Source organism: Lygodium microphyllum, chromosome 30 (assembly GCF_053477565.2).
Source record: "Lygodium microphyllum isolate KBCC chromosome 30, Lygodium_microphyllum_v1.1.10, whole genome shotgun sequence".
Lineage (NCBI taxonomy): Eukaryota > Viridiplantae > Streptophyta > Polypodiopsida > Schizaeales > Lygodiaceae > Lygodium > Lygodium microphyllum.
This window is the reverse complement of record NC_141164.1, coordinates 50848573-50920661: the sequence shown is the minus strand read 5'-3', so window position 1 is coordinate 50920661 and position 72089 is coordinate 50848573. Positions and strand designations below refer to the sequence as shown.

General features: G+C 39.4%; 1 protein-coding gene across 1 annotated transcript; it reads left to right on the top strand.

The window, feature by feature from the left end:
• The first annotated feature begins 50904 nt into the window (after window positions 1-50904).
• LOC148009832 (uncharacterized) lies at window positions 50905-65851 on the top strand. Its single transcript, XM_087672675.1, has 3 exons — window positions 50905-51996; window positions 64692-64955; window positions 65595-65851. The coding sequence occupies exons 1-3, from the start codon at window positions 51457-51459 to the stop codon at window positions 65688-65690; spliced, it is 900 nt and encodes a 299-aa protein (XP_087528801.1). The 5' UTR covers window positions 50905-51456; the 3' UTR covers window positions 65691-65851.
• Window positions 65852-72089: the final 6238 nt, after the last annotated feature.

Here is a 72089-nt window from a genome sequence, read left to right as displayed (position 1 = left end):
TAGAGATATTATGAATAGTTGGTCTTCTACTCAAGGCATCGGCAACAACATTTTCTTTTCCAAGTTGATATTGGATAAGTGGATGGAAACTTTGAATAAAAACAGCCCATTTAATGTGTTGGTTAGATATTTGTGGCTGACTAAGGAGACGTTTGATACTTTATTGGTTAGTTTTAATCGTGAATTCAGATCCCATTAAATAGTGTTTCCATTGATGTAAAGCTTGTACTACAGCTAGTAATTCTTTATCATAGGTAGAATATTTGAGTTCAGAGGGTTTAAGCTTATAGCTAGAGTAGGCTAAGGGATGGGAATCTTGCATAAGGACAGCTCCTATTCCAGATCCACTAGCGCCAGTGACTACTAGAAAAAATTATCTATTAAAGTCAAGGGGTTGCAATACAGGAGCATGAGTTAAAGCATGTTTCAGTAAATCAAAAGACTTTTGCTGATTTTTAGACCAATGATATACAATACCTTTCTTTAATAATTTTGACAAAGGTGATGCAAGCAATGAAAGATTTCTCACAAATTTTCTGTAAAAGCTAGTAAGACTTAAGAAAGAACGTAATTCATGCACATTTTTAGGTATTCGCTAATTCAAAATTGCTTCTATCTTTTTAGGATCAACTTTAATACCTTCAGATGAAACAATATGACCTAAGTATTCAATTTGTGTTTGGAAAAATTCACTCTTTTCAAGATTAGTATATAAGTGATTCTCTTTCAGTAATTTGAAAACCAAAGATAAATGTTCATAATGCTCGTTCTCATTCATACTAAAAACCAATATGTCATCAAAGAAAATAATGACATAATGCTGATGATTCAAAAATATGCGATTCATCATACGACTGAATGTGGCTGGTGCATTAATTAAACCAAAAGGCATAACAAGGAATTCATAATGTCCAAATTGAGTTCTAAATCCAGTTTTGAAAATGTCAGATGTGTCCAGTCGTACTTGATGGTATCCAGATTTAAGATCTATTTTGCTAAATATTATAGCCCCTTGTAGTTTGTCCATAAGATCGTCTACCCTAGGGATCAAATATCTATTTTAGACAGTGATTTATTTAGGGCATGATAATAAATGCACATCCTGTAGGTGTGGTTTTTCTTTTTAACTAATAGGACAGGTGCACCAAATGGAAAACTACTAGGCATAATGAGTCCTCGGGTCAACAATTCTTGAACTTGAGTTTGAATTTCTTTCTGTTCAATTTGATTATGTCGATAAGGTGCTTTACATGGTGGTTGAGAACCTAGAATTAAGTCTATTTTATGATCTTCAGGATGTGTGGGTGGTAAACCAAGTGGTAAGTCAACAGCAAAATAGTCTTTAAATTGTGAAAGAAATTGTGTATGCCTAGGATGCATCTTATTTTTCTTAACTCAATTTCATTCACCCAGATTAAGTAGGATTTGCTACCTTTTCTTAGTGCACATTTAGCTTGTGTATGACTAAGCAATGGAAACTTATCAAAAGTATGCATACCATGCAATATGGTTTGTTTCCCATGAGAATGATTCTTCATTGAATGTGTGGAATAATCTATATTGGGATTATACTGATGACACCAAGGCATTCCTAAAATAATGTCACTAGATTGCAGAGGCACAACTAATAAATTTCTACGTTCAACATAGTCACCAATTTTAATTTCTAAGTCATGCACTTCTTATGTTCCATTGTATCTAGTGCCTAAGAATGCAGCCTTGATGCAATAATGAGTAGAAACAGTATGTAAATTCAATTCTTTGACCAATTTTGCAGAAATAAAATCGTGTGTACTCCCATCATCATGTAAAACAGTCTTTTCTTTACCATGCACAAGACATTTCATCATTAATAAAGAATGGGGATTTGGTATACCTAGTAAAGTATTTGAAGTAGCGTCGTTATCGTCATCGTCTTTCGTGAAATCTGGCATTTCTTCATGGTCTTCATCTTTAGCCGCTCCCAAATAGTTGATGTGAACAGTTGGCTTTTTGAATTGACAATTCGTCGAGATGTCCAGGTTGATGGCATTTATAATAGACTATGGATTTGGCTTTAGAAATATTATTGGTAATTGCGAGAAGTTTAGGAATGTTGGGGTTTGGCTGAAGAGATGGCTTAGGATTTGGATTTGTGTTTGATGGTAAAGCAGGGGGTTGTGTCCAAGATTTATGAAATGAAGATGGAAGAAAGTGATTTTGATTGAATCTTCGAAAATTAGAATTGAATTGCTTTGTACCGAAGTTACCATTGTTTGAGAATTGTTGTGGTCACTTCTCTCGTCCTTGAATTTTGTCTTTAGCATCATGGGCCAAGGAAATTGCATCTTCGAGAGTCGTTGGCTTGAACATGTTCACTTCCGCATAGAAGTGACCAAGCAAACCAAACATAAACTTGTGCTTATGGGTCGCCTCAGGTACATCTTCGAGCATTCGAAGTTGCAATAAAGCATTCCAAAAATGCTCGGTATATTGGGAAATAGGCTCATGATCTCTTTATTGTAGAAGATCCCACTGTTTAATTGCTTTTTCGTGGAATTGGGGTGGAAGTAAATTCTGTAAATTTTTCTTTTGGAAAGTCTCCCAAGTAGTAGGACAATCAATGCTTTTGCGGACAACAGTCCACCATAGGGATGCTCTGTCCACTAAATGATTAGTGACACACTTAATTTTTTTTTTTTCGGCATACTATTCTTCATGAAAATAATCATCAAACTGACTGATAAAAGCAAGTACAGTCTTTCCATCACATGACCCATTGAAAGTACGAAATTTGAAATTTCTTTCACTTATCTTGGTTTCTTTCCGAATAGATTGCGCTTCAAGTGTCGCATCGATCGTATGTTGTATAATATCTTCAGGTTGCGGTCCATCTTGATTGGCAGTAGATCATTGAAGATTGGCCAATTGAGCTTGCAAAGTTTGACATGCTCTTTGTTCCTCTTGAAGCTACATCATAATTAGGTCCAATTTTTGTTCCATCGTTGGTTCCAGTAGATCACCCTTGGCCATAAAATCTTCCATATTTTGATCAGTCATCCTGCAAAATTTCAAACAACCTCACACACTCGAAATCCTATTAGTGGGATGAGTGTAGCTCAAGTTCGGGTTTACAAGGCTTGCTTTAAAAAAAAAAGTGGTTTTTTTTTAGCAATCTTTCTTCTTCACGATTACGAAAATTGATGTTAGCCTTCTTCCAAGCGGATACATCTTTTGTATAATCTGCACGTGATTCTCTGCTTTTTGCTGGAATTTGGCTCTGTCAGAGCACAGGTGCGAAAGGTGCTTGCAGGGAGGTTAAAAGCCGGCTCATGAGATATTGTGTGTGAACTCCTGCTATGGGAGAGTTTGGAGCTTTGAGAATTTAAGCTTAAAAGCTTAGAAGACTTTATACTTTGTCTTTTAAAGACTTTAAATAAAACGTTTTTGCCTGAATCAAAACGACTAGGACGGCGGCATGTTGTCAATGGAATCATCGCCGATCAAAAGATACTCCCATCGTCGTTCGAAAAATTGATGGACCTTAAGCTTATTTTAAGCTTGTGTTAAAGCTCGAACTCAAGTTTGAGTAAAATTCTTGCATGTTCTTTTTGAGAAGAAGAAGACTTAGCAAAGGAAATTCCCGGGTGGTCCTCCACCTCCAGAGAGTGGTCCCTCGTGATCTGACTGCGTAGTAGGGGGTTTTTCACCACCAGGAATGCAATGGTATTGACAGATTGTCACGAGACTGATTGTAGAGCCTATTCATTCTGGGAGCTTCGCCTTTATGCGAGATGGTAAGCGATTGGAAGCCCTCGATCTCAGCTTCACTTTGATACCACTGATGCACAAATCGAATGTCGTATGCGTATGTAGCAAGTGCCGGAAGGTCCCTGAGAACAAAGAACTCTACTTTTTGCTCAAAATCCAAGAGAGTAGACTTGCACAACATGAAGCAAGAAGACCAATTGGGTACAATCTCCCCCCCATGCCTTGTGTGAATGCTTCACAAAGCATGTATTTAATATATTATTAATCTCCAAGCTCAAAAATAGCCCAAATTTACAATTAGCACGCTTTAGCTTTTGTGTTTGTTTTTTTCCAAATAAATAATAAAGCGGTTGGGTGCCCCAAGAGTCGAGCTGTGTCCAAATACAATGACCAATAATGAATATTTAAATCATGCGCCCATGTGCATATAAAATAATAAATATATTTAAATCACCCATCAAAAATGATAATTTCTTCTAAATAACTTGAATACACACTATTGCCTAGTGCTTCCCAGTGCCATCGCCGCCTGCTCTATACATCAACTGAAGCATTTACAAATGTTAGAAAATAATAAAATTAAACCGATAAAAGTGAATACCTAGCAGTCTTTAGCTACAAAATAAATAAATAGGTTGGAACTCTGTCCTAACCTTAATTTAATACGAGTGCGCACTCTAAACTCATAAACGTCTATTAATTTAAATATGTATTTTACGGAATCACCCACTTGCACATTAAATTAATAAGATGCCTGAATTGGACAAGCATTCCCATTGACTTTTCGCACAAGGAATCCGCCTTGTGTATGAGCCTCGGCAAATACAATTTTACGAATCCACCGCAAAACCTCACAGAATCCACCGTGGAATATGCCTCCTGGCATCACTTATTGCTTGAATTTTCTAGGATGCATACATCTATGTTGACATGTGCATAGAGTGACATTTATGAATAAGGATATGATTATCCTACAAAGATTGATCAGATATAAATTCTCTAAGGTTTTGGAGCTACTTTCTCTTACAGATGAGAAGATATATAATATTCTTAATATGCCACCATATAGGGAGGAGGAGGACATAGGTCCTAAAGTTAAAGATGTTATACAAGAGAGAGACACAAGATGGCATGAATAGAAAAAGGTTGTAAAGAAACAATTGGAGGAAGAATAAGAGGAAGAAAGCATAAGAAAAAGAAGCAGAGCAACTATGATCTCTAGAGGATGAGCTTTTTGATATGCTTGAGAGGGTCAACCTAGTAGGTCTTAGTGTATATTGCTTCTTGCATGGTGACGTAAGCAATAGAAATGATATTATTTTTTTAGACTCAGAATGTGTGTAGATCCTTAAGGATAACAAGAGAGAAATCAATGACTCCATCCTTCTTGCTAGATTGGCATATAACATATCTAAATTTGTTTGCTCTTAAGAATGATATTTTTCTATCAATTTTTTTTCATATACTCAATATTTTACTACTTTTAGTAGGTTTATGATGCATGAACTCCCTTTTGATATACAACACGAGGTTGAGATTCTTAATCCTTCAATCTTCCACTACATGATGCTATGTGAGCTTGAAGCAAATGCATTTGACCATTGGCTTAGTAGAATTGATTTTGATACTTGAACCTTTTTTATTATTACATATCATGAAAATTAAGTTATCTGGTATTTTTTTCTAATTTCAAAAGATTTTATTATAATAAATTATTTACATTTGGCTATTTTCAAATCTCATTGGAGCCTGATTGCCATAGACTATATAGATAAGTGTGTTTCTAAATCAATTCTTTGAAAGAAATACATGGAAATGCTAAGATGTAAGTTGAATTTTCTTAGCACTCCCTGATCATTTGAACCTTTATTTGCTATAAGTACTCTTTTTTTAAAAAATACAGAGTTGCAAAGAATTAATTGAAGTTCTATTAAAAAAAAGCCTCCTATATCTTTTGATCTACTTGCACAAGTGGAGTATAGGCAAGTTGTGGTAAGCTTTTTATCAAATACATCAAGATACTTGATTCCATAAACTACTACAACTAAGTTGTATACTTTTGCTTTGCGTTTTTATTTTAGAGCCCTCATCAAGATGATAGTCATTATTGTGGTTGGAGAGTAATTGTAAATGCCAAAAGATTGGTCAAGTTTATTTATCTTAATAATAACAAATTTATCAAGGTAATGTAAAAGATTTTAATTTTAAGATATTGTTTCACTCAAAAAAGAATGTATTGTAAAATAGCACTGAATTAACATTTCTTTCTTTCAAATGTGTGACAATTTTCTAACGATTGTTACAACAATGAGCATGTATTGGTATGTACAAGAAAATATTTTCAAGTACATACTTGTCAATTGCATACAAGAAGAACAAGAAGACAAGGAGGCCACAAATAAGGGGGCATAGAGAAGGAGGTAGGGACTGTGGAAGTAAAAAAGAAGGGACTCTCAACACCCAAGGCAACCAAAGTGTAATTTTCTTCCCCCTCTCACCCCCCCAATCAATGTGAACTAGTATCAAAAGGGAAAAAATAGACTATAATATTAAAGAAAAACCTTAGTAAAGAAAATAAGAAAAAAAATGCAACCACCAACCAACTACACCATCACCGTCGTCATCTTCAAAAGTATCATCACGAACTGGGACAATCGCCTCAAACTCATCACCATCTGCTCCACAATCAAACAGACCATAGTAACCTTGGGTTTACACACACACACACACACACACACACACACACATAAAGAGAGAGAGAGAGTGGTGTGTGTGCGTGTGTGTGTGTGTGTGAAGGAGTGACAAGAGGAGAAAAGAGGAGAGTTGAAGAGGTATAGGAGGATAGAGAAAAAGGAAGGAGAAGTGAGAATAAAGAATGATATCCCGGATCACAAGAGGAGTACTACTCCAGCCCACGAGCATATTTTTGATACAAGCCATTCCTCCCTTGTGAGATTGAGATCCCATAAGGAACCACCAATCTATCTAGAGCTCAAGAGAGCTAGTGTTGTGGATGTCTTCTCACAATGGCCCCTAAGAGGAGATATTAGTCTCTCTTTCTCTCCCTCTCTCTTTATTTTGATCTCTCCCTCCTTCTCTCTTTCTCTCCTCCCTTCCTCTCTCTATTTCTCTCGTCCCCCTCTTTCTCCTCTTTGTTTCTCTCTCCCTACTTCGCTCCCTCTCCCTCCTCTCTCTCTTTCTCTCGCCCCCTGCTAACCCTTAGACGAACAAGGTGGAGAATCCAAAAATATAAAGCAGAAGACAAGGCCAATGCAAAAGTGAAAAGGAAGACGAAGGCACATTAAGAAGAATATGGAAACACAAGAAGTGTAGAAAAGTCCTAAATCAAGGAAAAAGGTGCACCAGAAAAAGCACGTCAATACTTTTGTAAAAGAGCACAAGGCGCACTATGATTTATTTTAAGAGCATCACCTGTGCAAATTATAAAGGTAGATGGGTGGTAGGAAGGAAGCTAGGAAGATCGGAGGACAATGCAAAAAAGGGCCACGACCGGCCATGTAAAAAAGGGGACACCCAAAAGGGATTTAGGGTTTTGTATATAAAGTTGAAAAGTGAATGAGAAGCTCATTCTCGTGTGTGGCCAAAAGTAGCTCTCCTCCTCTTCTTCTTCTTCGTCTTGTTCTTGCTTGCTTGAGCTTGTGATGGAGAGAGGGAGTGTGAGAGTGTGAGAGTGTGAGGGAGCGAGTGTGTGAGGGTGAGGGATCGTGGTGGAGAAGCTCTCCATCTTCTCCCCTCTTCTTCTCTTCTCTTCTCTTATCTTATCTTCTCTTCTCTTCTCTTCTCTTCTCTTCTCTTACTCGCGACAATGGAGCTTGGAGTGTGGAGCTTAAGGATCAAGCTCGCTTGAAGCTTGCACATCTAAGCCTTGAAACCGACCCAGAGACTGTATAGAGTCGAACCGGGGGGGACTATCCCCCCTTGACCCCCACAGAGGGGGCTTTGCTCCCCTCCGCACCTCCTCCAAGTAGACTAGAGAGAAAAAACGTGCCATGACAGGTCCTTCAAATTAGATCCTACTGTAGTAATGGCTCTACACAAACATAGATTCTCGCATGCAAAATAGTCAAAAGCCCATACCGGAACAAAGACAAATAGAGACCCTAGAACCTCAATGGGCCAATCTAGCCAACAAGGGCAAAAATGCCACACCACAAAAACATGTATATGTTGCATTCAGACTTCATCTAGTCAAAGTAGAATGCAACAACATCAAGCTACAACTACAAGGATGACTAAACATGACAATCCTGACGATAGATGCACCTTGAACGGGCACTGCACAGATAACCCAAGACATTAGTGGACAATCCACATCTAGTTGTGCAGTGGGGACTCAAAGGCATGTATTAGAAGGCTTGAATTTATAAACCAAGACCCGAAAGACGAAGACATAGTGTCACTTGCTTATCTTAGGGTCAAACTCATCGCAAAAAGAGAGCATAGTGTCGATGCTCTCATCAATGAAGGAGCTGATTTTAATATCTTGACCCATGAAGCATGGGCTCGACTAGGCCAACCAGAGCTCACACCAACTAATGCAACTCTTAATCCTTATGGGGGATACCCATAAGCACTTATAGGAAAGTGCAAAATCCTTGTAACTATTGAAACTAAAAGTTTTCCTATCCTATTCCATATTCCTCCAAATAGTGCAAATTGTGGAAAGGAAACCCTTTTAGGACGACCCTTCAAAAGAGCGATGAAGTGTGAGGCTGATTATGTAGCATAGAGGATACACTTGACACTACTGGGTGTGAGGATAATCACAACCTTTAGAAAGGGTGACCTCATCAAATCTTGAGGGAAAGACAAGGAATGTTCTAACATACGAGGCAAGCTGAGTAACGATAGCAAGGACTTGTTGAAAGAGTTGATACAAGCGCATGTTGAATAGAAAGAACCAGTGAGCGAGACCATGCTTGAAACAATAAGGTCAGGAGACAATGCCAAGGATAGACTTTGGACTTACAAATATTGTAGAAGACCACAAAAGAAGCCTAAGCCTTATAGATAAAGGTATCGATGGAGAGCCAGTGCAACGTCGCGATGGATATCCAAATCATTGCTACATACTCAAGGGTATTACGTAGGTAACCAATGGATTTAGGTACCAAAGCCCCCTGCTAAACCACCTCTATCAATTGAAGGCCAGATTGCTTCAAAAGCAAAGAAGCGCAAGAGGAAATCTAAACAAAAATCCAAGTCTTGAGTCAATAACATTGGAGAGACTGAGCCCCTCACGATTGAAATCAAGAAACCAAACATCACTATTTGAAAGGTAGATCCTCAGCCTAGCATGCTTAATAAGCAGATGTCAGATGTAACCATTGAGTGCGTACAAAGACCACTAGTGTCCAAGGAGCCTTTGATTTTCCAAGAGGATAATGAGCACCATAGGCACAACATTGCTTATAATAAGGTTGATTGCTTAACAAAGCAAATGGCATAATTATCTAACAGCCATGAGAAAATATTCCAGCCATTGCCAAGTCCACCTAGGAGTCCCAAATCTCCTACACCCTCTTTTCCTAAATGGACACAGGAAGCACAACAACAATCGTCAAGTATAGTTGCTCAATCCCAATCTCTATCTTCATCTGAGCTTCCAAATGTCTAAGATGTAGGACATGACACCACCCTTAGCTCTCAACCTAAGGATATGCCTATGCAATCCACTATGACTAGCGATCTGCACAAGTGAATGCGCAAAGGGAAACAAAAGACATGACCACTTTTGATTTGCTTAAGGACTTGACACTGCAGTCTATCGACAATAGCCAACAATCCACTTAACTTTCCACTACTACTTCCAATCAAGAATCACAGCAGTCACAACCTTTGGCTGTGATGATGCCCCTCACAAAATGTGTCCTTAGCAATACACATGTGGAAGAGGTGTCGCAACCAATATCCTTGACACCTCCAGCACTTCCAAAGCACCTAACGCCTAGGCTTGAGGAGAAATCTCTCAAAGATTTGGCCAAGGAGATGGCGCATATGACCAATGAACAAGAGATGAAGTGCATGATGAATCTTGATCACAAGCTGACAGCCATCACACGTTTGTACATTCATGTGGATATCGAAAGGCCAACACCAGAGCACACAAAGCTCATAGCCAAAACTGTGACTTGGTTTGTGTAGAAATGGTACTCCAAACTAGAGTTTGGCAGCCAAAAGTGACCACCAACTAATGACACTTGATGAGAAAAGGAAGGGCCTTTGGACATCAATACATGATCCCACGTACCTTACCCCAACCTCATTAAGAGTGTTGGAAACAGTCCATAAGATCCAACTTTCTGCCATTGTCCAAAAACATCCATTGTATGTTAAAGTGCTTTTAGAAGAAGATCTACATGTGGCTAGCAAGCTAGGAGTAGGGAGCATGGTACTTGATGTTAGTGCATATGTCTTCTGCCTCACTCAAGACCCTGCAATCCTAGATCTCTATGCTTCCCATCAATACAACCCTGACTTCTTCAAGTAGTTTCATCCAAGCCTACATGATAGGTAACCATCTCTTGGTTCTACACTAGAGTTACTAGAACCTCCTGAGCAAGAGAAAAACATCTCTAAATACAACACCTGCTCTAATAAGAAGCAATGGAGTCATGTTCCAATGGGTAAGAATAAGAGTCTAGAGCAAATGCTCAACCAAGAGCAACTGCCAATGCAATTGGATGAGAGGCTAAATGGAGGGGAATTAGCTGAAGATCTAGACTCTCCAAAAAGAGAGGCAACTATACCCTCACAACCTAGTGAGGTTGTTTAATAGGCCACGGCTATGTCCCATGAGGATACACTAGACAAAGAGAAGACTAAGGCCCAACCAAGCACATCAACGGCTGACCTAGTTTAGGGTCCAGAGTCTTTAAAGGATACACCTCAATTGCCCAAGAAAAGAAGGAGAAAAAAATGAAAACAATATCAGTTGCAAGAGGTTGTAGTCACCAAGCAGATTGAGACCAAGGGTGCTGAAGAACTGAGGAATGAAATATTGAGTCCATTGATGAATGAACCCATTGCCATCTCTCCTAACATCAGTAAAACCCTAGACACATCCGTGTGTTTTGATAAGTCAAAGAAACAATTACCATCAACAATTGCTTGCAACACTCAATCCATCGAAAACAATAGAACTTGCATTGACCAATCAAGAGTGGATACAACACTGTCACAACAGGTTGACAAAACTATACCAGTCACATCTGAGGAGAACCATGACACAATAGCAGCAAAGCCTTAGGAGAAACATGAAAACCTATCATTGACCAATCTTGCTCATTTAGGCCTGAGCCCCCGGCTATGCTAAAGCCCAGGGAAACTCCCAGAACCTTGCATGAGATAGCAACTGAGCAAGCCTTCATAGAACATAGAAGTGTCACATAGAGTGCGTGACTAAGTTGGATGCTAAACTCAAATTATTTGCACGTGCCTACGTCCTTGCAGACATGGGCACATTCCCTAGGGAGTAGCTTGAGGAATATTGGTCCTAGCTGCTATCTTGGGAAGAGCAAGAATATCTTAACAAGCACTATGACAAGCTCCTATATGAACGCACGCAACTCATATCTGATGAGGAAGCTAACGAACTACGCTTAACTGTGACATTCCACAAAGTGCTTTGCCGACCAAACCTCTTTGAGATAGAGAAACTAAAGCGACAATCAGAGGGTCAAAGTCAATTTGAAAAACGTTGGTTTTTGAAAATCACGCTACAATGGCCGAACTTGGAGCCTAGATTATGACAGTCTTAAATGAGCGATTGGCCAAGTGGCAGTCTCAAAGAGACCCAACTTATGTGGCACCAACTGCCATTCGGGGTATGGACTTAGCCAGAGCTAGCCAAGAGAACTCTCTGGTTGATAGAATTCTCATTGAGGAGGAGCTACATGTTGCCAATAGACTCGGACAAGGTACCATGCTACTCGATGTTGTAAAATATATGTTGTTATTGAGTAGGCTGCCACGAGTACTAGATGTGTGTGCCACACTCCAGTACAATCATGAGTTCTACAATTGGTTTTTATCCTCACGAAGTGACATGGCTTTATAAATGTGTATATAAATAAACAATGTGTTTTCTGATTGTGTATAGATAATACCAAAAAAGCAAAGCCACCACACACACAAGCAATGATAATCAATTGCAGGTGATATGCATCAAAGTCAATACCACGGGATCTAGATAAGTGATGCCTCTTTGAGCTGCACCTGTTCATTATGATTGAAGCATATGAATTGCATGTACTCTCATGAGTTGCCAAGTGAATGCAGGACGACACATGTCTCTGTACGAAAGCGTTCAATGTCCTAGTCACCACAAGACCACCAACCCCACAAAGAATAATTATGGAGAAAGCGACAAAAATACCAAGAACAAAGAGCCATGATGCCAGAATCCCCACGGGAAGAGAAAATCGCCCCTACAAAAAGCACACATTGCATTTGAGCATGGCCCAAAAGCATAGGCATCGGCTATGCTCTCTTTCTTGGCCAAACTCTTGTCAAGGAGAGGACTGGGGAGAGAGAAAGAGGAGAGACAAGACTACAGAAGAGAGAGAAGTAGAAGAGAGAGAAAGAGAGTGACGAGGAAAGAGAAATACTAAAAGAAGAGAGAGAAAGATAGAAAGAGAGAGAAGATAGCCATGAAAGCTAGAGAGAGAGAGAGAGAGAAGATGAAGGAGAGTTCTATTATTATAATATGATGGTCAAAAATCGAGTCCCTTACAAATTTTATATCGGCTAGTGTAGCTGGTATTTTATCCTCATTATTTTATTTTCCCTCTCATATATTCTATCCCCACCCAAAAGTTTTTGCCCTAAAAAACAAGTTGGGCACTTATTACAAAAAGATAGGGTAGGAGCTGACCAGAGTACTACTTTGCTGCTGCAGACATTACAAGGGTTATTTGATGGAATGACAGGTAATCGTTGATGTATAAAGGGTCATTGATCAAGTATGATGTATAGGTATGATTGGGGAATGATAAAATTTAAATCTTGACCCTATTCTCTAAGAAGATGAAGCCTGCATGGAGTGGACAGCATGTTGTTTACTACAGGACCTTGCTGTAGTAAATCTGAGATAACTTTATGTAGAGAACTCCGATCAAGGCATACTACACATCATAATGGAGCTCTTGGTAAGTTCTTTCAGCCCATGTAGGTTGGGTTTGGATGTTCAGAGTTCAGAATAAAATCTGTTGTAAAACAGTGAGCTTTCTGCAATCTTCCTCCACTAAAATATGGCCATAGATAACCAATCTTCAGCCAAAAGAGTCTACCAAAAAAAAAGAAATCGCTCGCAAGATGGATGCTCGTCTAAATGAGATACCCAAGCAATCCATTAACCTCTTGGATCAAAAGGTATTATGCCATAATGATTGTCCAAGAGAAGAGAATGCCCATCCACCACATATTCTAGTCCACCTAGATCAAATGGATACAAGGAAGTATCCCATAATCAAGTCCATAATCACATCCATAATCTCCTGGATCATAGGGAAGCATAATGCCATCTTCATCTTCATATATGCCCAAATCATGTATTACATCATAATTAGACATATACCAATCATTGTGTAAACGCCCCGAACAACGTAGTATGCTTAACAATTATGATATTCGCTTGTTTTCGAGATTTAATGTAAAAGAGAATGAACACTTAAAGTTGAAAATGAAAATTGCTCACAAAATTACAGCCATGAAAATGTAAAAGTAATGGAGACAAAATTGAGGGTTGAAGATGGGCAACCCCCCCCCCCCCGAAGGAATGTATTTCTGCTCAACCCAAGTCCCTTAGGGAAGAGCTCAGTTACAATCAACCTGAGAGTGAGAAGAAGTAATTCTCACTCTCACAAGATCATGCAAAGATGTACAAATACACATGCATTATCTATTATGCAATGATAAGAACTGATTTCTTTACAATATGAGAGAAGAAAAAGGGAAATTCAACCTTTCTCCATCGTTGATCAGCAGTACATGGATAGGGCTTACTTCTTGTAGCTAAAATGGAAGAAAGAGCTTGAGAAGGAGGTGCTGTAATGAATTTACACACTTGCTGACTTGTAAAAAAAACAGTGATAGAAGAGGGAATATGGAGGAATTTGATAATGGAGAAGTGGGGGATGATGATGGGGATGGATGGGGCTAGTTTCTGGCTATCTGTGGGTGTTGTTCATGAGTTTACAGCAAAGAAAAATGATGATGAATGAAGAAAAACGAGCTCTTATTTATAGGAGAGGGGAGAGCTAGTACAAAAGGGGAAAGTGGAGTAGCACAAGACAAGTGTCCAGCCACATGTCATGAGATGTGACAAGTGGTGGGACACTTGGAAACTTGTGTGACAAGTGTCTTGACACTTGTCTCTTCTCTATGGCCTTCCTTTTTGGGTTGAATACTCTCAAGAATAGAAACAACCAAATTTAGTAAGCACAGTCAGAGTACAGAACTTACTATTTTTAGAATGACATCCCTATTTTTTAGGACTAGCATTTTTAGGCTAATTCGAGGCTCCTAAAATTTAGGGACCTCCTAAAATTTAGGGATCTCCTAAAATTTAGGGACCCCCCAATATGGGTATCATATGAAAGCTTTTTCCGTGTACATCGCAAAAATGGTATCCGAATCTTCATGTGACTTTCCTATGCAAAGAAATGTGCATTTCAAGCTTTCAGCCCACACATGCACATTATACAAGCATTTCATGATCATGCCATCTTGTTGATTGTAACTGTCTGTTCTGGTGGATCTAGCCCACACTTCAAGGCATCAATCCTTTCTGTGTGCGAGTCTAACCCTGATATGCGTGAGTTCTAGTCACAGGCGCCCAATCGGGTCATATAGGTGGAAGTGTGAACTATCTTTTCTCTAACCCACCGCGTGGGTCCACCATAACCTGTGACCACTCATCAGTGGCCGGCTCCAATGCACTTTTCTTTATATCTAATTAGTGCAAAGGAAATAAATTTAATAAATCGTTATATAGACAAATTAATGCAAAAGGATACAAATTCTGTTTCTATAGAGTTGTGACAGCCCTCTGGCTTTTATTCAGCTGTCCTCAGCTGAAAAGCTTCTTGATATTGCTGTAGAATATTTGGGTAAACCTTCATGAATTTTTCATCTACCCACTGTGCATCTGTTGTGGGTAGATTCTTGAATTTTAGTAAGAATTTTCGTGTCACAAGGCCACTTCTCGTGGTTCGATCCTTGAGAAACAAAATCTTTTCAGGTTCCAAGAGTTGCTCTGTTTCTTCAACTTCTGGGGGATCTTCAGTAATGGGTTTCTTTGGTTCTGGTCCTATGTAAGGTTTTAGCAAACTTACATGAAAGCATTGTGTATTTTCCAATGAGTAGGAAGCTCAAGTCGATAAGAAACTTCATTTATTTTCTCAATCACTTTGAAGGGTCCAAAGTATCTACTGGAGAGCTTTGGAAAAGATGAATTTTGACCAGAACCTTGTTTGAGCCTACTTTTATCAAACTTTAGCAAGACATATTGACCTTTTTCAAAAGCCAAATGTCTTCTTTGTTTATTTGCTTGCTTCTTTTGTCGCTCTTGGGCCACTTTGATAGTGGCTCGAACTTGATCCATTGTTGTTTTTAAATCTGAAGCAAACTCATCAGCAGCAAAAATCTTATCTTTAGTGCGAATAATTGGAGGAGGAATCACTTTACCCTGTACTATTTCATTTGGAGCTTTCCCTGTGGATGAGTGCACTGTATTGTTGTAAGCAAACTCCAATAATGGAAGATATTTCTCCCATTGTGACTTATGTTCACTAACATAAGCTTTCAACATATCCAAAAGAGTGAGATTCATCACCTCTGTTTGGCCGTCAGTTTGAGGATGAAAAGCTGAAGAGAACTTTAAAGTGGTTCCCAAATTCTCAAATAAAGCATGCCAAAAGTTACTTGTGAATTTGGAGTCTCTATCTGAAATGATCTCAGAAGGCATACCATGTAATCTGAAGATATGTTGAATGAAAAGTCTTGCAGCTTGTGCGGATTTCAATGTTTTATAACATGGAATAAAATGTGATTGTTTGCTGAATCTATCAATTATGACCCAAATCATATCATGACCTTGAGGTGTTCTTGGAATACCTGAGATGAAATCCATTGTGATAGATTCCCATGAATCTTTGGGCACTGGAAGAGGTTGTAACAATCCTGGAATCTTCTGCCTATCATATTTGGATTTTTGGCATACCAGACAAGCCTCAATGAAGTTATGTGTATCTTTTCGTAATGTTGGCCAATAAAAGTAGCGCTCAATTGCACTTAGAGTGGCTGCCCTCCCTCTATGCCCTGCATAAGGGGGTTCATGACTTTCTTTAAGCACCTTCTGTCGAACAGGAAGAGTGACACAAAGGCGATTGTTCATGAGAAGGTAATCGTCTTTGATGGAATAATCTGGATGAGAATCTCCTTGCTGTAAATTTGACCAAATTGCTGCAAAATCAGTATCTTCATCATAAGTATTCTTCATCGTTTGAAAATCTTCATGATGAGCCACTGTAATAGTTGCAATGCGAGGCACTCTAGAAAGTGCATCAGCAACTACATTTTGTTTCCCTGGAGTGTGCATAATTTGAAAATGAAACATAGACAAGAAATTTTCCCATCTTGCATGTTTCTCCTGCAAATGCTTTTGAGTCTTGAAATACTTCAAGCTTTGATGATCGGTTTTAATAAGGAATTCATTGCCTAAAAGATAATGTTTCCATATCTTTAAAGCATGAACCACTGCTAAGAGCTCCTTTTCATAAATGTCATACATTTTCTCCACATCATTTAGACGACGGCTTTCAAAGGCTACGGCATGGCCTTCTTGATTTAGCACTGCACCAATACAATCACCGCAAGCATCTGCTTCCACCACAAATGGTTTTACCAGATCTGGAATGATAAGAACAGGTCCAGAAAAAAGAGTTGCTTTCAGCCTTGTGAAGGCTGCCTTCTCTTTTTCCTTCCATTGGAAAGAGATCTTCTTCTTTGTAAGGTCATGAAGTGGAGAAGCCATATGTGCAAAATGCTTGATGAAGCGGCGGTAATAAGAACATAAGCCAAGAAACGATCGCACCTCATGTACATCACGAAGATGAGGCCATTCTTGGATTATCCTGATCTTTTCAGGATCCATCTGAATCCCTTCAGAAGAGATGACATGCCCAAGGTAATTTATTTTATGCATGAAAAATTCACTCTTTTTACCATTTACCAAGAGTTGATTTTGTTGTAGTAATTGTAGAACAATTTCCAAGTGTTGATGATGCTCCTCTTCATTCTTGCTAAAGACAAGAATATCATCAAAGAAAGTACCGACATATTGTCAATGCTCTCTAAAGATGCGCTCCATCATTCGATTAAAGGTGGCTGGTGCATTGGTTAATCCGAAAGGAACCACCAAGAATTCATAAAGACCGTATGAAGTGCGGAAAGCAGTTTTGTGTACATCTTGTGGTATTACCCTAATTTGATGATAACCACTCTTTAGATCAATGCGGCTGAAAACCTTTGAGCCTCCTAGACGATCCAAAATGTCGTCAATTCTAGGAATAGGAAACCGATTCTTCACAGTGATTTTGTTGAGGGCTCGATAATCAATGCACATCCTGAATGTGCCATCTTTCTTTTGAACAAGAAGAACTGGTGAACAAAATGGTGAGCTACTTGGCCTAATTAGCCCACGGTTGAGTAGGTCTTTGACTTGCTTTCTGATTTCTTCTTGTTGAGGACGGCTCACACAGTATGGTGCTATATTAGGAGGAGAACTGCCCGGGATAATATCAATATGATGGTCTTCTGGCCTTTCTAGGGGAAGCTGATAAGGAAGATCTTCCGAAAAACAATCTTTATACTTTTCCAAGAGCTGAAGTTGCTCTTGGTTTTCAGCATTCATATTATCTTTTACATCAGTGGCATAAAGTAGACAACATTGAACACAATCCTTAATTGCTCTAGAGACTTGCATATGGCTTACCATAGGTATGGTGTCTCCAGAAACTCCAGCTTGGATCTCGTACTTCTTGCCTTTGTTGGTGAGTTCTACCTTCTTTTTCTGAGAGAAGATGTTTGAATCTACTCTATGATTCCAGGGCATGCCAAGAATCACATCGCAACCATCAAGGTCTCCGATACATAAGGTATCTTCATCACTGTAGCCTTGAATTTGAAACTTGAGCTTGCCAATGTAGGGTATCACAGTCTTCACTGTGTCACCTTCATCAGCATTTAAAGCTTGGCGAACTTCTGCCGGAGTGTCCATCTCTTCATTCTTTAATCCAAGCTCTTTAGCTAATTGCAAGGAAATGATATTTTCATTCGCCCCAAGATCTATCAAGAATAGTGCTTGCTTACCTTGTAACTGTCCCCAAGCTTTTAATAATTTGCGCGTCTCTGGAGTGTGAGTTGTGTTTGCAACTACATCACTGATAGCATTGATTTTCACTGGCGACTTAGGCTTGTTGTCAGAAACCTTGCTTTGTCCCTTGTTTGGACATTGCTTCGCTATGTGGCCTGTTTGTCCACATTTAAAGCACTTTCCTTCTTTCATGAAGCGTTGCTTTTCTTCTTCGGAAAGTTGCTTTGCTTGTGGGTATAGATTGGAGCGAAATTGAGGAGCATTAGGAGGTGCATAGGGCTTCATCTTCTTTTGATTTGATGGCTGCTTTTGCGACTGTTTTTGTCCTTCATTTGGGGCTGAATACTCCTCATCATCAGCTACTCTCTTCTTATCATTCTTTTGGAATGATTTATTGCCATTGTGCTCCATTTCCCATGTCTCAGCATGGTCAATGAGTTCCCTGAGACTAGAACAATGATAATGATTAAGAGCAGTACGAAGTTTAAAATGCAAACCTCCTTGAAACTTCCTAAGCTTTTCCGAACTGCTAATCTTCTTGAAATGTTGGACCTTCAAAAGTAGCTCCCAAAATCTCTTGGTATAGTCACCAAGTGACTCATTTTTCCTTTGCCAAAGCCGATCCCATTCCATTTTTACATCTCTTTTTAAATGAACAGGAAGAAATTGGCTTTGTATCAGGCGAACAAAGGACCGCCGTGATTTTGGGGCAGCATGATCATATTCCAACCCCGTCCACCAAGTATGGGCTAAGTCGGTTAAATGTAAAGCTGCAAACTTAATCTTTTCTTTTTCTTTATACTTGTCACGACCATACAAAATTTGAAATTGACGAATAAACTTCAAAAGAAGATCAGGATTTCGGGAACCATCATACATACTGAACTTGATCTTCTTTTCAAGTTGAGATAGTGACTTAGTCTTCTTCTTCTTCTTATGCCTTCGTCCATGCTCGGATCTTGAGGTTGAAGATGATGAAGTGCTTGATGGGGATGGAGATGGAGACGAGGGTGAAGAATGTCGACGCATTTGACGATGATGAGGTCTTCCACGAGAAGGGTGTGACTCTTCATTACTAGAAGAGGATCCATCAGAATAGGCGCCAGATGACTTTGAAGAAGAGGATGAGCTTCGACGCAATCTCTTTCTTTGTCTTGAAGTAGAATGGGACTGCCTCTTAGAAGTAGTTGGACTTATTGATCGGCTCCTTTCATTGGTATGGCTTTGTCTCCTTGAAGTAGAGGGGCTTCTTTCCTTGAATTCTTTGGGATTCTCAACTTTTTCTAGTTTGAGAAGTTGCTCACGAATTTGCTGATTCTCCTCTCTAAGACTTTGAATGGCTTGAAGGATAGCACTTGATTGATCCATTGAGACTAAAGAAAAAAAATATATGCTCAAGCACTCAATGGAAGGGCTGAAAACAAACAAACTTATAGTTGTAAGCACTACCAGTGTTGGGGGTGAGGACCGAGCCAAAGCTCTGATACCACTGTAAACGCCCCGAACAACGTAGTATGCTTAACAATTATGATATTCGCTTGTTTTCGAGATTTAATATAAAAGAGAATGAACACTTAAAGCTGAAAATGAAAATTGCTCACAAAATTACAGCCATGAAAATGTAAAAGTAATGGAGACAAAATTGAGGGTTGAAGATGGGCAACCCCCCCCCCCGAAGGAATGTATTTCTGCTCAACCCAAGTCCCTTAGGGAAGAGCTCAGTTACAATCAACCTGAGAGTGAGAAGAAGTAATTCTCACTCTCACAAGATCATGCAAAGATGTACAAACACACATGCATTATCTATTATGCAATGATAAGAACTGATTTCTTTACAATATGAGAGAAGAAAAAGGGAAATTCAACCTTTCTCCATCGTTGATCAGCAGTACATGGATAGGGCTTACTTCTTGTAGCTAAAATGGAATAAAGAGCTCGAGAAGGAGGTGCTGTAATGAATTTACACGCTTGCTGACTTGTAAAAAAAACAGTGATAGAAGAGGGAATATGGAGGAATTTGATAATGGAGAAGTGGGGGATGATGATGGGGATGGATGGGGCTAGTTTCTGGCTATCTGTGGGTGTTGTTCATGAGTTTACAGCAAAGAAAAATGATGATGAATGAAGAAAAACGAGCTCTTATTTATAGGAGAGGGGAGAGCTAGTACAAAAGGGGAAAGTGGAGTAGCACAAGACAAGTGTCCAGCCACATGTCATGAGATGTGACAAGTGGTGGGACACTTGGAAACTTGTGTGACAAGTGTCTTGACACTTGTCTCTTCTCTATGGCCTTCCTTTTTGGGTTGAATACTCTCAAGAATAGAAACAACCAAATTTAGTAAGCACAGTCAGAGTACAGAACTTACTATTTTTAGAATGACATCCCTATTTTTTAGGACTAGCATTTTTAGGCTAATTCGAGGCTCCTAAAATTTAGGGACCTCCTAAAATTTAGGGATCTCCTAAAATTTAGGGACCCCCCAATATGGGTATCATATGAAAGCTTTTTTCGTGTACATCGCAAAAATGGTATCCGAATCTTCATGTGACTTTCCTATGCAAAGAAATGTGCATTTCAAGCTTTCAGCCCACACATGCACATTATACAAGCATTTCATGATCATGCCATCTTGTTGATTGTAACTGTCTGTTCTGGTGGATCTAGCCCACACTTCAAGGCATCAATCCTTTCTGTGTGCGAGTCTAACCCTGATATGCGTGAGTTCTAGTCACAGGCGCCCAATCGGGTCATATAGGTGGAAGTGTGAACTATCTTTTCTCTAACCCACCGCGTGGGTCCACCATAACCTGTGACCACTCATCAGTGGCCGGCTCCAATGCACTTTTCTTTATATCTAATTAGTGCAAAGGAAATAAATTTAATAAATCATTATATAGACAAATTAATGCAAAAGGATACAAATTCTGTTTCTATAGAGTTGTGACACATTGTGACCATGATGAAGGTACTCATTATCAAATGCATTCAATGGTTGTTGTAATTTTTCATTAAGTGTAAACCGATGCTCAAGAAGGTCATCGTGAGGTTTCTCCAAGAGTCTAAAACCTTCATCATAACCATCTACATCTGTGAGTGCCTCATGTGATTCTTTAGTTGATATGTCATGAGCTTGTACATCTTGCTCTTCATTGTTCCCTTCCTGTACATCTTCTTGTTCTTCTTGCTCTTTTCCCTTCAGTTGAATCTCCAACCACTTAGAGATATTGGCATTAAGTATGTCCATGGTGGCTCTCATTTGAGACATTTCCATCATCATCTCATCATGATTTTCCTTCATCATCTCGACATGATTTTTTGTACGGTGTACATCTTCTTGTTGATCATGTTGCTCATTATCCCCTTCTTGCTGTTCAGCTTGCTCATTGCTCTCTTCTTCATCATCAACACCTTGAAAAGAACTCATCATTACATTTGGGTGATCATGAGGTATGAAATGATTGGGATATAGGATACCATGGTAGTTATGAACTTGTTGCTCATCAAAGCTAGAAGAGTACTGATAATCATGACCATTATTGTCATGTCCATAAGAATTGGGCTATTGAATTAAGGAAATTTCACATGTATAATCATGGCTATGTTGCTGAAAAGGTGGATGCTCATAAGCATAAGCATGTTGCCCATAAGAGCCATTCTGCTACCAAGGTTCAATGGAAATGTGCTCCCTTCTTCTCTTCTCTTCTCTTCTCCTCTCCTCTCCTCGCTTCTCTTCTCTTCTCTTCTCTTCTCCTCTCCTCTCCTCTCCTCTCCTCTCCTCTCTTATCTTCTCTTCTCTTCTCTTCTCTTCTCTTCTCTTCTCTTCTCTTCTCTTCTCTTCTCTTCTCTTCTCTTCTCTTCTCTTCTCTTGCTTGCAACAATGGATCTTGGAGTGTGGAGCTTGAGGATTGAGCTCGCTTGAAGCTTGCACTTGGATTGTGGAGCTACCAGAGTGCTTGGGAGAGGAGGCAACTCGATTAGGCATGGAGGTAAGCTCACTACACTCGTAGAGAGAGATAATGCGTCGACTATGTGAGAGGTAGCCATTAGTGCTTGGCTTGGAATGCTTGAACAATAAGCCCTCCATGGGTCTTGGCGGTTGAGCGTGAGCTCCTAACACCTCTCTCCCTCTCTCTCTCTCTCTCTCTCTCTCTCTCTGTCCCTCCCTATATCTATTTCTCTCAATGCATCTCTCCACAAACAAAAAGAAAGAGAGAAGAGAAGTAAATAGAAAAACAAAAAGAGGAGAGACAATGTACCTACCTTAAAGGCTTGAAGAAGAACCCATTCGCACTTCCCTCCTTCTTCACCTTCATGACTTCCCATCCTTTTCTCTCTCATTCTCCTCTCCTCTTTCTTTGCAGATGGCAATGGCAGTAGGGTCTCTCTCTCTCTCTCTCTCTCTCTCTCTCTCTCTCTCTCTCTCTCTCTCTCTCTCTCTCTCTCTCTCTCTCTCTCTCTCTCTCTCTCTCTCTCTCTCTCTCATAGCTTTGAGCTCTCTCCCTCTCTCTTTTGATCTCTTTCACTTGTTCATTGTCAAAATGCTGCACTTAGATTTTCGTCACTATGACATCACTCTATATGTCGCAATATGTGTCTCAAAGCATCGCTATTAGTTTCACAAAGTGTCACTATTTATAGCAACCCAAATAGCAACACTTTTACCAACTATGTCAATTTTCATTAGAAATGACCATCTCTATGTCTGCATTCCCTTGTAGTGTTTTCTACCCAATAAACAAATTGTAAAGGATAATTATTGCAATCAGTGAGTCACTTATTTGCAGTGGTATGACCCTCAACCAATCTTCATTTTCAATTCTCTTTTATTCATCAATCCATGCATGTCATTAAAGGCTAAAAGAATTGTTTCAGAAATGCATCACATCCCTCTTTTCATAGAATAAAATAATATTGCCATGGATATACCCCATCGATGAAAAAGGTGTATGCCAAGGCAGATAGTGGGACAAAAGAGAGGTGACCTCGAGGGGGTACAACCAATTGACCCGAGGGGGAACTTTACCCACATTTTGATGATTTAGAGCCCATGTAGAGAGCCCCTCCTACTATTTTATCTCTCACATAGATACTAATTGAGTTATTGAAGACTTGAAGATCTTAGCTCAAGAGCATTATAACAAGACACTTATCAATCAAATTATAGGGATTACAGGTTGATTGCATGTCCTTTGGCCTTTAAAAGTAGAGGACTAGTACTTACAAGAGTAATATGGAACTTGAGCATTCATTGGGGCATATTTTCAGTCGTTACATGTGTTACAGGTTATTCTAGGTCATATATAGGTTATTTATAGGTTGTTATAGTAAAACATGCCATTAGGAGTCATTTTAGGGACATTAACCACTTAATTATAGGTGTACTGCATGGTATTTTAAAGCTTAAATAGGGCTAATATAAGTCATTCCAGGTGATACTTCTACAGTCTTATCCAAGTTGCTCTAGGGTTTAGAAACCTTATTTTAGACCTACAAGTGCTTGAGGGACCGAAACAGTGAGTTTACGAGGTACTAGACTATTTTGTATAGCAAGAAAATAATATTTCCAAAATAATTTAATTTAATTATAAATTAAAGTATCATATCTCTCAAATAGCTATTTGTTATATTTGTTTTGAATCAAAAAGTTCCTCATTCGAATATCGTGGTGAAAAGTTACAGCCATCTTTGTGATAGGTTGTATACTTGGATTGCACTTTGATAGTGAGAAAAAAGAACTAGAATTAAGGGAAAGAATAAAGCCAATGAGGATGTCTAGCGAAAAATCAAGGGAATACGTAAAGAAATACTTCTTGAGTCACATTATGGTAAAGAGGATTCACAAGAGTATAGTGCATATAGTACTCTAAATGCCACACTCTATAACTAGAAAACTAGACATTCCATCAAGCACATGGAGCTAGATTCCAAGTTAGAACCAAGTGGTGGAGTAAATAATTTAGTCAAGCATCCAAAACAAGGCAGTCATTGTCTAGATAGGCCACTCTACTAAGGACTCCTTAGAGAAATTTTCTTCTTCCACTGAAGAGGCTTTAGACAAGCTTAGTGCTCAAATATCCATGCATGTGATAGCACAAATGGTAGACAAAGAAAGTAGAGATAAGCAATCATTTTAACAATCATTTCAGCCTTCAAATCCTAATCCACAGCTTAGTATCATTGGAAAGAAGGGTATACAACATAATACTTATGAGATTGGGGACACATATTTTAGGGCTAATGAACCAATTTTGAGCATTCATGCATCTAACCCTCCTCCACAAGCTAGAAGATAACCACCATTCCTCCAAGAAAATTTCAAACTAATTATCATAGGAGTACTTCTAATCTATAAGCTCCCATTAGTAGCTTATGGACACACATTCCCAAGCATTAAATGGGTAGCAAGGCTTTGTAGAAAGGGAGCTCTATGATAAGATAGTTTTGAGTAAATATAATGGCCATTCATCTTCACCGGAAAATTTGGAGGAGTGGCTCAGTTCACCTCAAGGGCTTTGCTCATACATGGTGGAGGTACATTAAAAGAGAGAATCAACATGTTTATAGTTGGTTTCAAAGCAAAAATGGCTCAATTTCTTGTATCTCCCATAGAAAAAGAGAACTTGGTCAAGAGGTGGTATTGGCTAGACCAAACAAGCCTATCTATTAGATAGTTTGCCAACTAGTTCATGAATCTTACCATGGAAGTAGAGAGTGTTAGAGATGATGCAAAATTGTGTGTACACATCTGTGGTCTAGAGCTTAATTTTCCAATTGATGTCATGGCCCAAAAACCTGCCACATTATTCCAAGCTATTGAGTTAGTTGAGAGGTATGCTTGCAAGTACAAGAATGATATTCCTATGTAGGCTTCTTTTGGATAGCAAAGGGTTGTGAATAGATATGGTAACTTTGGTGGTAATTTTTGGTGCATCCAACACATCATTTGGTAGCCCCAAAGTCCCCACATATCCTACATTTAATGCTTTAAGGTAGAAAAGTTCTTCAAAGCTAGAAGTTTGCTGTAAAATTTAGTTTAAACAAGGTGACAATAGACCCAAGAATAATTCAACCAATGGTAGAAAATTCTTGCTTATGGATTTCTTTAGAGAGCGAAAAGAGGCGTCTATATTTCAAGTGTGGTGAAAACATCCAAATATGCTTATAAGATTACCAAAGCGAAAATTTACAATATGATTGTGCTTGAAGATGATGATGAGGAAGAAATTGAGAAATCAATTGTGGGTGCACATGTTGAATTTGAGGACCATGATGAATATGTTAAGCAGGATCAACCTTATGACCTAGCAGATGGCTTTCCATTTGACCTCAGTGGACATGTTCCATTTGATCAGGGTGGGACTAATCTCCATATTACTGCCATTACACCTTGTTCTATCTCCATGGATACCTAAGAGCCCTAATTTAATCTATATGAAGGGTACCATTCATGGGAAATATGTGTTTATCTTGATAAAGAGTGGTAGTACACATAGCTTTGTAAATAAGTCAGTTGTTGATAGGCTAAATTGTCTCCCCAATAATTTATAGCATCCCATAAGTGTTCAAGTAGCCAATGGCAAAGAAGAAATCACACCCATGTCTGCCCATATTCCTAGAGTGGATGATTTGCTTGACTAATATTGACTTGAGATTAGGATAACACTAGATCCACATGTGAGAGGGTGATGAGATTAAAATATCCTTTAGGACTGATCGTGGGTTATACCATTTCCTAGTGATGCCATTTGGGGTAACCAATGCCCCACCCACCTTCTAGAGTTTGATGAACAATATTTTGCAGCCTTTCCTCTTTAAGTTTGTTCTATTATTCTTTGAGAATGTACTAATCTACAAAAATACATTGGAAAATCATTTATCACACTATATAAGGTATTTGATGTGTTACAACATCACAGACTCTTTTCTAAGGGAAAAGAGCATTTATTCATATAGAAAGAGATGGAGTACTTAGACCACATTATCAGTGAGAAAGAGATCCAAGCTAATTCCAGGAAGGTGCAATATATCAAAGATTGGCAAACACCTACCACTACTACTTTTGTTAGAGGATTTCTTGGTCTATTGTCATTCTACCATATGTTTATAAAGCATTATGTGATTATAGCAGCTCCTTTGATTGACAAGTTCAAGACGGAACCTTTCTTTTGGGATGCCCTTGTAGAGAGAAGCTTCAACTTTTGCTCCTATTTCAGTATACCCAGATTCCTCTAAGGAGTTTACCACACAGTGTGATACTAGTGGTAGATGCATAGGGGTTGTATTGTTATACGAGCATAGTGTTATTACCTTTAAGAGTCACAAGCTCATAGTTAAAGAGATAGCTATGAATGTGTGTGACCAAGGGATGTTGGTTATACTCCATGCAATTAAGAAGTGGCACCATTATTTGCATGGTAGCCGATTTAGGATCAAGAGTGATCACAGGGTCCCAAAGTACTTTCTCACCTAGTCAAAACTGTAATATTTCCACACAATAAAAGTTAGTTGGTTAGTTCAAACGTTAGTTAGTTAATTAATAAGTTAGTAAGATTACTAACTAAAGACTAACTGATTATCTATTTACAAAAATCAAGAGTCGTAAATTCGATATTTTTTTCGAATTGGCAAGGACCGTGGCCATCCTTCACGTAAATTACAATGTGAACGAAACTTATGAGTTATATTAATCACTAGGATAATGTGTATAGTTTGGATGGTCTAAAAATATTAGACTTTTGGACTAGACTAGAATATTTTAGATATTTTAGAGATTATCTTAATAATTAAAAAAAAAGAGATATGGAGATTTCTAGAACTAGATGTCATTTAAAAGAAAAAAACAAGTGATGTGCTAGTTAGTTTGAAGATTTTATAAAAAGAAAAATAAAGAAAAGTGACTGGCGAAATCGTGCGCGCCGCGATCGCAGTTTACAAGCAGTAGACAGCACTTCGAACAGAGAAAAGAAGAAGGAGTGAACTGAGAGCTTTCTAATCAAGTGTCTTGGGGTTTTACCCCCCTTTCGGAGCCAATGGAACCATCAGATTTATGATCTGAGCATCAGATCACTGATCTTTCCAAGATCCCCCTCCACAAAGAGCTCCACTTCTCAACCACAAGCCCTCTTCCCCAATTCACTATAAATATGAGGCATGGGAGAGGCATAAGGGACATAAGGAGACCCCGAGAGGCTGCGACAGAGAAGAAGAGAGAAGGAAGAATACTCCTTCAAGAGACTGCGAGAAGCTAGAGAGAGAGAGAGAGAGAGAGAGAGAGAGAGAGAGAGAGAGAGAGAGAGACAGAGAGAGAGAGAGAGAGAGAAAGAGGAAGAGAGTTAGCTCAAATCCCTTGTCTCGATCTTCAACTAAGCCATATTCTCTACCCTCTCTCATCTAAAATCTATCCCACCTTCCCTATCTCTCAAACTCCTCGTGGACGATGGCTCCAAAGCGACGAAGTGGAAAAACCATGGAAATCAATGCAATTGGTCAAGCAACGGGTATTGCCAATGATACGGGAGTGCCCGAGGTCGCGGGAATTGCCACCACAATTGGAACATCGGGTGTGGCTAATGCGAGCGCGAGTAAAGATAAAGTTCTTAATGTCGTCATGCCGCCAAACCAGGTTATTCATTACTAGATTATCAATTTTACAATATAAGATAAATTACATAGGATATTAGCTTTCATATTCTTCACTTACACATTAAACTGATAACTCATCTAGAAAGACATATTAGTTCAAGCATAAAACGATTAATCACTATGATTTCTAGCTAGAATAGTTGGGATACTAAGGTATAGAATCATGATAGAATTAATTGCCAAAGGTTATTGTACATATGTCTTTATGCGCATTCAATATAGTTATGATCAAATGCGACAAGGTTAAGAATTGATTAGTGAAGGTTATAGAAACTGATTATCTATTTAGGAATCCTAAAGATCATCTCGTTGAGTTTATTGACACAATATATTTCCTTAAGGGATTTCGCTTATGTTAGATAAGTGAATCCAAATGGAAAACTCATGCCCTGCTTAACGTGTTTTAAGAGGTGTACTCAACACTTCTTTATGGGGAGAAGAATCCTCATTAGAATGAAAGGTTGCCTTAGGATAAGGTCTACCTTGGCTATGTGAAACTGTGATTTACATGTTGGGATGATTGTCATTGCACTATTTGATACATATTTGAAAGGACTGTTTGTGTTTGCTAGAATCTAGATTTTTGATTGAAATTATTACCAACAGAATAAAAGGAAGGATCGCGCTACGCTACCCCCAAGCTAGCGGCGAGACCCTACTCCAAGGGGGTCATGATTATCCCTATGAGAGGCTTGGACCGGCTTCGTAGGCGAAAGGTCTGTCAGTAGGGATAGTCTCAGGCAGTAGAAATTGTAGGTGCCAGAGGGGGCTCTGGCTGTAAATCCTGCATTGTTCCAAGAATCTGACGAGCCCCTTTGTGACCCTGGATGGGATCCTGGAACCCTAAATACTAGTTATGAGGGTAGAATCTTGGTGGACAGAATGTCCTTATGGAATTCTGTGTATCTTCCGCTGGGACGGAATGATGGAAATTGTAATAGACTTCCAATATAATAAAGAAGTTTGCTTTACTGTTCGAATTGTATGCGTGTTAGTGAGATAAATTATGTGAAGGAACGTGTGACTAAATGGACTAATTAACAAAGCTGGTTGTATATGTTCCAATAAATGTGTTGTAGGTAATTAAAAAACTAAAGATGACCCATCATCAGAGGAAAGCGGGTGGGCGTAACCCCCGACGGGTCCATCCAATGGTAGGGTGGTCCCGGTTAGCTGGGAGCTTTTCTACATCGGATATAGAAATAGGAAGACGATAAATTGACCAAGTAGTCATTAGGTAGAACCGACTTGCATTGTTTTAGGGGACCGGAATGGGATTTTGCCTGATGGGCAGGAGGGTTGACGTACCACACTCCCCTCCGTCTCCCATTCTCTTTGAACCAAGTGCAATGGCAAGTCCGCTTCAGATTGAGTAATCCTCTAAAAAGTGGAACTCGAAATTACTGACGCTAGCTGGCTGCTAGGAGACCCATCCGATTTTAGGAACCCAAGTCTTCAGGTTGATCCTAGTGGGTTCGGCCAGAACTCTCCCATTGCGAAGTAGACTCGGTAGGGCCTAAGTGACAATCCCGTGATGTTCCAAGGGAGCACTGGGCGACATCATTTATGGAAAAACCTACTGATGGACTACTAAAAGGTGTGCCATGGATTGGGACTAGCAGACACCTCACAGTTGGTATCAGAGCACACATTAGTATAGATTACGACGTAAGCTTAAGAAAAATATTATTTTTTTCTAAGCATAGCCTAGGACATGTTTTCTTCCCTTTATTAACGTATGTTTTTTGAATTATGGCAGAGTAATGAATCTTGGAAGCGATTCTTGATCGTTCAAGTAATGTTTATGTCAGCTATGCATTCATCCAGTTTTTCCTGGAGAATTCAGATGATGCGAGTACTAGATCAGTTGTACAACCCGTCGCCTCTATATCGTGAAAGACGGTGGATGATTAGTGGAGGATATTGCTATATTGATGCAAGCCGTCTAGCTTATCTTCAAAATAATCTGAAAAGGGTAAAATGGATGGAAGATCTTAAAGTTGTTAAGATCTATCTATTTCATGAGGCCACTGTAAACTCAACCCTGTATACTAGAGGCAAGAAGATCAAACTAAACCAATATATCTATGGGGAAGTTACAAAGATCCTTCCGGCTGACAGAATAAAAGTCATAGGTCGCTCTAGCCGCCGCAACTACAAAAAAGAGGGATTTCCTGAACTCCCTCAAAAATATAGATTCCTAGATATTTACTCTCCGAATCCAAGTTACTTCATAAAGGATGTATCAGAGTGTCATACTTAGATTGTAGTAGGGAATCCTTTCCTGAGAGAAAATAAGATGAGCCTGCGAGCCATCTGAAAAATGTATTTCCTTCCATCTGATTACCTTGTATATCCGTTGTAATAAAAGATTGATTGATACTTCATCAATCAAAGAAATAATGCAATCCTATTTTATTATTTTTGTCTTGAAACCTCTGAAATTGCAATTTAATTCTATGGGAAGAAAGTTTATTTGAGAGTTGTTTCAGTAAACTAAGCGAGAGATATTTTGAGTACTGAACTCTATTATTGATGCTACATAGAGTTGTAAAATTTAACTTACGAATTTCTAAAAATTTCCCAGAATCTTGCACCCACAATAATTCCCAACGAAGCTCAAGAGAAAAGGAATTTATTGAAGCAAGTCAAACCTCCAGAGTTTAATGGGAAAGGCGAAAATGTGGAAGCTGATGCAGAAATTTGGATCGAATCGATGGAAGATTATTTTACTGCTGCTGGAACTATCCCAGCCAACCAAGCCATGATAGCTAAGCTAAAATTAATTGGTGAAGCTCGACTTTGGTGGAAGCAGTGGTGCTGAGATCAAGGTGTCCCTGAAAATACCATTACTTGGGACTTGCTGAAAGAAGCTGTAAGAGGGAGGTATTTACCTCCAGCTTATCGCACCCAAAAGATGAACGAGTTCTTCAATTTGAAGCAAATGGGACTGACCTTGGAAGCATACTACTCCAAGTTTGTTTCTCTTCTTAAATATGCACCCCCCATGGATACTGTTCAACAAGTGTCCAAGTTTTGCAATGGGCTAAATTATCCTCTGAACACTCGTTTAGAATCAATGCGCCCCATAGACCTCCAGGATGCTTTGATTCGAGCTGCTCCTATTGTGCGGGAAGTACAATCAAAGCCTAATAACAATAAGTTATGGAGCTACAATAACCAGAACAAAGGAGGATTCAAAGGTCAAGCAAAAAGAACCCAATGACAATTTTTCCAAGGACAAAAGAAGAAGGCAAAATCCAATGCAGTTGGAAATTTTATTCCTACCCAAGGAAACAGGGATGGTCTTAGGTGCTTCCACTATAATGAGACAGGGCATTTCAGGAGAGATTGTCCAAAGCTTGGTAGAAACCATCACCAAGGCCAATTTCGAGGTCAAGGCAGAGCTGCCCAAGGTCGTGGTCATGTAGCTATGGCAAGAGAAAGAACGTCAAATATTACCCTAAAAGAGACTAATAAGGAGGAAGACCCTACTATGGAAGAAGATATTGAAAGAGCAATTGTTCATGCTGCATTCCACAGGAAATGACCAAATCGTCAATATTCGGTAATACAGACATCGGCTAGTCACCAAGGTAAATCATTTAAAGTTTTGATTGACTGTGGAAGTACACACTCATTTATTTCACCCAAGTGTGCTAAGAAGATAGGTATAGATACTGTAAATGCATCAAAGCTGCTTGTGGAATTAGCAAATGGAAAGGAAGTACTTTCTACACAGCAAACTGCCAAGGTAGAGTTTAACCTAGGGGAAAACCTTTCAAGTATGAGGTTCAGGGTAATGAACCTAGGAGCCTATGAATGTTTACTAGGAATGGATTGGCTGATTCCCAATGATGCTCATATCCATTGTGGAAAAGGTCAAGTCACATTTCAGGATTTGAACAGTGAAATAGCAACTACACAAGGTGAAACAGGGAAACCTAAAGTTCAATTGGCAAAAGCTTCTCGAATTGTGAAAGGCTTGAAGAAAGGATTACCTGTTTACTTGATCAAGCTTAACAAGGTAAATCAAGATGATCATGCAGAAGAAGAACCATCCTGGTTAGAAGAGTATGCTGACATATTTCCTGAAGAGCTAACTGAGTTACCTCCAGAAAGAGAAGTTGATCATGAGATCAAACTTATTCCAGGAGCCGCTCCAGTGGCAAAAAGACCTTACAAAATGTCTATTCCTGAAGCCATCAAACTAAAAGAGCAACTCAAGCAACTGCTAGAACAAGGGTATATCCGGCCAAGTAATTCACCATGGGGAGCCCCAGTATTATTCCAAAAGAAGAAAGATGGAACTCTCCGTCTTTGTATCGACTACCGAGGGCTAAACCAGGTGACAGTAAAGAATAAGTACCCAATCCCAAGGATTGATGAGCTTCTTGATCGTCTACAAGGAGCAAAGATCTTTTCTAAGATTGATCTTCGGTCAGGATATTACTAGATTAGAGTCAAGAATGAAGATATTCCAAAGACCGCCTTCAACACAAGATACGGCCATTTCGAATTCATTGTGATGTCATTTGGATTGACAAATGCTCCAGCTACCTTCAACAGGTTAATGCAGGACATTTTTAGACCCCACCTTGATGACTTTGTCCTTGTATTCTTCGATGACGTCCTAACTTATTCTAAGGAGGAAGAGGATCATGAACCACATCTTCGCATTGTCCTAGAGACAATGAGAACACACAAGTTGTATGCCAAGAAGAAGAAGTGTGCATTCTTCAAAAGAAAGATTGAATACTTGGGATTCATAGTGTCTATTGAGGGTATATCAGTAGATCCTGCCAAGGTCAAGGATGTTCAAGATTGGCCACCCCCAACCACTATCAAGGAAGTGAGAAGTTTCCTTGGCCTAACAGGATGGTATAGGGTATTCATCAGAAATTATGCTCAAATTGCAGCACCTCTTACAAATTTACTTAAGAAGCAAGTTGCCATTAATTGGACGCCAATCGAACAGTCTAGCTTTGAGCAACTAAAGCATAGTCTGGTAACTGCTCCTATCTTAAGGCTACCTGACTTAAGCAAGGAATTTGAAGTTGTCACGGATGCCAGCTCTCTTGCATTGGGATGTGTACTAATGCAGGAAGGACATCCTATAGCTTACTCTTCAAGAAAGTTGAAAATCCATGAGCAGAAATATGCTACTTATGACCTGGAGTTATTAGCTGTGATTCATGCTCTCAAATTATGGAGACATTACTTGCTTGGAAATAAGTTTTCCTTAGTCACAGATCATAAAAGTCTTAAGTGGATTTTTACTCAACCTGATCTTAATATGAGGCAACGACGTTGGATCGAGGTTCTACAGGAATATGACTTTGAAATTAAGTTCAGACTCGATAAAGAAAATGTAGTAGCAGATGCCCTTAGCCATAAAGCCTTCCTTAATGATCTTATCACTGAAGAACCATCTAGGTCAGAAACTCTAGCTACAATGGTATCGATGCCGACTAATCCTATCATCGAGTTGACCAAGGATGAAGCAAATAAGGACCCAGACTATCAACAATTGTTTTGGGAAGTTCAGAATAAGGAACAAGATCCCAAACTCAAGACTAAGTATCAGGAATTCTCTATAGATGAAGATGAAGGACTTGTTTATTTCAGAATGAGACTATGCATTCCTTCAAGTCAGACTCTCAAGAGAAGGATACTTTGGGAAGCACATGATTCTCCTTTTTCAGGACACCCAGGATATGCAAAAACTCTTACTGCTGTCAGGAAAAGTTATTACTAGCAAAAACTCAAGGGTGATGTGCTTAAGTATGTCACTGAATGTCTAAATTGCCAAAGGGTAAAATCTGAACGTGTCAAGTTACCAGGAAGACTCCAGCCACTTGACATTCCCCAAATGAAATGGGAATTTATTAGCATGGACTTTGTAGTTGGGTTACCTTCTGTACAAGGAGGATATAACTCAATAATGGTAATAGTAGACATGCTAACAAAGGTCGCTCATCTTCTCCCAACAAAAACCAATTACAAGGCTTCAAATATTGCTAGAATTTTTGTAAAAGAGATTTTTAGGTTACATGGGTTACCTAAAAGGATCATCAGTGATCGTGATTCTCTTTTCACATCACACTTCTGGAAGAGTTTATTTGAAGCCATTGGAACCCAACTTTGTTTCAGTACTGCTTATCATCCACAAACTGATGGGCAGACATAACGAGTTAATCAAGTAATTGAGGATATTCTACGTGCATATTGCAGCAAGAAACCTAAAAGGTGGATTCAGTATCTATCCTTAGTGGAATTTGCCTATAATGCCTCCTATCATCGAAGTATTCAGATGACTCCATTTCAGGCACTGTATGGTCAAGATTGTCGTATGCCACTTAATTTTTCCGATCCTACTCTAAGGGTAGAAGCCTCGAGAAAAATGTTAGAAGAAATGGATGATCAAATCAAGATCATCAGACAAGATATTCAAGCTGCCAAGGATTGACAAAAGGCGTATGCTGATCTAAAAAGGCAAGAATGAATCTTCAAAGAGGGAGACATGGTCTTCATCTATGTCCATCCAAAGAAGAGTTCTTTGTCTTTAGGTGAGTTTAAGAAGCTAAGTTCAAGATATTGTGGACCCTATAAGATTCTCAAGTGCCTAGGACCAAGCGCTTACAAGATACAACTCCCTGAGAATATAAAAATCCACAATGTATTTCATGTTAGCTTATTGAAAGCATACTTAGCTAACCCTAACCATATCCTTGATGATGAACAAGTTGTAATACCTAGCCAAGGAGTCCCTGAGCTACAACCTGACAGAGTCATTGATGTAAGGGAGAGAAAATTGAGGAGTAGAACCCTTAGAGAATACCTTGTCCAATGGAAGGATTACCCTGAAGAAGATGCTTCATGGATAGATGAGGATGCTCTTCATCAACAATACCCACAGTTTCTCTCGAGATGAGGACATCTCGATTTCTCTAAGGGGAGAAGTATGTAATATTTCCACACAATAAAAGTTAGTTGGTTAGTTCAAAAGTTAGTTAGTTAATTAATAAGTTAGTAAGATTACTAACTAAAGACTAACTAAGATAAAAACTAACTAACATTAATTATTACTAATTTTTATTTAATTTAAAATATTTTATTTAGAAAAATCAAGAGTCGTAAATTCGATATTTTTTCGAATTGGCAAGGACCGTGGCCATCCTTCACGTAAATTACAACGTGAACGAAACTTATGAGTTATATTAATCATTAGGATAATGTGTATAGTTTGGATGGTCTAAAAATATTAGACTTTTGAACAAGACTAGAATATTTTAGATATTTTAGAGATTATCTTAATTTTAAAAAAGAGAGATATGGAGATTTCTAGAACTAGATGTAATTTAAAAGAAAAAAACAAGTGATGTGTTAGTTAGTTTGAAGATTTTATAAAAAGAAAAATAAAGAAAAGTGACTGGCGAAATCGCGTGCGCCGCGATCGCAGTTCACAGGCAGTAGACAACACTTCGAACAGAGAAAATAAGGAGTGAACTGAGAGCTTTCTAATCAAGTGTCTTGGGGTTTTACCCCCCTTTCGGAGCCAATGGAACCATCAGATTTATGATCTGAGCATTAGATCACTGATCTTTCCAAGATCCCCCTCCACAAAGAGCTCCACTTCTCAACCACAAGCCCTCTTCCCCAATTTACTATAAATATGAGGCATGGGAGAGGCATAAGGGACATAAGGAGACCCCGAGAGGCTGCGACAGAGAAGAAGAGAGAAGGAAGAATACTCCTTCAAGAGACTGCGAGAAGCTAGAGAGAGAGAGAGAGAGAGAGAGAGAGAGAGAGAGAGAGAGAGAGAGAGAAAGAGGAAGAGAGTTAGCTCAAATCCCTTGTCTCGATCTTCAACTAAGCCATATTCTCTACCCTCTCTCATCTAAAATCTATCCCACCTTCCCTATCTCTCAAACTCCTCGTGGACGATGGCTCCAAAGCGACGAAGTGGAAAAACCATGGAAATCAATGCAATTGGTCAAGCAACGGGTATTGCCAATGATACGGGAGTGCCCGAGGTTGCGGGAATTGCCACCACAATTGGAACATCGGGTGTGGCTAATGCGAGCGCGAGTAAAGATAAAGTTCTTAATGTCGTCATGCCACCAAACCAGGTTATTCATTACTAGATTATCAATTTTACAATATAAGATAAATTACATAGGATATTAGCTTTCATATTCTTCACTTACACGTTAAACCGATAACTCATCTAGAAAGACATATTAGTTCAAGCATGAAACGATTAATCACTATGATTTCTAGCTAGAATAGTTGGGATACTAAGGTATAGAATCATGATAGAATTAATTGCCAAAGGTTATTGTACATATGTCTTTATGCGCATTCAATATAGTTATGATCAAATGCGACAAGGTTAAGAATTGATTAGTGAAGGTTATAGAAACTGATTATCTATTTAGGAATCCTAAAGATCATCTCATTGAGTTTATTGACACAATATATTTCCTTAAGGGATTTCGCTTATGTTAGATAAGTGAATCCAAATGGAAAACTCATGCCCTGCTTAACGTGTTTTAAGAGGTGTACTCAACACTTCTTTATGGGGAGAAGAATCCTCATTAGAATGAAAGGTTGCCTTAGGATAAGGTCTACCTTGGCTATGTGAAACTGTGATTTACATGTTGGGATGATTGTCATTGCACTATTTGATACATATTTGAAAGGACTGTTTGTGTTTGCTAGAATCTAGATTTTTTATTGAAATTATTACCAACAGAATAAAAGGAAGGATCGCGCTAGGCTACCCCCAAGCTAGCGGCGAGACCCTACTCCAAGGGGGTCATGATTATCGCTACGAGAGGCTTGGACCGGCTCCGTAGGCGAAAGGTCTGTCCGTAGGGATAGTCTCGGGCAGTAGGAATTGTAGGTGCCAGAGGGGGCTCTGGCTGTAAATCCTGCATTGTTCCAAGAATCTGACGAGCCCCTTTGTGACCCTGGATGGGATCCTGGAACCCTAAATACTAGTTATGAGGGTGGAATCTTGGTGGACAGAATGTCCTTATGGAATTCTGTGTATCTTCCGCTGGGAGGGAATGATGGAAATTGTAATAGACTTCCAATATAATAAAGAAGTTTGCTTTACTGTTCGAATTGTATGCGTGTTAGTGAGATAAATTATGTGAAGGAACGTGTGACTAAATGGACTAATTAACAAAGCTGGTTGTATATGTTCCAATAAATGTGTTGTAGGTAATTAAAAAACTAAAGATGACCCATCATCAGAGGAAAGCGGGTGGGCGTAACCCCCGACGGGTCCGTCCAATGGTAGGGTGGTCCCGGTTAGCTGGGAGCTTTTCTACATCGGATATAGAAATAGGAAGACGATAAATTGACCAAGTAGTCATTAGGTAGAACCGACTTGCATTGTTTTAGGGGACCGGAATGGGATTTTGCCTTATGGGCAGGAGGGTTGATGTACCACACTCCCCTCCGTCTCCCATTCTCTTTGAACCAAGTGCAATGGCAAGTCCGCTTCAGATTGAGTAATCCTCTAAAAAGTGGAACTCGAAATTACTGACGCTAGCTGGCTGCTAGGAGACCCATCCAATTTTAGGAACCCAAGTCTTCAGGTCGATCCTAGTGGGTTCGGCCAGAACTCTCCCGTTGCGAAGTAGACTCGGTAGGGCCTAAGTGACAATCCCGTGATGTTCCAAGGGAGCACTGGGCGGCATCATTTATGGAAAAAAATACTGACGGACTACTAAAAGATGTGCTGTGGATTGGGACTAGCGGGCACCTCACAAAAACTCACTCCTAAGCAACACATGTGGGTGGCTACCCTACAAAATTATGATTTTAACATCACATACACTCAGGGTAAGGATAAGATAGTGGCTATTTCTCTTTCTGGGATGTGGTTAAGTTTCAGCCATGACTGAGCTACATAATGATTGGGTTAAAGAGCTACATGAAGCCTATCTTTTAGAGGAAGAGCTTAGCCATACATTTCAAAAATTACATCATCGATTAATGGAAGAAAACTCACATTTTTAGCTTAAGAATGGCCTTATTTGGATCAATGGTAGGATTGTTATTCCCTCCACTTCTCAATTTAAGCTGAATATTATAGAGGAGATGCATTCTTTACCTATAGCTGGACATTTTGGTGTGTTAAGATCTAAGATAAAATTAGTAAAATATTTCATTGGAAGAGATTATGAAAATATATAAAGGATTATGTTATGAAGTGTATTCCATGCCACTAGAATAAGAATGGCACTCATAAGCCAAGTGGCTTGTTGCAACCATTGCCCATTCTTGAAGGAAACTAGACGCAGATGACCATGGATTTTATTAATGGCTTCCCTACAAGTAAAAAGGGATGGAACAACATCTATGTGGTAGTGGATAGACTTACCAAGGTAACCCATTGTATTCCCGCAAAGATGTAGTTTAATTACTACATCACAGGTGGCTAGTCAATTCATAGAATATGACTTTAAGTTACATGGATTACCCCAAGTGATTGTGCATGATAGGGATACAAAGTTCATGAGTAACTTTTGGTAGGCGGTATTCAACTCCATGGATACTAAGTTGGCTCCTTCTACAACCTATCATTCACAAATTGATGGCCAAACAGAAAGGGTTAATAAGTGGTTAGAGACCTACCTTTGCCATTTCTATCACGATGTATAGCATGCTCGGATCCTTGGCTACACTTGGTTAAGTTTGCTTATAATAACTCTACCATACTAGTATCGGAGTTTGAACCTTTGAGGCCTTGTATGGCTATAAAGTGCCCCTTCCCACAATTATCATCAATGAGAAGATAAATCCTTATGGGAAAGAGGAATTAGAGAGGATCCATACCCTTCTTTAGTAGTGCAAGGTGAATCTTAGGAATGCCCAACCACAGATGAAGATGTATGCTGATGAGAAGAGGTGCCCTTTGGAATTCCATGAAGAAGAGTTGGTTTTGCTAAAAGTATCCAAGTCTCATTACTCTACCTTGAAAGATGATTCTAGCAGAAAACTTGCTCACATGTTTTATGGACCTTATAAGAACTTGAAGCATATAGAAGACTTGGCATATAGACTCGAACTATCCTCTTCCACTAAGATTCATAATGTGTTTCATGTCATTCATCTCAAACCATTTTATGGCACCCATGTGGATATCATAGATGAGCTACCTTCCATTGATGTGAAGAAGATCTCATACAGTATATCCATGAGGAGATAATATGACAACGTGAGAAGAAGCTTCACTCTAGATCTATCATTGAGTACTTGATTAAGTAGAGAGGTTTTCCACTTGAGGAAGCTTCTTGGAGGCCTAATTCTATTTTGGATGATTTGAAACTATTTGCAAAATGCATTAGTGGTGGCTAAAGTATAGCTCTAGATGGTGGACCAATTTTGGTGCAAACAGGACACCTAGATAGTAGTTTGTTTTAAAATAGGTTTTATTCTATCTAATCTTTAGCAAGTGACACCTATCTAGGGCCAAAGTACTCTTTGAGAGCTACATTTTGATGTGTGGTACACCCCTGTTTTTTCAACAATCTATCTACTGTGATTGCATGGACCTTTTCTGAAAGTTTACATTTTGATGTGTGGTACACCCCTGTTTTTTCAACAAGCTATCTACTGTGACTGCATGGACCTTTTCTGAAAGTTTTAAAGGCTCAAGTTCTCTCATTCTAGTCAAAAGTTTTTATTTTTCTCATTCATTTTCTATTATTTGTATGGCTATAAATAGAGTAGTACTATGTTCTACACATCCTTTTCAACCATTGTATTTTTGTTTTTGTTGGTAAAAACCTTCGAGAAGGGATGGATTGTAAGAAGCTAGGAAGAGACATTAAATTTTAAAATTTTACTAAAAATACATTGTCACACTAGCATAGGTATATATAAAGTGCTAAAACTTGTAAATTTTTATCACTTTTACATTAACACAGTTACAATCTCTTCATCTTACCTTCTTGTTCATAGCTTTCATGGATTCTCTCACCTCTCTCCTATCCTTCTAGTATTTCTCTCTTCTCATCACTCATTCTTTCTCCTCTTTTCTCTCTCTTCTGCACTCTCTTTTGTCAACTCTTAGTTTTCTTCTTGACAATATTATTGAAAATTTTGTTTGGGTTAGCAATGGAAGGGAAAAATAATTATATTAATCAGAATTAGAGATAATAGGTTATCAAACTTTACTCACTTCAAAAACTTACTTTTTTCTTTGTTCCCTTGAAGACAACATTCAAGTGGAAGGACAAAATAAGTCTAACAATTGGAATAAGGAATGGTAGGCTTGTAAAAGACCTTCCCTTTAGAAGCTTGTTTATTGCTTATCCCCTTCAAGACAACATCTAGGATCAAATTGGTTTAACCACAAACATTAAGACCAATTTTGAGGCAAAATGGGCCTTGTAAGGATTTAAATTAATTCTTAATTACATCTTAACTAGAAAAAATAGAGAAAGAAGGACACCTTATTAATTACTCGTTTTTCTCTAATGTTAGAGTCGAGTTAGCATTAAATAATGGTGGCGGCTCTCTATCTTCTCTCTCTTCCCTTTACTTTCATGTTTAGTAATCTCATTCCCAAAAATTTCAACTAAGACCTTAAAAATGGCATCCCATTTTCCTAGCAATTTGATTATGACCTCTAGATGATCATTTGTCAAGTTCTAAACATGTTTTGTTTTTGGACTTAACTTTCTCGATATTCTCACTTTTCTAGGTTCTATATCTTTTCTCCTCTCAATATTCCTCTTTCTTTGTGTTTGTCCATACTATTGGAAGAAGCTTAAGGTATTATTTCCATTCACATTATTCAAGGGTTTAGAAATATTATGCTCTTTATGTATTCACATGAGCTATTAGAAGAATTAAGTTGTACTTGCAACTTGATTGGAAGAAGTAAGAAGGTTGGCAAGGTAATTTGAATGTTAAGATTTTTATGGTCTTAGAACTCATTTTCATTATTATATGCCCTTCTCTTTATTTTCTTTGTTTCTTACTATTTCTTTTACTCTTTTTACGTATTTGCATGCTCTATTGCAAACAAATTTGGGTGTTGATTTTCTCTTTACCGTTGGCTACCTGAGCTCTTATGGGCTATTGTAAGTTTGTAGTGGGAAAACAATGCAACCTGTCCACAACTGACTTATTCACAGGGGGGGGGGGGGGGAGGGTTCACTCATGAATATATGTACATATAACGTGAGTTCAAAATAAGGGGTTTTTTAAATACCATTTTTTACATACAGAAGGGTGTCATATAAAGGGGTTACTTACACATTGAATAGAAAAGGGTTGTGTTTTATTTAAGAAAAATTTACAGATTAGGATATTTATAAATAGGCCATGAACGCACGTTATATAGAGAATATATATATAGTGAACCCCTCGAGATAGGCGTGTGGTCATAATGTGTGAAATAAATACGAGATGGCATAGGCACATGCACCTTTACCCCCAACACTCACTCTCTGTCATACTCACCCTTTCAGATAGAGCAAGTATCTAGGGGCTTGGTTATAGGTTGCTTCATTCCCAAGGAGGCTCGCCATGTCAATTAGATTGAAAGAAGCAAGAAAGTTGTGAAGGTAATTGAAATGCTAACTATGAGAAATCAAGGAGTATTTTTCATTATCACAATGCTTTTATCTTCTTTCTTATTATTGCTCTTATGCTTTTTATATATCCATGTTCTCTATTGGAAAGACCTTGGCATGCCAACTAGATTGAAAGAAGCAAGGAGCTCATCAAGGTATTTGAAACGCTAAAGTAATTTCTATTTGTGTTTGTATTTGTACCAATTTAAGAAGTCTCTCATAACCACATTTTTAAATATTGAAGGTCTCTAGCTCTTTTTTTCTTTGATAAAACACGCATGAGGCTCCAATGAGAAAGAAGACTCATATTCATATTGTTGTGAAAGAAGAATATTCTACATGAAAAGGAAAGAGCCATAAGGTTCTTATCGATCATGTTTAAGGTAGAAGGTTGAGATATAAAGATAAGAAGAACATTGATTAGTAGGTAAATGGAGGGCTATATGCAATAGATCCAATAGCAGGTCAACCACCCAAATTTTTGACTCTTCATGACATAATTAGGTTTATTGAAGATAGAGAGGATAGCTTGTTAGGGGATTATAATTGTTTATAGTCTCAATATATATGTGAGATTCAGAATATGAGACAATTGCTTTATAACAACCATTGTTCTTAGGGGGAAAAGCGAGTAGAAAGCAAGGCTCTTCAAAACATAGTTGAACTACAACAAGTTGTGGAAGCATGTCACAATGATTCAATAAGTAGATAAGAATACAGAGAAATTAACAAGGTGGTGGTGAAGAGTGCTTTTGTTCTTTTTAGACCATACATGCTTGCAAAAGAGAGGGAAAAGAAAAAATTGGCAATCAACAAATTTCTAGGTGATTACAAGCACATTAAAAATTCAGTGCCTTTTATAAAGGGGAAGAAAAAAGATATGTTGGTTTTCCAGTATAATGAATTCAACAATGTATGGGTGGACCTTAGGTGTGTACAGGTTGTAATGATACATGCTTATTAAATATTAAAATAGCAAAAAAAATGTATAAATATTGCACTCACAATAGGATTCTACGATAGGCAAGGAATTTATTCCCCCCCCATTTTCTCTCTAAAAATTTCACCTCCTTTCTCTCTCTCTCTCTCTCTCTCTCTCTCTCTCTCCTATTTATTTATCTCTTCTTTTTTTCTTCTCTCATTTTTTCCTCTCTTCTTTTGCTTTTCTCTTCTCTTCTCTCTTCTCTCTCTCTCTCTCCCCCTTTTCTTTCTCTCTCTCCCCTCTCTCTAGACATCTAGGAATGTCAATATAGGGGCCAAAGGTTCAAAGTTAATATTGGGGGGAGGGGGAGTGAGGTGTGTGTATGTGTGTATATGTTAGAGTTTGAGCATGAGAAGTAGGTTTTGAGGATGGGGCATATGGATTAGGGTTAGAATCTCTCTCTCTCTCTCTCTCTCTCTCTCTCTCTCTCTCTCTCTCTCTCTCTCTCTCTCTCTCTCTCTCTCTCTCTCTCTCTCTCTCTCTCTCTATTTTCTCTCTCTTTCCATTTAACTCTTCATTCTGTGTGTGTGTGTGTGTGTGTAAAAATGAACTAGGAATGTCAATATAGGGGCCAAGGATTAAGCCTTAATATTAGGGGACATGTATGGATAGGTACATGTGCACATGCATGCATGCGTGTTTATATATATGTATATATTCCTTATGAGTGACAAGGTTAGATTTATTATTTCTAGGTAGGGGTTAGGTTTTGGGAGCGAATGCAAGATTAGGGTACTTGGGATGACACATCACTTAGAGTTTTGGACATGGGAATTAGATTTTGAGAATGTGATAGGTGGATTTGGGTTATGATCTCTCTCTCTCTCTCTCTCTCTCTCTCTCTCTCTCTCTCTCTCTCTCTCTCTCTCTCTCTCTCTCTCTCTCTCTCTCTCTCTCTCTCTCTCTCTCTCTCTCTCTCTCTCTCAAGTTGACCTAAGAATGTCAATATAGGCGGCCAAGGACTAATACTTAATATTTGGTGGGGAAGTGAGGGATGGGGGTGTATATACATGTACATGTGTGTAGCATGTGTGTGTTTGTATATAAATCTATCTTATGAATGATAAGGTAAAATTTATTATTTTTGGATGGGGGTTAGGTTTTAGAAGGGGATGAAAGATTAGGCATTTAGGATGACAATGAGTTATAGTTTTGGGCATGGAAAATAGGTGTTGAGGGTGTGGTAGGTGGATTAGGGCTTAGGATCTCTCTCACAAACACAACATGCACTCTCTCCCTTCTATTTCTTCTTTCTCTCTCCATTAAATTCTTCACACACACACACACACACACACACACTCTCTCTCTCTCTCTCTCTCTCTCTCTCTCTCTCTCTCTCTCTCTCTCTCTCTCTAATACATAATAAAGAAAGATGCATGTGCATGTGTCCATGCATCCATGCATATGTTTGTGTATATCTATGTTCCTATGAGGGATATACTTTTGAATATGGGGTAGGTGTATATTTTATATATATATATATATGGGATTCATTTTCTCTCCCAATATACACTCTCTTCTATTTCCTCTCTTTTTCCATCAAATTTTGCATGCACACACACATTCTCTCTCTCTCTCTCTCTCTCTCTCTCTCTCTCTCTCTCTCTCTCTCTCTCTCTCTCTCTCTCTCTCTCTCTCTCTCTCTCTCTCTCTCTCTCTCTCTCTCTCTCTCTCCCCCCCTGTGTGTGTGTGTGTGCACGGACGCAAAGCACCCAAAAATATTGTTCTTGTTGGCATTTCCCCCTCTCTTGTGCCTGCCTACTTGTCACCCCGACTGTGCCTCCTCTTGCCATGGTTGTGCCAACCTATATGTTGGCCTTCCTACCTGTAGTCTCTGCATCGTCCCCCGCATGAATTGACCTTTCCATCCCTCGTCGTCCAACACATTGGTGAGCAACACACACAAAGCATGTAAGTGAGCTCTCAATGGTGGATAGAGAACCTTGTTCTCCCACCAAGCCCCTACTCACCTAGCCTTGCTTGACTACTCAAATGGTGCGTGCCAAAGAGACCCATTGCATGCCACTTGCTACGACGTTTGTGAACACCAGGCTTCTTCATGCCGCCCTTGGGTAGTTCGCTATATGTATATTTTCTATATCACGTGCTTCAAGGCCTATTTATAAATAAACGCACTATTAGTGAATCTGGGAATTTTCCACAAGTTTAAGACTCATGGTCAAAATTTTCTCTTTGCTATAACTCTCATAGTGTTGCTTTGAATTTATTATTCAATAGCTCAATAGATTCCATTTTTCATAAGGTTTCCAATGATGTGTCACATGATAGCTCTAGGAAACTTAAATATGTCTTTTTGGAGTCCCAATATTGTAAATAATGAAGAACAGGACTTGAAAGATTCCCAAATTCACTCAAATTGTGTTAATATATTTGTATGTTAATTTTTTGTGGAATAAAAAACTCAACCCTTTTTTATTCAATCTATAAATAACCGCTTTATACTACACCCTTTTGTATGTAAAAAATGTATAAAAATCATATTCTAAAAATCTCTTATTTTGAACCCATGTAATACATACACATATCCATGAGTGACCCCTCCACTTGAGGCTCCACCCTTGCTTCTCTGAGCTTCCATGTGTCTTGCTTTATTACGCCACTATGTATTTTCACTAACTAGCATTCATCCATCTATTGTTTTTCCACTCACCAATTGGCCCCCACCATCAATAGTTTCTCTACCCACCATCAATTGGTGCACAGAGAGAGAGAGAGAGAGAGAGAGAGAGAGTGGCCCATAATTAAAGACAAAGAAGGAGTGAGATTTTCAAATTTGAAATTTGCTAGGTTAAAAAAAAGTTGTAGGCTCGGGAGGCCCTCTTGAGGTTTGGGACCTCTCGAGCCTACTATCAAAATAATAGATAGTATAGATTTCACGTTGAGAGATTCTAAAAAGAGGGAGGTTTTTACCCAATCTTATATATGAACAAGTCAAGAAAATAATTAGGAAAAAGAAACAAATGATTTACCTTAGATGTGCTCAATTCGAGACTTGAGCAACAAAAATATGATGTTGTTAATTAGCATTGGGAAGAGGAGATATGTTGCCATTAATTAGTAGTAAGAGAATGGTAGTAGTTTAGGGAGAAAAGAGGGGAGAATGTGGCTTTGTGAGTGAGGGTTGTGTTTTTTAAAGAAGAAAGTTCTTTTTTAATTCTGAGATCGTGGAGTCTTTAAGAAGAGTGCCAAATTGACAGCAATAATCGACCATCAATACTGGTGGTGAGGGACATATGTGAATTAGGTACACTTCAAAGATGAGGATTAAGATATAGGAATCAAAGTGAGAGGTTGCATAATCAAGGTGAGAGGTTGTACAAGTGGCACAAAGTTGTCAAATCCTATCAAGCACAATGAGAATTGATTCAATTTAGTCCCTTGATCATATGAAAATTTTAAATCCTAGTTTGAGCAAGTGAAAACATGGTGTGTGTGTGTGTGTGTGTGTGTGTGTGTGTGTGTGTGTGTGTGTGTGTGTGTGTGTGTGTGTGTGTGTGTGTGTGTGTGTGTGTGTGTGTGTGTGTGTGTGTGTGTGTAAATGCTATACCAAAAGTGGTTTATATGCACTAGTGCTAGGTTGCGTGTACTCAAGTATTAATGTGATCAAGTGGACTACCCTATGGCATGCATGAGTGGCCTCCTCATCTAATTCATGTGTATGAGTGCTTTCTTAGCTATGTGATTGAGTGCCTAAATTTATGTGAACAAGTGCCTACTCCCTTGTGCATGAGTGCTTAACTATTTATGTACATAGGTGCCTTAGTTAATGTGAATGAGTGTGTCTAACCTAGTGCAAACAAATATTTTTATCATATAAGAATCTTGAAATAAGTAAAAGAGTATATAAACATCAATAGAGTGACATTTTTTGTGGTGGAAATTATGTGTTCTACCTTGGTTTTGGTTTAAGAATTTAATAAATTATTAATGTGTATCGGAGAGGGTTTAATTTCATGAAATAACTATATTCAACTAGTCTATGTTCTTATGGATAAAATTGAGCAATTGAGAGAGATTTTAGGGGTAGGTATGCTAGTACTTTTTCTGTATAGTTATTATGTCACAAATATATCATAAGTATTTAAAGCAATGTTAGACTACTAGTCATAAGAAATAAATAAGGTAGCTATGATTTGTTGGAATATTTTTTACTTTTCTCACAAGATGCCATAAAGGGTTTTTAGAGTGTAATGTATGAATTATGGCATTGAATCTTATCCTTGTATGTATAACAAAAGATCCATCTCTTTTTTTCTTCTTATTTGCACATTCGTATTATTGGAATGGAAATGGTAAGAATTAGTTTATGCAATGAATCTAGAGAGAGAGAAGGAGAGAGACATGCATAAAAGTGTGTGTGCTTGGAGACATATGTGAAGATGTATTATAGGGCAAGAGGAGGATGAGTTGGGACAAGAGGTTAGAGAGAGAGAGAGAGAGAGAGAGAGAGAGAGAGAGAGAGAGAGAGAGAGAGAGAGAGAGAGAGAGAGAGAGAGAGAGAGAGAGGCATGGTTCTTGATGAGGAATCAACCATGGTAGATAGTAAAAGCCATTGTCTCCTATTATATACTCATGAATGTTGTAACCTTGATTACAGGAGGGACCATGTAGTCATCAATTATATGTACTTGTGAATGTGGTAACCTTGATTATAGGAGGGACCCCATGTAGTCATCAATTAGTATGTGTCAGGCAAAAGATGTAACTAATTTGAAGAACTCTTTGTAATTAGTAGGGCCATTATAACCTACATACACATCAAGGAACCACAATTTTGCCTCCACTATGCCTTGCACTGTCATAGAATAGTTTCCTTTTCTATCATACCAGTTGGTTGCCAATTCATTTCCTAGCCTTTCAATTTTAATATGGACAAAATCAATAGAACCCATGCGATGTGGAAAGCCATGGAAGCTTTGCATCTAGGCCTTAGTGGACCAATTCTCAAGAAGGGAGACCGTAATTAATGACATCCTTGAAATGTTGAAGCATGGTTTGATGAAGTTATCAATAATTTTTGATGCCATGGACAATTCACTACAAAAATGCCCCCAACAACAAGTGCATATAAGTAGCTCCTTGGATGGTAGTAAAAAGCAATGACAAACTTCCTTTCAATAGGGAAGACATGACCTTTCACGGTCAACAATGAGTTTGTATCCTGCATAGGCAAAGTGAAGGGGGAAGCATTTGGACTAGTTGGGCAAACAAACCTAGGGGTATGTGGGAAAATGATTGGAACATGTGGTCCTCCATGTACCAAAGATTGTAATTTGGCCACTAATAATAAGTGGAGCATAGCTTTATGTACCATCCTTTTGAAACCAATGCCATTCTAGGGCACAAAATGACTAGCAATGTGTTGTCCATCAAGAATCTACAAGAGAAGCAAGTATCACAAATGCATTCATCTATGATTCAAGGAAAATAAAATAAACAAATCAAATCTTACCCAAAACCCTTGAAAAGGCTTATGTATCTTAAGGTTGAAGGTGCATGAAAAAGCTATAGTTGAGGTGGAGTGTTGCAGGTGAGGGATAAGCGAAGTGTAGGGAGGTAGGGATAGATAGTTGAGTGATGTAGTTGATGTCAGTGGTGGCTCAAGTGGGGTTGAGGAGCATGCAATGAAGGTGTAGTCATTGTGGCATTTGTGAGATGTAGGGCTGGTATTGCAGAGAGGTGTAGGCAATACAAGTAGAGTGTAGGACACAAAGATGGCATAGAGAAGCATATGCTAATAAGGAGGGAGTGGAAATTTTTAAGCATTAGAACTCAAATGGTAAAAGCATATTCTCACCAGCCCTTTCAAATGCAAGTGAGGTTTTTACAAGCTAATAATAGGGCATATCACAAAATGTAGAGGAGCTTTTATGTGTTTAGGAACTTCACAGATTGTGCAAAAGCTATGAAATTTTCTTGAATCATTCGGCAAATTCACTACCTTTAGCAGCTCACAGCCAACTACAATCTTCTTCATGCTTATGTGGACTCTATGGTTTATATCTAACATCCAACATCACTACATGCATGATAATGATCATCCCCAAATTGTGTTGTAGTTTGAGATGTAGTTTCAAAATCATCATGTGAAACCCCTCTAATCCTTATGAAGGGATGTGTGTGACAAGTTAGATGTTAATGGTATAGAAGAGTAGAAAGTTGTAATTGATGAAGTCTTAACAACGTGGGAGAATGACATGAGATTGGAGGGTATGCTTGCATAAAGTTTTGATTGCCTAAGGTATTCTCTCAAAACCCTCCATAAGAATACCTGCTAAGATATCTAGATGATAGGTTTAAAGGCTCATTGTTAGCTTTTGTAAACAAACCCTCAAAATTATCTCACATGAGCATTGAATACATGTGATCAGAGTAGTTTGAAGCGATGGTGGCTCAAAGCTAAGCATAAATCTCTCTAAGAAATTTTGATGTTATAACTATAATTGACTTAATGTGGCTTTACTTGGTCCACTTTCCAAATTTTGAAGAACTAAATTCAAGAGGGAACATGTAGTGGTATTAACATCTATTGGTTTAAAGTTGCTATGTTTAACTCTTTAAAATTCTAGTTGTAGTTTATTATTTAAAGTAAACTAGGACAAAATGGTAAACTAGGAAACACATCTATTCACTAAGTGGCTTCATTCAAGTTTGTGCAATTTTGGATTGTTTTGAGCTTTAATTCGGAGAAAGAAAGTGAGCTAATATAATGTCTAATTCTCATCACAAGTATACGTGGTACAACACATTAATTACTTATGACTATTGTGATGAGGGCCTATGTGGTTCATAACATTTTCAACATACTTGAGATCTCGATGTCCTTGTATAATGAATGCATTCGGAAGTATGTAGGAAAGAAATGGAATTTCTAACTTCTCAATAATGGAAATACCTCCTATTATTGAATTTATATGGAGCCTAGTGGGCCCAAAAATCAATGCAAAGTGGAGGATAACAAACTTGTTGCTTCATATTTGCATGCACAAAAGATCTAGAATATAGCAATACCTTTTATTGGCATGAAATCATAGAAAATAACATACACTATGCTTTGACTTTCAACAAAATCTTATAAATTTTAATTGCACCAATCATGGGAGCTCCCTAGTACATGGTCTATTTATATGTACCCAAATGGTAGGTTCTTGTGCCTAGAATGGTAGTTTAATAGAGTAGTGATCCAATAATATATATTAGACATCTAGAATTGCCACTAGTTTTAGGTTGCACAATTTTGTTGTTAGAAGAACATGAGGAAACCCTTACTAATTCAGTAGATTATGGTATATTGTTATCTTTAAGCTTTGTACAAATTTTGATATGCTGGGAACTTGTGCAAATTTGACCTGGGCACACAAATAATTAGTGCTAGGTAGATGCACTCAAGGGTCTATGTATGACCTTCTTCAAATGTTTTCATGTTACTCTTCCTTGTTTGTCCAACTCTACACTCAAAGGAAGCCTCTTAGAGATGCAATGATAAAGGGTAGTCACTAGTGATCTCTAAAATACAATCATTAGATATATTGTGCGTCTTCGTATGGAGTGGAAATTTTGTACAACAACATGTACAATTCACATCCTAACCACAATTGCATTTACATCATTTCCACGCTAGATGTGTAGCCTATTGTATGATCCATCACAACACCACTAAGAGGACTTCCAAAAAATCCTATTGTCTAGAGTTGCTATATTGTATAAATGTAACATCATTTAACTAAATGAGTCAATTGAAACAAAGAGGAACTCTTTTATGTTACACATCTTAATGAATCTTTGGCAAATCCAACCAATGGCCCTTGAGTGGCTTTCATCTTGCACTCAATATGGTCATGAAATCCTAGTTTACCATTTTGTCCTTAATTTACCTTGAATTTGTACTAGTCTTCTCACTTCTCGTAGCTTGAAGACTCTCATTTGAGAGAAGCTTGTCCCATTGCTGCCTGTTGGGGATGATCGTTGTAACCTTGTACCTTTAGCCATTGTAGTCACATTGTTCTCCTCCTCTCCATGATCACTTTCCTCTTTATTTTGCACACTCTCACAAAAAGCAAATATAGCAGCGTTAAGCCAATAGTTATTTGGGAGATGGGTCCATTAAAGCAATATTAAACTAATAGCTATTAGTATCGTGATTGAGATTCGACCTGGCTCACTTTTCGGGTCTAGTTGCTCCATTTCAACATTCAAACCATTGATCCCATGTTCCCAACTCTTATATATTTTGAATGCCCGTGTGACATAGTGTTGAGGCAGGCCCTACCTTACCTACTTCAACGACCTTTACCCAACATTGGATACATCTATATTGACTCCAATAAGACTGCATTTCCTTCTAGTGTTGTTGCAACTTGCAACGTTTGTAAATTGGCAAATGTGAAATGTGCGTTGAACGTGACAACGGATAGAAAGAAGGTCGAAGATCCAACCACACGTCTCAGATGACGATGAGAGAGAAGGGGGCGGGGGCGGCGGGTCGAGAAAAGAAGAAAAAAAGTCTGGACTTCTGGGGGGCGGGGGGCGATAGAGGCTGTTCATTTCCTGTCGGGGCATACCGATTACCTTTGCTCAAAGCGGATTCCAGGATCTGATTACGAGAGTCGATTGTTGGAAGACTCTGCCTTATTGATCTGAGACCGATTTTCTCTCTCTCTCTCTCTCTCTCTCTCTGTCTCTCTGTCTCTCTCTCTCGAGGATAGCTTCTGTATACTCCTTGGTTGGTTGACTGCAGCAGGACGGTAGAGAAGGAAGGCCGGAACACACACACACACAGACTCTCTCTCTCTCTGTCTATCTCTCTGTGTCTCTCGCGAGGATAGCTTCTGTATACTCCTTGGTATTGGTCTGGGGTTTGACTGCAGCAGGACGGTAGAGAAGGAGGGGGGCGAAACACACACACACACACACACACACACACACTCTCTCTCTCTCTCTCTCTCTCTCTCTCTCGGATCTGATTGCAACAGGAAGGCCGCGTCTGTGTGTGTGTACTGGTCTCTGATCTGTGTCTGCTTCCGTAACACTAGCCAGTGCTGGTGGGCATATATCATCAATGGCGGACGAGCCCATACGGGTGCTGCTACGGCGGGCAGCGCAGATATACTTCGGGAAGCTGAGCCTGTCGGACCGGACAGCGATCAAGAAGGGATTCGCGGCGCTGGACGAGTCGAAGGACGGGCGGATCTCGCTGCGCGAGTTCCTGAAGGTGGCTGACCGCAAGAAGGACCGCAAGCTCATCCCCAAGCTCTTCGCCTTCGTGGATGCCGACGGCAGCGGCTTCATCGAGTTCCACGAGTACGTGGCGCTCAACTATTTGCTGGACGCCGGCCTCCACCTCTGTTGCGCCTGCGCCTCCCCTGTCATCATCCTCGGCTACACGTGCCGCACATGCTGGGCCCACCAGACCCCCTCCGGCCCCTCCCCCGCTTCGTCTTCCTCTTCCTCTCCTAATAATGCCTCCGTCCAGACCTTCGACCTCTGCGTCAACTGCTTCGCCTCCCAGGCTTTCTCCCACCCCCATGACGACTTCGTCGACAGCTCCACCATGTACCACACCCTCTTGTCCGGCACCAATGAAGAGACGCTCAACCTGGTACGTTTTGCAACCTCCTCCTCCTTAATGAAGAACTAGGGTGTGTGTGGTTAGCCATTTGAGAGAGAGAGAGAGAGAGAGAGAGAGAGCAGCACATGAGTGACTAGCCTAGGGTGAGGGGGACTAGGCTAGTCTCGTGGAAACTAAGTAATAAAAAGTGGTAATTTTTGGGATGCATTAATGACACTTGTATTAATGACAGCCACCATTGCACGTGAGGAATGTTGGAATAACTTGGATCCTAAGTCCATAGTAATACTCCATAGTCCAAGTTGGGCTTTTGAGCAAAAACCTCGGAAACAAGCCTAGCCTTGTGCTTATTCAAGATGCCAATAGGTGGATACTTGTAAATCCACTTGACCCCAATCACCTTCCTCGAAAGAGGATGTGGAACCGAGGACTAAATCTAACTCCTCTAGTGGAATTAAGCGCATCGTGCATGGTAGGATGCCATGTATATTTTGTCAAAGCCTTCTCAATAGAATTTGGCGTATTGTCCTCCATTATCTTGTGCACCAAGGCATAGTTTGCACTATGTGAATCCACATGCTATTGCTATTCTTGCTAGTTGTTAAAATCCTCTCTAGTGAAAACTAAGGGACCCAAGGCTCCTGCATAAGAGTATGGAGCCATTGGGGACTTTAAAGTTTGACTATTGTGAAGTGTGTGCCTCCTTCTAGGCACCTAAATATTGTAACTTTGGTTCACTCATCTTTACATCTTCCTTTAGCACGAACAAATGTGAAACTTGGGGTTTCTTTGTTGTCTAACATAAGGGGAAGCCTAGGCGAAAACTTGGGGACTAACTTGGGATGTATGTGGGATTGGGCTAGGAGACCTACGTGGGGTAGAAAGCAAGGGTGAAGGGGTGGCTCTTGAATAGTGAACGATGTGCTTCTGTAGGAGTGGAAATAGGACAACTACTAGACAGATATAATGGACATCATCCTTGAGAAAGATGATATCTCGACTAACTATAACCTTGCTAGAAATAACATCATAAAGTTGATAACCTCGAGTGGTTTGGCTATGCCTGATGAAGATAAAAGTTAAGACATAGAGTTCCTTCGGTATGTATAAATAAGCACCACAATTGAAAATATGAAAATGAGAAACAAATGTCTTTCTCCTATGAAAAGCCTCATAGGGAGTTATGCTAGAATCCACTATGGTCAAATAACAATTGTGCATATGAATTGCATTGGACACAACCTCACTCCCCACCTTGATATGCTCTCACACTCAAACTCTGTGAGAGGATTGCCTCTTTACCATGTTTCTCCAAGCTCAAAGGTGTTAAAAAGCCTTTGACTTGCCCTTTGAAAAGAAGGGCCATTCAAATCTAGAGTAGTATGAACAATCAATATGTAGTATGAACAATCAATATAGGTAAATAGTTCTGTCTAATGACGAAGTGTTCATGGGGTTGTACAAGTTTGTGTAGACTAGCTCAAGAGATGTAGTGGATTGGCAAACATGCTTATGCAAAAGGGCTCTAGATGTTGCTTACCTTGTATATAATTGAGTTCACGTGCCCATGGGTGCATCCCAAAATCTAGTAACCCCTCATCTAGATGCGCGTAGTTAAGATAATGCAAGGTCTTATAATGCAACTAGCCATAAAGGGCATGCCAAAGAAGGCCCAATTTCAAGGAAGATTGTGGTGTAAGTGTTTTGAGTATATACAACCCATCCTCTTGAAGACTTGTCTATGGAGACTGACTAGTAGCCTCATTCTCAACCTAGATACATCATGAATAGTGAAGATGACCTTGGTGCCTATAGCTATGCAATAGCATAAATAGAAAGAAGGTTAAGCCCCAAATCTAGAACATAAAGGATATTGTAAATTGATCTCCATGCTTGACAGTTTAGTAATAGAGGCATGGTTCCACACCATAGACTAACGCTTAAGACTTGTCACTAATGGTGCTTGTTTCCCCTTTGTCTTGGACATCTTGCAACCACTATTGACACAGAGTCATATGGCTAGTGGCACCATTATCCACCCACCAACTAAGGCTTCGAATTTGGGATGCCAAAGCAAACTCCCCTTTGAATCAAGAAGAGTGGCAAACATAGAGTCTATAGCTAGTGTCACGATGATAGAGTCCTTTGCAATTGTGTTGGATAGCTTAGCATCCTTCCAAGAATGCAAATGGGGATGCTTTTGTTGACATCAATCCTCTTTGTTAAGGTATCCTTTTTGCCAACCTCTGTTAAGTACTAATGTAGCCAACTTCTCTCAAGTTGACAGTCCCACGAGCGTACGAGGCAAGAGAACTAGCATAAAAGACATCACACCTAGGGAAAGTAAGATGGAAAGTAGGGTAACTGCCAAGTCCCTTGAATCCACCACTCGACCATATAATGCCAACTTAGATTATGTGTGTTCCATCTTGTTGATGTGCTCTTTCATGTTTGAAGACTTAGATATGGACATTTAACAAAGCCACATCTCCATAGTGAGTTGATAAGAGAAAGTGCAAAACTCATAAAGGTTTTTTGAGTTTAGTCCACACCTACGTTGCGACCTCAAGATCTTTAACATGAACCATTGCAATGTTAGTGCAATTAGACAAAAGAATGTTAAAGCTCTAGCATCAATCGTGCCCCACGAAATTGTCAAATCTTGAGAAGCACCATCATTGAGTGAAGCAATTGAGCAAAGAATGGATTGAGAGATGAGTACTTACATCTCATAGTTGTCAAGAATGTGGAGGGACTTCACCTTCCATAAGGAATAGTTGGAGCTATCTAACTTTTGAGCCTTGGATATGTTGGGGAGAATAAGTACATACACCACAACGCAAGAAGAGAACAGTGAGGGCGACACCCCATGGGCAGAAGAGGTTTAGAAAAATACCTTCAAAATGTAGAAGGAGATGCTTGAGTATAGAAGGGTAGCTCCATGAAGATATCCAATAGCTAAAACACAAAGGTATCCTTTGAAAATGCAACGACTAGCCACGTTAGAGATGAAATGCGGTGTAGTATGTCACGAGGACATGAAATTTTGATGCTTTGCTTAGCATTTGATTTATTGTTAATCAAATATGCGGATGTGACATACACGTTATGTGCGAGTTAGTTATTTCACAAGGATGGGCCAAGGATCTTGAGAAATCAATGGGTGTTCAAAGGCAAAAGTTATAATAAGTTATCCTTGATAGATATTAGGTGATACTTGGTGTTAGATTTTGGCCTAGATAATTTATTAGCCATTAATATCAATGGTGACATAAGAAATTATGCATTAATTAATTAATGAATGCTAGTTCAGGTGCTAAAAACTGCTCAATAATACTTGGATGACAAATTGTTCTAGCCAATTTAATGGTTAGTATAGTTAATTTTATTAGCAAGAAGTACTTATTAAACTAATTTTAAAAACTAATAATCTAAAAATTATTTTAATAAGGTTAAAAATGTTTGAAAATGCAATTAAAAGATTGCCACTTAGTAATACTTGGCTATGAAAGTGAGGAAAAAGCTATTAGAGGTTGTTGAAGTCTCCTTCTAGCATGGTGGAGGTGTGTAGAGAAAGAGAGAGAGAGATGCTAGTGCAATTTTCTAGCTATTGGAGGCTATTAAAGAGCTACCCCTTATTGATGAGGAGGCTATTGGAGGCATGTGACATCCCTTGTAGGTTGTCTACAGCCAAGTGATATCAATTTCGGGGCCCATAAGAGTAGGTGATTACATGTGGGACTCCTATTGATGGTGGGATGCAATTAATCAGCCATTCATAGGAGGGTAGCATTGAATTTTAGCCAATTTTAGTGATGAAACTTCAAAAATTCTCTCTCTCCACTAGCTTCCTCTTTATTCTATTAGCCAATTCATAGATTCCCTTAGAAGATTTCAACCAAATTCAATCCCAAGAGGGTGGATTTAAAGAATTTCTATTGGTAAACCCTAATTCATAGTGAAGATTAGGGCTTACTAGGTGCCCTAGGAAGAATGCTCCAAAATTGGGGCCTAGTACTTGAAATTCAACATCTAAAATACGGGGATTTCTTGGAATTTCAAGAGGCCAACTAGCCCAACATTAAGTTCGTGGCAGAATTTGTCATCCAAGGAGTAGATTGAAGGCCAATCCTCTAGCAAACCAAGCAGCAAATTGGTTTGAAGACATACTGGTTGTATGAACAAGAAGATGTATTGAAGATTGAAGGAATTTAAGCTAGATCTTAGTGCATTTTAGCCTTTAGTAATACAAGTTGAAGAAGTATTGCAAACCAAGGGGCAAATTGGTTTGAAGGCATATTAGTTGTATGGACAAGAAGGTATATTGAAGATTGAAGGCAAATCCTTGAGCAAACCAAGGAGCAAATTGGTTTGAAGGCATATTGGTTGTATGGACAAGAAGGTATATTGAAGATTGAAGGCAAATCCTTGAGCAAACCAAGGAGCAAATTGGTTTGAATGCAATACAAGTTAAAGAAATACCATAAGGGACACTAATTTTGGGCCCACCTAGGCGTCCAATGTCCAAGACTAAGTGTTAATATTTTAATTTCAATATTTGTAAATTTTATGCTTGTTGTAATTAGTGCTTAATCAAGCTATTTACCACCCTTGTCGAGAAGGAAGGTTGTGTTAGATATGATCAATGCCCCACCCTCATTAGGTGCTACCAATGATCCATGGTGCTCAAAGTTGTAAGGCCCCCATTATGAGGAGAAGCCAAATGTGAGCCCGGACATTGGTTGAGTCCTGACTTGTATATCAGATGAGGTCTATGTGACCGGATGGCAAAAAGGTGACTGTTGTGGGTCTAATCTTTGGGTTAGACGGAGTGGTTAAGCTGGTAGCAACTCGAGGCACATTGCATTGAGTTGCGTGGTAAGGGAGTTAAAAGGGGCCCCTATTGTGGGGTCCGGGGGCCGCGGAAGCGGCCCCTGGCTGGGGGGTCCCAGGGGGGCCAGCGGCCCCCCTGGCGGGGGTCCGGGGGCAGCGCCCCCGGCCCGATGGTAAAGGGAATATTCCCTGGAATATTCCCTGGCCGACTAGTGGAGGCTCATATGGTAGGTCGGTCAGCAGGCCGACCTAACGACCTTCGCGGGCTATAAAAGCTAAACCCCTTCGCAGCCATCTCACACTCATCTTTCACCCAGTCAGAGTTGTTGTTCCAGCTAGCCTTAAGCTCTTCACCTATCTTCTGTCTAGATCGCCATCTAAGCTTCATTCATTGGAAGCGCACGGGTGGACAGAGCCATCTTTGTATCAGTTGTTTGGAGTTAAAGAATTTTACTGATTCTCCTCTTATCTGTTGTGTACTCTCTATCTCTTTCTCAGATTCTGTTCGCTGCGCCGTGTAATATTTTACATGGTATCAGAGCCCAGGGGGCTCTAGAGATCGGAGAGCGTGCAAGAGGCAAAGGCTTCAACAGCAAAGAGAAACGATGTCGACTCCGGGAAGCAGTTCTGGCGCATCAGGAAGCGGTGCAGGAGGTGGTGCTGCTGTACCGGCTATTCAAACACTGAGGATTCGTCCACCAACCTTCAGCGAAGGCAAGTTAGATGGTACAAACTACACCTTGTGGAAGTTCAAAATTACAACTATCCTTGATTCTTATGAGCTTCTGGAGACTGTGCTGGGGACTGACGCAGAACCACAGCCTACCCCCGACCCATCAAATCCTAGTGTGATGATTCCTCCGAATGCAGATCTTCTACGAGCTTGGAAACGAAGGAATGCAGATGCATTGTGTGCCTTAGTTACAAGCTGTTCTGACAGTGTTTTGACTCTGATTCAGCATACAACCAAAGCGTCAGAGGCTTGGAATGTACTAAGGAGTCAGTATGAAACACGAAACCAAACAAGGATTCAAAACTTGGAGAATCAACTAGCAGCGGAGAAGTTTGCTGAAGGAGAGACGGTTGAAGCATTCATCACTCGGATTAAGAATCTGCGCGACCAGATGGCTGGCGCTGGGATACAAAAGACTAGCGAAGAGCTAGCTCGGAGGTGTCTTCGGATTTGTCCACAAAAGTTTGATGGACTAGTAACTGCCCTTAATACTCAGGTGAGACCTCAAGCTTTGACTTTTGAGGAGTTTTGTGCATTATTAATGGAGGAGGAGTTGAGGCTGAAAGCCCGAGAAGGAAGCAACAATGGAGATGCTGCATTCTCTGCCAATGCAAAAGGCAAAGGTGTTTCCTCCACCAAAAATGATGGTGACAAAAAGAAAAAGGGCGGCAAGAAGAAGTTTCAAGGAGAGTGCTTCTACTGTAAGAAGAAAGGACATGCAATTGCAGATTGTCGTGTCAAGAAGGCAGATGAAAAGAATGGTACCCTTAAAACTAAAGGGAAAGAGACAGCCAATACGGCTGAAGCAGAGTTGGAATTATTCATGGCGACCATTGAGGAAGTGTGCTCCTCGGCGCAAGAAGAATCTACCACTGACTCTTGGGTGTTGGATAGTGGGGCCTCCCGTCACATGACCAACAAGAAAGGTCTATACAGTTTTATGCAGCCTCTACAAGAATCCATCACTGTGACGGTTGGAAATGATGCTAAATGCCCTGCTGCGGGCACAGGTACTATTTCTTTTGTTGCTGCAAATGGTGAAGTCAAAAAGCTTTCAAATGTGTTGTATGTTCCCGAAATCAGAAGAAATCTCTTATCAGTTGCTGCCATAACTGATCTTGGTCATGAAGTGAGGTTCAAGAAGACAGGTGCAGAAATTATTGATAGTGCTGGCACAATTGTTGGCAAAGGAGAAAGGAGGAACAACCTGTATGAGCTAAGTGCTCTTACAGCCACCGCTGGAGTGGGTACAAGTAAGCTTTGGCATGAAAGGTTTGGACACATCGGATTTGCAGTATTGAAGGAGATGCAAAAGCAAGGTATGGTTGCTCACCTACCTACAATAACTGAATTGAAGGAACCATGTGAAGCTTGTATGATGGGCAAGCAACAGAGAAAGGCATTTCCACAAGAAAGCAAGAATAGAGCACATGCTCCTCTAGAGTTGGTGCATGCTGACTTGTGTGGTAAGATGCCTACACAGGCCTTGGGGGGATCTTCTTATTTTATGTTGATTGTCGACGACTACAGTAGGAAGATGTGGGTGTACTTCCTTCGTGATAAGGCTCAAGCTTTTGGTAAGTTTAAAGAATGGCTAATACTTGTTGAGAATGAAACAGGGAAAAGTGTGAAGAAATTTAGAACAGATGGTGGTGGTGAGTTCAACTCAAAGGAGTTTGAAGGCTTTTGCAAGAGCAAAGGGATCAAGCGTCAATTGACGACGCCTCACACACCTCAGCAGAATGGTGTTGTGGAACGCAGGAATCGTACCATTGTGGAGATGGCAAGATGCATGCTAAAGGGCAAGGGATTGCCTAACCATTTTTGGGCTGAAGCTGTTAATACTGCAGTCTACATTCTAAATCGGAGCTACACAAAGGCTCTCAAGGGAAAAACACCTCATGAGGCTTACACTGGTAAGAAACCATCTGTTTCACATTTCAGAATTTTTGGATGTGAATGTTATGCACATGTTCCAGATGAGAAGAGAAACAAGTTACAACCAAAAAGCAGAAAATGTATCTTCTTGGGTTATAGTGATGAGCAGAAGGCTTACAAGTTATATGACCAAGAGGCAAAGAAGATCATCGCGAGCCGTGATGTGGTGTTCAAGGAGGAGCCGCATACAGTGGAGGAGGAGAAGGCAAGGTCTTCCACTTTATCATCAAGCGAAGAAGTAGTCCACTATGAACCTGTCCCGAGAGCTATCCCTATCCTTAAGGAGGAGGAAGCATCATCTTCAGATGATGAGGAAAAAGTTCACCAACCTGACATCACCCCACCGGAAAAGCCATTGCCGCGCTGGGTGAAGCAGCTCTATGACCACAATAATCCTATGCCTGCATCTGTTGAGGAGAAGGCAGACGGACCAAGGAGGTCTCAGAGAATAGAGGAGCAAAGGAGGGCTTCTGCTCACATAGTCAACATGGCCTTGATGGTTGAGATTATGAGAGAAGTAAAGGAGCCAACTGACTTAGAAGAAGCACTTGCAGATCCATCATGGAAGGCTGCTATGCAGGCGGAGTATGACAGCATAATGAAGAATGACACTTGGGAGCTAGTGGATCGGCCAGCAAAGCGGAAGATTATTGGCACCAAGTGGATCTGGAAGGTAAAGTACAAGGCTGATGGTACCTTAGAAAAGTACAAAGCTAGACTGGTTGCCCAAGGATTTTCACAAGTTGAAGGGTTTGATTTTCAAGAGTCATTTGCCCCAACTGCCAGAATGACCACTATTCGCACGGTACTTGCAGTGGCTGCCCACAAGAAGTGGCCAGTGTACCAAATGGATGTTAAGTCAGCGTTCTTAAATGGTGACCTCAAGGAGGAGGTGTACGTGGCTCAGCCACCAGGGTTTGAGGCCCCCCATTCTGAGAACAAAGTGTGTAAACTGAAGAAGGCATTGTATGGGCTGAAACAAGCCCCCAGAGCATGGTACCAGCGGATAGATAGGTTCTTTTTAAACCTAAACTTCAAAAGATGTGCCTCAGATGCTAACTTGTATGTTTACAGGGATGGTAAAAAGTCTGTAGTGATTGTCCTATATGTGGACGACCTTCTTATTACAGGTGACTATGAAGATATGATCAACCAAACTCGAAAGGCTTTGAGTTTTGAGTTTGAAATGACAGACTTGGGCTTGCTGCACTATTGTTTGGGGATTGAAGTCTGGCAAGAGCCAGGAAAGATCTTCATCTCTCAGAAGAAGTATGCATGGGAGATCTTGAAGGCATTTGGCATGACCGAGTGCAAGGAGATAGCTACACCTATGGAGGTGAATGTAAAGTTATCCGTTGAGGATACATCAGCACTAGCAGACATTGGGAGGTATAGGAGGTTGGTCGGCAGTCTAATCTACTTGTGTAACACCAGACCAGATATCAGTTTTGCTGTTGGTGTTTTGAGCAGGTTCTCAAACAAACCTCATGAGAGTCATTGGAAGGCTGGGATGCGGGTGCTCAGATACTTGAAGAAAACTCTTGACTATGGTATCACATACAGTTTCGGAACTTCTCTTGTGGGGAACTGTGACTCAGATTGGGCAGGAGACATTGATTCCAGGAAGTCAGTTTCTGGTTATTGTTTCTCTTTGGGTTCAGGAATTTTCTCTTGGATTAGTAAGAAGCAACCAACAGTGGCATTGTCTTCTACCGAAGCAGAGTACAAGGCAGCTTGTTTTGCTGCATGTGAGGCCGTATGGTTGAGAAGGATTCTATGGCATATGGGAGTGCAGGATGAAGAACCAACTGTGCTGAGATGTGACAATCAGAGTTGCATCGCCATTGCCAAAAATCCAGTGTTTCATGCACGCACCAAACATATAGAGATCCAGTATCACTATGTGCGTGATTTGATGGAGGATGGGATAGTGGAATTGGTCTACTGTCCAACAGAGGAGAATGGAGCAGATATCTTCACCAAAGCACTTACGAAGGATCTGCTTCAAGTTCATCTTCAGAGACTCGGCATTGGGCCGAGGAGATAGTTCACCTATGGGTGGACATTGAGGGGGGGTGTTAGATATGATCAATGCCCCACCCTCATTAGGTGCTACCAATGATCCATGGTGCTCAAAGTTGTAAGGCCCCCATTATGAGGAGAAGCCAAATGTGAGCCCGGACATTGGTTGAGTCCTGACTTGTATATCAGATGAGGTCTATGTGACCGGATGGCAAAAAGGTGACTGTTGTGGGTCTAATCTTTGGGTTAGACGGAGTGGTTAAGCTGGTAGCAACTCGAGGCACATTGCATTGAGTTGCGTGGTAAGGGAGTTAAAAGGGGCCCCTATTGTGGGGTCCGGGGGCCGCGGAAGCGGCCCCTGGCTGGGGGGTCCCAGGGGGGCCAGCGGCCCCCCTGGCGGGGGTCCGGGGGCAGCGCCCCCGGCCCGATGGTAAAGGGAATATTCCCTGGAATATTCCCTGGCCGACTAGTGGAGGCTCATATGGTAGGTCGGTCAGCAGGCCGACCTAACGACCTTCGCGGGCTATAAAAGCTAAACCCCTTCGCAGCCATCTCACACTCATCTTTCACCCAGTCAGAGTTGTTGTTCCAGCTAGCCTTAAGCTCTTCACCTATCTTCTGTCTAGATCGCCATCTAAGCTTCATTCATTGGAAGCGCACGGGTGGACAGAGCCATCTTTGTATCAGTTGTTTGGAGTTAAAGAATTTTACTGATTCTCCTCTTATCTGTTGTGTACTCTCTATCTCTTTCTCAGATTCTGTTCGCTGCGCCGTGTAATATTTTACAGGTTGGTTTCACAATACTTTATATTGGAAACACAACCACCACTAGTATTCTAAGATTGGAAGCATAGTCACTAGTAGTCCTTCAAGGTAGGTAAAACATCAAGGCTAGTTCTAGCTAGAAAATATAGCATCCAAAATTACCTCTACAATAAACACATCCATTAGTATGTGACTAGATAGAAAATGCCATAGGGGTAGCCTTCAACTAGTGACCAGCAAGTTGAGATAGTAGGGAAAATAGCTACTTGAGGTGCCCAAAGCAATTCAAGCCTCACAAATTGTAGGAAAATTGAAACACAAGGAGAAAGTAGATCAAAGCCTATTCGCACACAAGGTGGACATTAGGGGAAATTTGAGTCTCAAAATTGCCCTCTAAGGAAGTTTGATCAAAATATGCCCCCATAACATGGGGGCATGGTAAATTTTTTGCAAGTGAATCAAACTCTTCTAAGATTTCATTTTTAGAACCTACTCTTTAAGAGCTTGTTGGTGGTATTTAGGTTGATAAGTTTTGGAAGTAGGACAGTGAAGTTATACCAAAGATTTCCTTTTGCTTGGAAAGTATTACTATAACACAATTTTTAAAAAGAATCTTTATGGATTCTAGCATTGTCCCAATCTTGAAACCCCATTATATTATATGTCATCGGAAAGCTCTTGAAGAGTAGGTTCTAAAAATGCAACATTTGACAAGTTTGGAGTTTATTTGCAAAAAAATTATGTTGCTCCATTTTTTGAGAGAATAGTTTGGTCAAACTCCCTTAAAGTGTAGTCTCAAGGCCACAAACTTCCCCTAGTGAGATGTGAGAAATGGGTAGCTGAAAAAGAAACCCAACTATGGGGAGGGGTAGAAGCAACTAGCATGAAGGGGTAGTAGCTAGGCAATGATAACATGTGAGAGGTGGCAACGGAAGATGAAGATTCGAGCAAGAAGAAATGATGAAGGCAATGAAGAGAGAGCTTCACTAAGTACTACATGAAAGCTAAATATAATGATTAACCCCCTTCACATGCTAGTGTGTAGTTGCAATGAGGGTGCTAGAGCCAAGAAAGTAGAAAGTGATAATGACTAGTTGACAAGTGTGTACATAAGTAGGCAAGAAACCCTGAAGGTACTTTTAGGTGGTGCAACCCTAAAGATACTCTCTGGTAAAGCCCAAGACAAAAAGATGGATGGGACTAAGGGCTCACAACCAAGAGATGATAATCAATACTCATTGTAGGGCCCACAACCATGAATACTAACGGAATGTGTCCTAATACATTCATATTTGACTTACAAATATTAACTTATAGATGTATTGAGAAGAAGTAAAAAACACTATGACATCTTCATGATTGTAAATAATAGCCATGCAACAATGGATTTGATCATGATGACCTTAAACTGTATCTTTATTAGATGACTATAATGTATTTGAGGTGGAAGTATTATGCTCTTGAGGCAAAAAATGCATCCACAAAATGCAAATTCTCTAATAGGAGTGCATTTAATGAAACTTCATGAGCTTGTTTTCCAAGAAAATGGAATAAAGGAACTTGTCTTTGTTGTTTTGATTAATAAAAACATGTGATGTTGAAGCATGCATAGATTAGTGATAATGATATATGCTTGAGATATAATAATATTAATTTTGATGGCATCGACAACTTATCAAACTACTATCATTGGTTGTGAAATACTTAAAAAGGAAGAATCGAAACAAACTGAGTATGTCAAAATCTATTTATTTCCCTTGGTTTTCTCTCATCACAAACTCATGTTATTTCTTAGTTCATTTCTCATTTACACACTTTTATTTATATTTCTTATTTTAACGTAAGTCTTATTTGAGACATATGACCATATTGGCCAATGTTGCTTTGGCACCCCTTTGACATCTGGAGTGTTGCATTTTTTTAGCATATCTTGTGCCTATTGTTACTAAATGATGTTGGGATCGAGCTTCATTCAAAGTGAAGCTCACCATAAGGAGCAAATGTGTGATTCCACTATCTTATACCATTGAACCTTTAGTATATATTTTTGAGTGCATACTTATGAAACTCTAAGAGGACATAGGCTTGAAAGAGGCGTGGAAAGAGGGTAGTTTTTGTATGTAGCTTCAATGTGCATATTAATAATCCAAACCTAAGACTTGGATAACTATGTTTTTCATGGTATTGCCTTTTAAGGTGTACATATTGTTGTAATACTATGCTTGATCTTGTAGAAATTGACATTCTTGAGCTTTTAAGCATGTGCCAAAACTCATTTAGAAATATGAACAATCTCTATGGAAAAAATAAATCAAAATGAACTTGTCATCTTCTTTTGTATGTTTTTAGAACACTCAAAATACAAGAGAGACTTTATTTTGATGGCTATGTGCAGATGGATTGAAAAACTGATACAATAGGTATTGTTTTGAAGGTACAATGCTCTATTTGTGGTGATTTCCATCGGGCAGATATTGAAAGCATCTTGATGCAAGACATTGGCCATGTAGTGAGGAGTCAAAGGTCTCCTAACGATTATGTGTGTGAATGGTGCTTATCTTGGTCATGCAATAATTGTGGTAACTTCTTCCAAGGGCCAATCTCAAGTGCAAGACCACATAAATGGTTGAGTACAAAACTTTTTTGCAAAGAATGTGGGGAACATGGAGACCTTACAAATTTAGAACCACTTTTCAAGGTATGATCAATTTAATCAATCTATGATCTGTATTTTAAACTTTAGATATATAGGTTATCATTTAAAGGAGTTTGCCATCATCAATTTGTTCTTTCTAAGATGTATGGATAGATTTTTTGTAACTACTTCTCAAAATGTGTGGCAGTGGTGGTTTTTTTTCCCCCAAGCATGTAAATGTTAGGTCCACATGGTCAGGTTACCCATTGGAACTTTTGATTGAATGTTGAATAGTCCATAATTTTTTCCTAGACATTGGCCTTTTCACAATTGAATTTCTTCAATAAGTTCAAACATCAATTAATTATAACACTAAGCTAACATTCTAGAACTTTGAATTATATTATTGGGCAATGTATTATTAGCCAAAGCCCTTTCCATCACTCCAAAGTCTATGAACTTAAGTTTAGGTTTTGAAGATAGCTTGCTAGTCTCTCAAGAAAGTTACACCTAGGCATGATTGTGTCATTGACCTTTGTTTGAGACATTTCGATGTAATAGCTTCATGGAATGCTAGATGAGGTTTTTTGAGATTATGTGATGTTTTTTGAGATCATGCCTTTTATTGAAATCTTTTTCCATATTTCTAAAGTTTTACCAATGGAGTTATGTTTTGACCATTACAAACGTAATATTTTTCAGGATCTCCAAGAAAGTGATATTTGCAAGAAGTGTAGCACTTGTGCTGTCAAAGTAAGGAACAAAATGTTGTGGGATAGCTATAAAAAACAATCTTAGCATTTCAATCTCTTGAAGTACATGGACATGGAGAATGAAGCTAATGTGTTGATGGAGTATTCAGAACATCCAAACATGTATTTGACATCAAGGACATGTTGATTTTCCTTTTGTAGATCTTCATACTTGTTTTTGATTGCAACTTTGGAAGGTTACGAATCCTTGTATTGCGAATTTATCTAGTTGTTTATCCATTGTAGGGCCATGAGTGCTTGCTTCACATGAGCGTATGTTGAAGATCTCCTTGTTGTGAAGCTCTTTCTTGAAAGCAACAAGGAATGTATATTTGCTCGTTACTTGAATTTCTAAATCTTGACCGAAACCTTCATTTTGGAGTTTGGATCTGTATCTTTTTCAATAAATTGGATGAAGAGCATCTTGAAAATATTCAAAATTTTCCCGTCAATACACACACATGTACACTTAGGTTCTATAGATTTCCACATTAAGTTATGGAAAAGTTAAATCTACCCTTAAAAAAAGGGACCTAAGATCATTAAAAGGATATCTAATCATCACAAGATCTATAGGTTGGGGAGTTTAAACTAGAAGGTCCATTGACATTCAAAAAACCCTATAATTCACCTTATGAATTCAAGCTTGTCTAGTCCTAGGAACCACTTGAATTTCCCCTTTGGATATTTGGTTATTATTCAAAAGGTTTATTGCAAGGCAAAACTTTGGACAATGAAATTGTATTACTCAAAATGCTCCTTGTGACCATTGGCTTGATAGGCTTTCAAGCTCCTTTTATCATAAAAAAGTGCAACTTTCATGTCAATCCTTCCATCAAAGAAATCTTTATTGATCCTTTTTCCAATGATGACCTTTAGGCATGTCCTAGATAGATTATGAACAATCTCCTCCTCTCTCTTGTAGATCATAGTTAGGAACTTGCTAAAACTTAGACTAGTCTAAATGCAAAATTTATGTATAGTATGATTTCCTATAGAACCCCACTAAGTCAAGATGGGTGGTGGCATTCCACACCTTGATTATCATATGCTTGCACATTCTAAGCTTTGTTTCTTGGTATTCCTTTGCATATTACCATGAAGGTGGCATTGTATCTTCTCTTCAAAATCCTTCTTTTTAGAATGTAGAACTTGTTTACTTTTCTAAATGATTAGAAACTCACATAGATTTTTAATACATGCAATTCTAGAGGTTGGTCAATCCTTTTTCTTTTTGCCCAACACTTTTTTCAATGCTCTAGTCTCCAAACACTTTCTAAACAAATGAGGTATGGTATCCCCAACTCTCTTGCCAAACATATACTAATGAGGGACTTGCTAAAGCTTGACTCTATTATTGGGGAAATTTTATATCTATGAGTCTTATAGGGCCACATTAAGTCAAAGGATGGTTGTCCACACCTTGATTGTCCTATGCTTCCAAGTCATAAGCTATATTATTGGGAATACCTTCCCATTTTATCACAAAGAAGGCATTGTATCACTTCGCGATTACAACATAGGCCATTATAGACGTTGATCAACCCTTTTTCTTCCTATGTGTAACAAGGACAAGACATTTCTCTTTTTTTTGGCTAAACCAAACTATTCCTTAATGTTCTATTCAAGGGGATAAGTAAGAAACAAGCTTTTGAAGTGAGAATGTTTTCGGTAGCCTACCATTCCCTATTCCAATTGTTGAGAGTTGTTTTGCCCTTCCACTTGCATATTGTCTCTAAGGGGACAAGCAAGAAGCAATTTTGTGATTTTCTAATTCCAACTTCCATAGTTGTTTTGCCCATCCATTGCCAAACTCAAAGTTACCATGATATCACTATCGTCAATAGCCATGCTTGACGATCACTACCATAGATACCTCTACATCTTGCCATGATGCCACTGCTACACCACAATCGCAATCACACAATTACAATCATTGCCACTTTGTCTTGCTACTTCCATTGCCACCTAATTTCCTTTTCATTCTATTTTTGCATGTCGAGCATCAATGCCCTACCTCATTAATAATTTTTTGTGCTTACCTTATTGCCTCGAGTAGTTGAAATGATTTCAACTTTTGGTTGCCACATTATCCACTCAAAGTCCAAATCTATGTTTTCCATACATATATATTGCATGTACACACGTGCACGTGCACACACGCGTGCGCACGTGCACACATACATTTGATTACCAAAGTTCCCTATCAGGTGTAACTTGGATTGGGATAAAAATGAAGAGAAGCATGGATATTAAGGGCATACTTTCATTTTTGATAACTTAGATTCAATAGATGACCCACACACACGCACGCACGCACGCACGTATGCACACACTTTTTTGTGGAAGATTGGACAAGTTATTTGTGTGCATGGATGTGTGCATGCATGCGTGTGTGTGCACGTGCATCAGGCATGTACAGGTGTAGTTGCATCTATACTCTTTGGCATTGTTTCTCTCTTGAATTTCTTAAATTTTTTTCCAAGAATATATTTCTTGTGTGTTATGGATAAGGATTTTATGTATGCAAAACAACATTGATGCTACTATACGTTTGCTTTCGAGTTTTGAAATTGCTAGAAGCAAACTATTATTTTCCAAAAAAGGGGGGACAAAGATGATGAAAAGAAATGAAAAAGATGGACATTGGATTCTCCTTAAGGGTTTCCCTCTCCCTTAGAGTTTCTATTATCACTATAAAGATAAAGATGAGGTCTCATCATTCTCAATCCCCTTTTCGCGTTTGATCAAGGCCCTCTTGCTATGCAATGACTTAAAAATGGGACGTGCTTCAAGCTTCTTCATGTTGAGTATCTTCCTTTCACTCTCAACTAAACTTCTTCATGGATATGCTGTGGACCAAACAATCTCACCCCATATGCTAATGTGAGCCCTCACTAGTAAATCTTTAGCTCCCATGGGAGCTTTTTATTTTTAATTCACCATCACATTCTTAGGTTCTTTTCTCACGACCTCCTTGATGAGTATACTTCCTCCATCATCTCACTCAGCAAAAGGACACCTCATTCTATCCACTATTGTTTTAGTTTGCATTATGTCATTGTTTTCAATTTACTAATATAGTTCATGGACCATAGTTATTTTTTTGATTACTTGCAACTTTTAACTCTCTTTGTCTCTCTGTCTCTCTCTCTCTTTGTGTGGAATTATTAGGTTGTGTCTCAAGCAATTCTTTTTTCCTTTTGCAAGTCCAATCCTACATATGTATATAATAAGCACATTGACAGTATGCTCCCCCCTCCTTTCACATAGTAGTGGTCATCTACCTCCTAAGCATTCCACCCTTATAGTTTACTATGATATATCCTTTGGATCACACATGAAGTACCATAGCATGTGTCATGTACGGTTTCTAATTTCTTTATCCTAGCTTCCAACTATTGGGACGTGGAGGTGGTAAATGAGCTGCTGATGGTCCCGCAGAGGCACAAGCTCATGGAGGGCATGTGTTGTCTGGGATAAGCAGTGCAAGACCCCTGATGTATTGGAGATTATTGACCCCAATGGCATTGATCTCTTGGTCATTGTGCTCTTCTGCATGCTTCTAGACACTTGCTTTGAGCGCCAAGAGCATGGGTATTACGCCAAAGACTACCCCAAGAAGGTAGAAGGGGAGGAAATCAATAAGCAAACAACTGATGAATTGGGGGACTCTAAGGAGGTTTCGAAGGCCAACATTGCTGATAAACAAAGACAAAGGACAAGCGTGTTGATTATAAAGAAAATGCTCACCCATAGGATTCCAACCCAGCTAAAGGGAAGAAGAAGCTCTCTCTCAAGAAATTGGCTTGGAAATCACTTTTTTGATAGGAATATCTGCGCTCTCCTTGACAAAGAAGGAGAAAATGTTGAGGAAGAAGTTTACTTCGATGAGTAAGATATTCATGCAGAGACTCGCTTTGATCTCATGGAATGTCCATGATCTTGGTAGTGGACACTACCAAGAAGGACACTACCAAGAAGGATATTTGTCGCTAAATCCTCCATAGGAGGAAACTAGATGTGATGGCCTTGCAAGAGGTTAGGGAGGAGGCACATGACACTCTCTTCAAAGGCTACCAATTGATTGGTGACTTCTGTAGGCAAAGGAAAAGAGGGATGATATTGCTAATCAAAGAAACTCTCACCTTCTATTTGTGTTGGCTACAGGTGATGGAAGTTTGGTGGTAGCTTTTATCACAGTGGGAGGGGAGGTTTTGATGGTCTACTAGATATATGGACAATTCCTTAGTTGATCAAGTTGCACTGTGAGACACATGATTGATTTGGATCAAGGAGTTAACACAATACTCCTAGGAGATTGGAATATGACACTCCAAGATCAAGACCGCTTGCTTGACAGAGGGATAATGATTTTACGAGAGACAAATGTATATGGCATGAGTTGGAGATCACTCATGAGGTGATAGATGATGTTATGGCTTTTGATAAAGGTTTTGGTTCCCCACATACATGGCACAATAAGCAATCTGACAATGCATGGCATGTTGCCATGTTGGATCGAGTCTACTTGAATCATGGCGCTCGATGGGTCTATTCAGGTGCCCAAATTATGATGCTTTTTGAGATCACTGCGTCTGACCACATCCCTATTCTCTATGCAATCATATTTTGGTCACAAGCTTCAAATAACAGCAAACCCCCCCTTAGATTTAATACTTACTTCTAGACCAAGATCTCATTCTATTAGAAACTAGTTGAGGTCTAGGTATCCATGTCTCATAATCCTATTAGGAATTGGCTCAAGTATAATGGAGCCATTACGAAGGTTGCGAAGGAACATGGGAGGATTCAAGCAAAAGATAGGAGAAGATTGCAATGTAGCTTCCAGCACTATAGGGATTGTCTTCTTTTGCACTTAGTACTCATTCTAACTAACGATTGTATTTACATAACCTCCTCAAGGAGGTGGAGTGTTTCATTGATTGACCACTTGTTGCAGAATAGGTGCAAAGGTGCAACTAAAAGGCAACTAGTGCTTGCTTAATGGGTGATGCCCCCATGACTCTCTTCTTTCACACCCTTTAGGCCAAAAAACAAAGGGAAACTATTTCTCTTATTGAAGATACTAATGGAAATCTCCTTAAAGACAATGAAGGGATTGCAAAGGCCTTTACAACTCACCTCTCAGCAATTGTTGGCATGGAGTTCGTTCTGTATGTGTGTGTGTGTGTGGGTGTGCATGCCTCTCTCTCTCTCTCTCTCTCTCTCTCTCTCTCTCTCTCTCTCTCTCCATGAGTACTATTAGTAGAAGCTTGACAAATTTCTTCAAATGCACAAGGGACTAATTTTTCTTGGGAAGTTACCATGCTAGCTAGACCCTTTTTAGTAGATATGCGGTGTTCAAGATGACAAAAGCCAAGTCACTTGGAATTGATGGGTTCCCTATTGAAGTCTTTAAAACACACTGGGAGACCTACTCTCTAAACTTATATTTCATGCTAAACCGGATTAGGTTTGATGGCACCATGCCCTTCACTCTTAACAAGGGCCTCATTAATCTTATACCAAAGTCTTTGGAAAGAATGAAACTTGGTAGTAGTTGGCACCCACTCACCATGTTCTATGTCGGATACAAAATAATGGCCGAGGTCGTGGCCATTAGAATTAAATTCTCATTGGATTGTACTCAACAATAGCATGGTTTCATACATGGTAGAAAGATCCACAACATTATCCTTAGTCTTATATGTGCAATGAATCAAACTCTTTCTTCAAGAAGTGACTTTGTCTTGATTAATATGGATTTCAACAAAACTTATGATAAGGCAAGCTGGAATTTTATTTTGGCAATAATGAAGGCTATGGGATTTGATCAAGGGTTTCTACAGATAACCCACGCCCTATTCGCCAATGCTTTGGCTATTATGCGAGTGAATGATATATACTCTCAACCCTTCCTGATCCAGATATTAGTAAGGCAAGATTGCTCCATTGCCCCCTTCTATTTGTGGTCATAACTGACCCATTGATTTTTGAAATCTAGAGATGAAGGTCTAGCAGGGAAAAATCTATGGCTTCCCTCTAGGGGAAAACCACTCCTTTGTAACTCAATTCTTCACAAACAATAAATCTAATATTGTCCATGTTGATAAACAAACTATTGACTCTCTTTTGCAGGTCTATGATACATTTTTAAGTCTCATCCTTCTTGGATGAAGAACTCTCTTACAGGACAAAACTTGGGGAGTATCTCATGCATTGAGTGGATAGTTTTGATAATCTTTTGATGATGAGTGAGGTTCCATTCTTTGCATAGGGATACTTAAAAATAAGGAATCAAAGCATATGCAAACAAGATAGGGTTACTTGTTCCAGTGAGAAGAAAAGATGATCCTTGATTTTTTGCAAGTCTTAGTTCTTGTTCTTAAATATACATCGGGGAAATTGCAAAGTGCTTTGTATCTTGAGTATTTGGTCCTCT

Coding starts and splice junctions, on each gene's coding strand:
- LOC148009832 (XM_087672675.1), top strand. CDS start 51,457: ATGGCGGACGAGCCCATACGGGTGCTGCTACGGCGGGCAGCGCAGATA. Junction 51,997..64,691: donor ATGAAGAGACGCTCAACCTG/GTACGTTTTGCA, acceptor ATTGTTTTGAAG/GTACAATGCTCTATTTGTGG. Junction 64,956..65,594: donor ATTTAGAACCACTTTTCAAG/GTATGATCAATT, acceptor AATATTTTTCAG/GATCTCCAAGAAAGTGATAT.